Source organism: Drosophila ficusphila, unplaced genomic scaffold (genome assembly GCF_018152265.1).
Source record: "Drosophila ficusphila isolate 14025-0441.05 unplaced genomic scaffold, ASM1815226v1 contig_106, whole genome shotgun sequence".
In the NCBI taxonomy this organism is placed as follows: Eukaryota; Metazoa; Arthropoda; class Insecta; order Diptera; family Drosophilidae; genus Drosophila; species Drosophila ficusphila.
In genome coordinates, this window is record NW_025063993.1 from 330576 (window position 1) to 402664 (window position 72089).

Genomic DNA, 72089 nt, shown 5'->3' on the forward strand with positions numbered 1-72089 from the left:
TTTTCCTGCTGCACAGCACATACCGGTAGTTTCATTTCGAAATTTCAACGCCTGACAATATTGACATACTTTATCCATTCCACCAATAGCAATTTTTGAATGCGCAGAGTAGTTAATATCTGGTGCATATTCAAAAGCAAGACGAACGAATGATGTACGTACTAACGAGCGGCTGATCCGTTGCCTTTGTCGTTCTTGTGCTCGTACTGTATCTATGTTTCGTTCTTGTGCCGCTCTTGTTCTCGTAATATTCTGTTGCAGGCGTTCGCTACGCTGTTCTTGAGATTCTTGTGCACGACCTTCCGCTGTCCTAATTCTTTGAGCTGTATTTCTTGTATCGACTTGTTCTGGCAACTGATGAGCTCTTTCAACACGTTTGCCTCGTGCCTCTCTGTTGCTCACGTTGTTGAGATTAGATTTTTTCGGCGGCATTTTAATTTACTATTATAATTATTATGTGACAATACCTGTATGTGTATTTTTTATATCTACAGAATTTTGAATAATGAAGCACAGATAACTAAAAAGCAGGAATGATTTCACTGTATGACAATAATTCGTCACTATAATTTGAATTTGATTTACACTTCGGTCTACGTACGTGGTTGGCTATGCTAACACCAAAAATTAAAAAAGTAGAAATATTAGAATTTCACGCTATTTCGTTTACTACAAAATAAATTTTATTTATACCTTAACCTCAATAACACGTGGTAATCAGGCTATTGTCGGTTTAGCATAGCAGCAAATTTGCCAATATTTCGTAGACAAAACGTGGTGTTGCTCTTGCTTATTTTTTATAGCATACTTTTGCGGGCAATTTGAAAATATTAAAAAAAAAGTAATCACCTACTATTGCATTCTGTTCGCCTGGTACTTCAAAATGAGGTTTGGTTGAATATGTTGGTATTGGCGGAACGAATTCGAAGGGACAAATTGGAAAATCCACTTCTAGGTACCAGGCGAACATAATCCATTATAGACAAATAATTAGCAATAAAATAAAATTGCGACTATAATTAAAGATCTAAGCTATCCTATCTCTCAAGTTGGACCAGACTGCTCATGGTATGCCAATTTAATTTAACATCGGTTAAGTAGTTTAGGAGTCCATCGCGGACAAACATCGTGACAGGAGATTTATATATATAAGATAAAAGTAATAAAAAATAAATTTTTCAATATATATTAGAAATAGTTACTCTAGAAAATCAAAAACTGATGAAAAAGGAACGAGGTACTCGTCTTCTTTAACAGATTCTGAACGGATTCGCAGCTATTCGCAGATGATTTTCACAGATAATACTAATTAAATATTTATTAACATTTTAAAAAAAATTTCATTATTGAGAAGTTTTGGGAACACAACTTTTACCTTTGCAGAATATTGATGTTTAGTTCTGCAGAACTTGTAAAATTGAGGTGGATAAACAATTATTGTCACAGTCACATATAGCATGCAAAATTAATAAAAATTAGAAAAACACAATCTACAAACCTTCAACTTTAATATTCATTTCACTTTCGGATATTAAACGATTGTTTTATATTTTTTTTAGTTATTAACTTAACGCTTTCAAAAGACATGCGCACGCTTTCAGTTGATCGCTGGGTTTGTGCGCTCACTTTGCACCCCAATTTCTCCGCAAATATGTGGAGCAAGACAAAACTAATACTTGCTTTTAAAGCCTTGTTCTATTGATAAACAGATGCGCCAAACTTGAAATCAAAATTCCAAAATTGATTTTTTGATTTTTGGCCTATGGGACCGACCACTGTGCAACGATACATTTACCTATAATCTGCAATTTACCAAGTCACATAAGCACATGCAGACGTCCAACTAAGCGCGAGGTCCTAAAGATTACAATGTCTATCTTCGATCCATTGGGTTTCTTGTCAAACCTTCTTATAACAAATAAGATACTTTTACAAGCCATATGGGACAGTGGTATTGGCTGGGACGAGGAAATAATAGACGAACATTTTGCCATTGGAAAACTCATTGCGAATCATTCCTAAAAATCAAAAATTTTACAATACCAAGACTTATGACAAAATTACCCATAAATGATTGTGACATTCAACTACACATATTTTCTGACGCCTCCAAAAATGCTTACGCCGCATGTGCATACATTCGTTTCAAAAAAGATGATACCATTGACTGCATGTTGATAACAGCCAAGTCACGAGTCGCTCCCCTTAAGCCTATGTCAATCCCAAGGCTGGAGTTACAGGGCGCCTTGCTAGGAGCCAGAATGAGCAAATCACTTTTGGAATCGTTACAATTACCAATTAGTAAGACATATTTATGGACGGACTCTCAAATTGTGTTGTATTGGCTAAAGTCTAGCAGCAAGCGATTTAAAACCTTTGTAGCTCAGCGTTTAGGTGAAATACAAGAAATAACGAATGTCGGCAATTGGAGATACGTTCCTTCTAAAATGAAACCTGCTGATGAAGCAACGAAGGTCACAAAGGTTGACTTTAATACAAACAATTCATGGATAAATGGACCGGAATTCCTCTACAAAGAGATTGTCGAGTGGCCAACAAGTAAAATAACCTTGGAAGAAGACTCAAACGAATATGTAAATGTAATGACTGACGCAAAACATATACCTATCCTACCTGATGTAAACAGATTTTCTAGTTGGATGAGATATTTACGAACAACAGCTTGGTTATTACGATTTATAAACAATGTTAAAAACTAATAAAGAACACCGAACTTGTGGCGAACTAACGGCAAAGGAATTAATGGAGGCCGAAAACGTAATTTATAAAAAAATGCAATCGGATTCCTTTCAAGTTGAAATTCAAAGTGTACAAAAAGGAGAAGCCATAGGGAATTCAAGTCGCCTAAAATCATTGCCACTGCAGTTATCCACTGATGGGTTACTAAGATTGAAAGGTAGATTGGATAATTTAAATGATGATGAGTATGACTTGAATGCCAAAAATCCGATTCTACTGAGTAATGATCACCCAATAACTACACTTCTAATATATTTCTATCATCAACAATACTGTCACATTTGTACCGAAACAGTCATTTCTAATTTGCGAATGAAATATTGGATAGTGAGATGCAGAAATACCGTCAAGAAAATAATTCGTAACTGCCAATTTTGTAAGAATAGACGTGCCAAACCACAGACTACCTTAATAGGACAGCTTCCCAAATGTAGAATTGAACCAACTGAAAGGGCTTTTTTAAAAGTTGGACTGGACTATTTTGGGCCTATCGAGGTGTTGGTAAATAGGAGTCATGTAAAACGATATGGAGTAATTTTCACTTGTATGGTCACCCGGGCTGTTCATCTAGAAATAGCAGAGGACTTGTCTTGCAATGCATTTATGCATGTTTTTCGTCAGTTTGGTTGCCGTCGTGGTTTTCCGATAGAACTATATTCAGACAATGGGACCAATTTCAAGCGAGCCAGTAAGAATCTTAAATTGATTATAGATAATTGGTCAAAAAACGAAATGACTCAATTTTTGGCACACAAAAATTGCACCTGGACATTCAACCCGCCTTTGTCGCCTCATATGGGAGGAGCATGGGAAAGATTAATTCAATCGATTAAGAAATATTTATGTTTTTTACTTAAGGAACGATTTCCAAAAGAGTATACCCTTAAAACCTTGTTTTGCGAAATTGAATTCATGATAAATAGTCGTCCTCTTTTGTTTATGTCTTCCGAATTACCAGATTCAGACTTATTTACGCCAAATGATTTGTTGATCGGACCAAACTATAGAGAATCTTTCCACTGTGATGTATCAGATGAAGACATGAAATTGTTAAACATGTGGAAGGCTTCTCAGAGACTTGCAGATATTTTTTGGATAAAGTGGAGAAAAGAATACAGACAATATCTTTTGTGTAGCCGCAAGTGGGTTAAAAAATTTGATAATTTGAAAGAGGGTGATATTGTGCTGGTGATGGATGCAGATTTGCCAAGAAATGTTTGGCCGAAAGGCATTATTGTTAAAACTTATCCTGCCAAAGACAACTTTGTTCGAATCGTAGACGTTAAGATAAAAGGTAACATTTATAAAAGACCAATTGTTAAGTTAATTAAATTAGATGTTTAGAAAACTATGTAAAAGAAAGGAAGTATTGCCAAAAACTGAATTATATTACAAGGCAATACTTGGGAGGAGGATGTTGTATTCTTATTTTTGTTTATTTTAAATTTCAAATCCACAACGAAAAAAAAAAAAAACTCAGTGTTATAAATTCCTAAAAAATTAAGTGCTAAAAAAATATAAAAAATGAAGAAGGGTAACTCTAAAAAAAGTAGTGTTAAGTAATGTGTGGACTAGCGACAGCAAGCAGCGAAAGCGACAAGAAATAAAAATTAAAATCTGAGTGTTATTTTTGGTCGTTCGATCTGGATACTAATCTATAGCCACAGGTAAACCCCCAACATGCACCATCCTGTCACAAAGCCACCAAGCGAGTTTAGCCTGCTCAGGCTTTATAACCTGAAGGCAGGTTTTTTTTTTAACAGACATTGTAGGATTCCATGTTTATTATGTTACGGACCACTGTGCCGAGAAAAAATCAAATCGAAATTTGTAAGCGAGCAACTCAAATGTACCTCAAGAGCGTATAAATTGCACGCTTAATATGCGTGCACTTCACTACAACAACAACACTACTGTTGACGGACGAAGCACAAAAGAAAATAGTCAAAAAGACAAAAATCAGATCGTTAAAGTTTATTATTTTATGATAAAACGCACAAAATGTACTCGCGAAGCGAACGGTTTTAAAAACAACTGTATTTAAATGTTTATATATTCAAATGTAAAACAGAACCACCGCTGGTTTGTATAGATAAAAATGAAAAATTCGGAGCGCACAAAGAAACACGACCGTTCACTTGAAAAGAGCGTCCCCCTGTCAATTATGACATATAGAGGTTTAAGAAACTTATACCACAAGGGAAGAATTCACTTAGGGTAATTACCGGTTTACTAACCGGGACATTGCAGACTAAGAAGTCACCTATGAAATATAGGGATTGCAAACAGCAAGACATGCAGATTCTGTGATAGCGAGGATGAAACCTCCCTACACATAATCTCAGATTACCCAGCACCAAGTATCCTGAGAAGTAGAACCCTCGGTTCAAGGTCCCCCTTTCCAGATCCTGCAAATTAATTAATGAAAATAATTTAAAACTATGAAAAAATGAAAAAACTATCGTATACAGTAAGAACCATTTCGCTTGCATATTTCAACATGAACGAATTAAGTTTTAAGAAACAACCGCCAAACTCTGTGATACCAACATGGCACAGATTAAAAATAACTGATTTATTAATTATTTAGAACACATTAAACAAAAAGGCTAATTGCAGTCTAAGAAGTTTAAGCGACCCACCAGTGCAGAAAAAAGCAAAAAAGGGCGTTTGTTTTCCTTTTTTATTATTTGTTAAGATGTAAATGATTTTTATTTAAGAATGCTTTAATTCATAAAATGTGATAAATAGCTGCTTAAAACTTGGTTTTGGAACCCAAACACAAGCACAATACTGAACCAAATTTCTGTATTACTTCTTTTACCGTAATGTAGAGATACAATTTATACAGCATCGGCGGGACTTTGGAATTCAGACAAAGCATGTATTGGGTTTTGAACCTTTTTTTGCGACCCCTTACGAACTTTTGCTCGTACTTCTTCTGGCTTTTCCGGCCTGACCAAAGGCTTTTTTTCTGGCGCTTTCATTTTCCATACAACAATTGGAGACTATAACGGAAATTTAGATATTTTAATAATATATTAATTCTGTTAATTCTATAATTCTGTGTAAAACTTACAGAAACAGTTCCTTGTCTTGTATATTTTGTTGATGCCACATATGAGTATTTTACTGTTAGTACAACGGCGTTCATTAAATTTTTAGCAGCTTGAATCAACGATGTTGCGCTATCCAGCTAAAAAAAAATGTATTTTTTTTTAAATTTTATCTAGAAGTTTAACAAAAAACGGTCTTCTTACTCCAGAAACTATTAGTTCGCCACTAATGTTTTGAACGTCTGCTTTTACTTTTGAAGTTATTTGAATTTGATGACAATAAAGGGCAATACGCTGCAAGTACGCTAGCAAATCTTTTTTGGTGCTACTTTCTGGGCATTGTTCTGCTATTTCCCTGGTTAGTTTGTCCAGTTTTGTACCTGCTTCCGATATTTTTTTGGCTGCGTTTATTACATCCATGGTAGTTTTTAAGGGTCCCCTCCCTCTGAAATTTAAAAGCAAAATTAAAGAATATTTTTAAAGGCCATATAAACTACAAGAAAACTATGTCCATTCTAATTGATATATTACACTGTGCGACAAAAAAATGTTTAAGTTGATTTTTTCTTATTTTTCACTTCTACTAATCAAAATAAGAATACAAGTTTGTGGATTTGTTAATATCAATAGCCAATCAGCTTCTACGCACACTCAAATGTCCCAAAAACGCGTGTTTTTGCATATTTCACAGCCTTATAATCACATATTGGGAAAATATTTTTTCACCGTTATAAGCGTTAATGCAAGTTCAATATCTATTAATTAAAATGTATTAAGCAAATATACCGTTAGGCTTTTATCACAATGCTTTAAAGTTTTTTTCTCCCAGCTCTATACTCTGGGCGACTACGTATGGAACTTGTTACGCGAGGATACCTCTGAAAAATCCAAAAAAAATCAGAAAAAAATTTCACTTTTAAAAAAAAAAATAGTTTATTGGAAGTAAAAAAAAAATAATATTTTGTGTTAAATATTTTCATAATAATAATTTCATAAAATTTATCATAAAAAAGAAATCCTATCACTTAGAAGGTGGCATAAATATTTTTGTGCATAACTTATGCACCTTAACCGAAAACAATCAAAAAAGTAACTTAAACAAAGATTTTGTCAAATTTTGTCGCACAGTGTTATATATGTATCATATAGCTGTCAATTCTCAAAAATATAGAAACTTCATAAAAACATTGACTTGGCTTCGATGTTGTTTAGCCTTTACGTTTTTTCTTCGACATATTTAATGTCTTGAAGGGTATATCAGCTTCGGCTTGCCGAAGCTAGCTTCCTTTCTTGTTTTTCGTTAATTTAACTGGGGAACCCAGTTTAAACCGATCGAAAAAACGATTTTTTTTATTGCATGAATCGTTAGTATAACTATTCAAGATTATGTGGTCAACATTTTAAAGCAAAATTCCCGTTAGTTTGATAGCAATGAGCACTTGTGACCGCCCGTTCGTCCTGTGAAGCAGCGCACATTTTATTTCAAACACGTTTTTTCTCGAAACGACTTTTTTTCGACTTGCTTACCTTCTAGCTCAAAAAGTTACTGATTAATCGTTCTTAAATTTGGAGTAGATATTCTTTATTCAATTCCACGGAACATGAATCAAATTCGGGGATTATATTGTTATTAAAAATATATTTATTTATGCAAGAAATAAATATAGAAAAAATATAGTACAAAAACCTGACATTGTGTTCAAACACCTCAAAAACATGCAATTTTCAATTTTTTTTGATCAGAATTAGATTTATATTCTAAGAAAATATGTTTTTAATGGAAAAAAATCCTGATAATTACATAAACAAGAAAGGAAGCTAGCTTCGGCAAGCCGAAGCTTATATACCCTTGCAGTCATCAAATATGTCGAAAAAAATACATAAAGGCTAAACAACATCGAAGCTTAGACGATTTTTTCTATTCATTTTCCATATTTTCGACTATAGATCATATGGGAGCTATATGATATAGTTGTTCGATTTTGATCAAATTTAATTAGTAATTCAAGAGTTGTTAGAAAACTAAATATTCCAAAAATTATACTTGTCTGATGAAAAACAACGATGTTATAATTTTTGTTTCCGTCATTTCTATATAGATTTTTCGATCTTTCGTATGGTAGCTATAAGATATAGCTGTCCGATTTTTATGAAACTTTTTTCTCAATATTAGGGTTGTTAAAAAACTTGATATTTAAAAAAATCATGCTCGTGGGATAAAAAAAAAATATGTTATCAATTTATTTCCATTAATTCTATATATATTTTTCGATCTTTCCTATGGCAGCTATATGATAGAGTTGTCCGATTTTGATAAAATTTAATCCGAAATTCAATAGTAGTTAGAAAATGCCATATGGAAGAAATCAAGCTATCCGATATAGTCGGCCGATCCGGCCCGATCCGACTTATATACTGCGTGCAATAACTACACAACTTTTGGGAAAGTTTCAGCAAGATAGCTTTAAAACTGAGAGACTAGTTTACATAGAAACAGACAGACGGACAGACGGACCGACGGACAGACGTACATACATATTTCGATTTAGATAGTGATGCTGATCAAGAATATATATACTTTAAGGGGTCTAATGTGTCTCCTTCACTGCGTTGCAAACTTCTGACTGAAATTATAATACCCTTTTGCTCTGCAAGGGTATAAAAATTTCGACGTCAGGGATGCACGCAAGCCAAAAGCTCGTATGGCAATCGCCCATTGACTGCACGCGGTGACTCCACTATTTCCGGCGAAAATCGTTTGAAAAAATTTGAAAGTGTACTTAAAAACATAAATAAAATATCCTCCAAGTTTAAACAATTTGCAATTATTCCTTCCTGGTAAAAAAAAATCATGAAAAACAGAAATATTTCGACTTCATAAACTGGGCTCTCCCCTTAATTCTATATAAACTTTTCGATTTTTCCTATGGCAGCTATATGATATAGTGGTTCTATGTTTTAAAAGTCATGCTCGTGGAATAAAAAAAAAACGACGTTATAATTTTTATCATATGCATCATATGTGTATATATATATAAATATATTATATATACGACTTTTTTTAAGGACCTATCTATTTTCAGTGCTCTAAATAAGAAATTATTTTCAATTTAATATTGTTTAAAAGTATATACGAGGACTTTGTGGGTTATATCAATTTCGTATATAGAACATCGAAAAAGATTGAATGAATTGTAGATTCTGCAAATTATATTAGATCTTAGATTATGAAAATAATTTAAAACTTTGAAATGTACAATAACCTGCAACTTATGTGGTTAAGAAACTGTTGCTTCTATGAAATTCCTAGGCAGTATATTTTTTAGTTTACTATATCAACGTTTTTTGCAAATATGAAATTTAAAATATCTTAGAATTTCGCGTTCTTGTCGCGTTCAAAGAGGTAAAGTCGAGTGGTGGGGAAATATACTGAGTTCTATTAATTTTACTCTTCTTCGCGAAGCATCTGGCAGCTCTGATTTGAATTTCGGTTATAAAGACGCCGCGAATGTCTTTTTTAAACAAAAACATTTGCAATATAAATCCATATGCTTAGAGTATATCGTTATTACTGGTCGTAGGAGGGGACTAAACGACGTAAAGGGCATAAACACTTACCTGGTAAAGTCGGTCATTTCCATCATAATCATACACATATGTTTAGCTAGAAAAATTATGTCATTTCCAGTATCATCCCATTTAGCAACTTCTGAATCAAAGGTAAGTTTTTCCCTGCGGAACAACTCGACCTGTTGAGCTATTTTCTGTTTATCTTCTTCAGTCATTTTTCGCATAGCTTCCTAAAAATATTTTTATATTTTTACAAATCACTTAATTAGTTGTACCATGACTTACTCGAGCTGTACATATGCCACTAATGTCCGGATACTCATCAACTGTTTGATCGCCAGTATGAGCACTTGCTGAAATATATATAAAAATGTTATAAGACATACAATTTTACAATAAAAAAGCTAGCTTCTGCAAGCCGATAAACTAATAATAAATATCCCAAAAGTCTTTTTTCTATTGCAGGTATCTTACTCAGAATTCATCACCAAAACCTGATTTCTTTGTAAATAAGTAATGCTAGAGGAACTATTACAGATGAGGCACCATTTTCTATCGCGGAATACACTGTGTAGTGACTTCTAGAAGTAACAAGAAAGGAAGCTAGCTTCGGCAAGCCGAAGCTTATATACCCTTGCAGTCATCAAATATGTCGAACAAAATGCATAAAGGCTGAACAACATCGAAGCTAAGACGATTTTTCTATTCATTTTCCATATTTTCGACTATAGATCATATGGGAGCTATATGATATAGTCGTCCGATTTTGATGAAATTTAATTCGGCATTCAAGAGTTGTTAGAAAACTCTATATTCCAAAAATCATGCTTGTCCTATGAAAAACAACGATGTTATCATTTTATTTCCGTTATATATATATATACATTTTTCGATCTTTCCTATGGCAGCTATATAATAACGTTGTCAGATTTTTATGAAATTTTTTTCTAGATTCAAGGGTTATTAAAAACAACGCATTTTGAAAATCATGCTCGTGGGATGAAAAACAACGATATTATAATATTTTTTCAACTATTTATTTATATATTTTTTGATCTTTCCTATGGCAGCTATATGATAGAGTAATCCGGTTTTGATAAAATTTAATCCGAAATTCAATAGTAGTTAGAAATCTCCATCTGGAAGAAATCAAGTCATTCTGATCAAAAACAACGGCGTGGAAATCATTTATGTCATTCTCTCGTATGGGAGCTATCCGATATAGTCGTCCGATCCGGCCCGTTCCGACTTATAAACTGCGTGCAATAACTACACACCTTTTGGTCAGCCGGACACAGGGACAGACGTACAGACGTATTTGGATTCTGATCGTGATACTGATCAAGAATATACAGTTTATACTTTTTGGGGTCTGAGGTGCCTCCTTCACTGCATTGCAAACTTCTGACTAAAATTATAATACCCTTTGCTCTACAAGGGTATAAAAACAACAGACGAGTTCACATAGAAATAGACAGACGTACACACGTATTTCGATTTAGACTGTAATGCTAATCAAAAATTTATATACTTTATGGGGTCTGAAGTGTCGCCTTCACTGCGTTGCAAACTTCTGACGGAAACTAAAATACTCTCGGCAAGGGTATAATAAAACATATGTTTTAGATATAATCAAGAAAGGATCCCAGTAATTTTAAAATGCATTAAACAAGTTGATTTAGAAAAATTTAAATAAAATTCACTTATATTTACTTACATCGACTTCGAGTTTCTAAAGTCAAGTCTTCAACAGGCTCAAATTCTGTATCAGTATCAAGGTCTTCCGAGCTCTAAAAATGTTAATTAAAATTATTTTATTATTAAGGGGAGAGTTATGGTGATTTCTTCAAAAAATCGAGCATTATTTTTTTCCTTTTCTCACTTTTTATCCACAGGGTCCGGCACTCGAATTGTAACAAAATAAAAAGGTTAAAAATTAAGTTTGGAAGTTAGTTGTTTTTAAATTCCCAGCTCAATATGTGTACAAATAATTTAAAATTTAAGAAAAATTCATATTTGCTCGATATGACCACCTTTTGCATTGACAATGGTACAATAATACAAGGTAGTCTCGTCGGCAAAAAGCACTCCGTTATTCATTACTCACAAAAAGTGCGAGTAAGAGGAGTCTGCGTAGTAAGTGCGAGTAAAACGACAATAGAGCTTGTTGTTTTACCCTTAGATGGTGCATGGGGCTTAAATTGCTCATTTATAGTAAAAAGTGTTGATGTTTTTTATAATTTAATTTTTAATAGTTTTGAATTTAAAATTAAACGTTGTTTTTGATTTTGGATAGCTATTTTTTTGTTTAGGTTCTTAATTTTAAAATAAATGCCAATCTTTAAGTAAAAGTTTTTAATATCTAAATTAATGTTTCTTAGCAGCTATTAATAGTTTCTCCTTTACAAAAAAAAAAAAAAAAAAAAAGTTTGCAGCCAAGGGCAGAACGACATCTTTGCACAAGGGTTAATACCTACGCCAGCTAAAAGAAGTAGGTTTTCATCTATCCCTACCCCTACGCCTGCTAAAAGATTTTATGGATTTCCAGTACTCAAAAGACCTCCTTCCCACTTTCCCGCTGGGTGACTACCCAGGATAGATGAAAACCTACTTCTTTTAGCAGGCGTAGGTAAGGGGATATATCATTTTCAGGACAAAAACCAGTGGATTTCCACATAGAAACCTCCTTCACCCCTTACTTTTGTGTGTCACCCTCGTGAATTTTGAAAGGAGAGACAGCAAAAATGTAAGGGGTGAATGAGGTTTTTGCCCTTCCGCTTGTATGAAGAAACCTCTGGAAAGAAACATGTTTTCCACAGGTTTTTCCCGCTGGGTATAGCCTTGAGACTGTCGAAGAACGTTGCTTCGCTTGGACGCAAGTGGGCAATTTCCGAACATTGTGTTTTTTGATGAGAAAATTTTTGCAATTGAGCAATTCGTAAACACCCAAAACGATAGGGTTTACTTGACTGACCGTTCGTACGAGAGTTTGAGCCATCGATTGGTAACCAGGAGCCACCACCCATCATAGGTAATGATTTGGGCCGCTGTAACCCCAGATGGGCGCTGACCAATCTTTTTTATCGAGCCTGGCGTCAAGGTAAATGCAAAATATTATCAGGAAAGTATTCTGAAGGTTGCCTTAAAGCCGTGGGCAGACATTTCGGTGGCAGACCATGGACATTTCAACAGGAGCAAAAATAAATTTTTCTTAAATTTTATATTCTTTTTACACATATTGAGCTGTGAATTGAAAAAAAAAACGAACTTTCCAAACTTAATTTATAACCTTTTTAATTGGTAACACTTCGAGTGCCGGACCTTGTAGTAAATCATTATATGTATGTGTTTGTTAGACGTAATTTTTTTTTATTTGTATCATCAAAATCAACCACGTTAAAGTCCAGATTAATATACAAAAATAAGAGATTTCAAAACCGAAAGCAAAAATTTCACAAGTAAGATAAATTAGCAACAAGAAATAAAGTTAGCTTCGGCAAGCCGAAGCTCATATACGCTTCCAGTCATTAAATATGTCGAACAAAATACATAAAGGCTAAACAACATCAAAGCATGACGAGATATAGTCGTCCGCTTTTGATGAAATTTAATTGTAAACTCAAGAGTCATTAAAAAACATATATTCCAAAAATCATGATTATGATAAAAAAAAATAACGATGTTATTTTATGACCAATTTTATGAATAATTGAAAATTCAATAAAATTTTGACAACCTTATATATTTTTCGATCTTTTCATTGTCAGCTATATTATGGAGTTATCCGATTTTGATAAAATTTTATCCAGAATTTGATAGTGGTAAGAAAACGCCATATGGAAGAAATCAAGTCGATCTGATAAAAAAAAAACGGCGTGAAAATTTTGTATTTCATTCTCTCGTATGGAGAGAATATCTTTCCGATATAGTCGCCCGATCCAGCCCGTTCCGACTTATATAATGCGTGCAATAAATACACAAAATTGGGAAAGTTTCAACAAGATAGCTTTAAAACTGGGAGACTAGTTTACATAAAAACGGACAGACGGACAAACGGACAGATGTATTGATGTATTTCGACTCAGATCGTGATGCTGATCAAGAATATATATAATTTATGGGGTCTGAGGTGTATAAAAAACCGTATACCTTTTACTTCACGATTAAAGGGTATAAAAATCGACTACTTACTCGATTCATTAAAACGGCTCTTCGAATTTCACGGACTCCGTCGTACACCAAACGAGAAGCATCAATAAAGTCATTTTCGTCAACATCTTTATTTGAGCTATTTAAAAGCGCTCCAACTGCAGCTCCCACGCGTTGTTCAAATTTCATCATAACTACAAATGCAAAAAATTTATCAGTGAAACTTTTTTTTAAATTAGAAATAAAAAATTATTTTTCCTAATTTAAAACAAACGAAAGAAAGAAAGCTTCGGGAACCAGAAGTTTAAGTACCTATGCTGTTAAAAATTATAAACTATGAAACGACGAGATTAATTACAAATATCGACGCATTTCGTATGTCGCTTTTTTTCGAAATTGAGATTTGAATGCAAAATTGTTAGGCACCTAATGTCTCACTACCCTGTGAAATATTATAACTGAAAACCCTATAGTTCCGATAAAAATTAAGTTTCAATTTTATCGTTTGTTACAGTGCTCCTAAGAGATTAAATAAAAAAAAGCTTCTCCTGTAAAATTGGATTTTTCAACATATGATACATTTGTGGAAATGCGTCGATATTGTTATTATGCGATAACTAGAGTAACATCAATAAAAGCAGATGTTTCAATCGGTGGTTTATTCGAGCAGAACCTGGTTGACAAAACACTAGGTTGTTGGTGGCTAGGTAGTATGTAGGTATTAGTAATAGTAGTAGTAGTAGGGGGGATAGTAGGTCTAGTCTATTGTTAGGCAAGGTAGGTAGGTAGGTAGTACAACCAAAAGAGACTTCGTTTTTCGACGTTTTTTAAAGTGCTGTCAAAAAAAAAAAAAAAAAAACAAGAAAGGAAGCTAGCTTCGGCAGCCCAAGCTTATATACCCTTGCAGTCATCAAATATTTCGAACAGAATACACAAAGGTTAAACAACACCGAAGCTACGACGACTTTTCTATTAATTTTCCATATTTTTGACTATTGTTCATATGGCAGCTATATGATAAAGTCGTCTGCTTTTGATGAAATTTTATTTGTTATTCAAGAGTCGTTAGAAAACTCTATATTTTCCAAAAATCATGATTTTCTGATGAGAAATAACGATGTTATCATTTTATTTCCGTTAATTCTATATAGGTTTTTCGATCTTTCCTATGGCAGCTATTTGATATAGTTGTCCGATTTTTATGATTATGATTTTTTTTATAAATCAAGGCTAGTTGAAAAACTTGATACTCAAAAAATCATAGTCGTGTGATGAAAAACAAATTGATAATTCAATACAGAACATGAAACCGTTTTGGTTTTTGCTCTCAGATAATTTTTTTCCATTATTTATTTATTATTTTTCGATCTTTCCTATGGAAGTTATATGATAGTTATCCGATTTTGATCAATTTTAATCCGAAATGGAAGTTAGTTAGAAGAAATCTGGAGAAATCAAGTCGATCTGATCAAAAACGGCGTGACAATTTTTTATTTCATTCTCTCGTATGGGAGCTATCTGATATAGTCGGCCAAAGTTTTACCTGCTAGGTTATACATATAAGCTTCGAATCGCAAAAGCTAGCTTTCTTTCTTTCTCTTTTCTTTTCATTATTGAACCTATCTTCAAATTTAAAGACTAAGTCAGCGAAAAGGACAGACTGTCTTGGCTTTATCGACTCCTATTCCTTTTATGTCAGGGAGGTTAACCCCTTTGAAATGTGAGTCTTTGTCGTGTTTATACATACCTTGCTCTCGAAGAACTTTTACTGCTTCTAGCACTCTTTTGGTATAAATACATGGTTCATAATTGTCCATTTCAGCTTCAACAACATTACAAACTCGCGAAGAACGACCTTGAATGGCTCCAGCAGTGGTACGCAAGTCTCTAGCATCAGCAATTTGCAAAGCCATTACACATTTATTAACATCTTCAAGAATGTGGTTCTCAGATACAGCAAGAAAGTCATCAATAGTTGTAATATCATCCACTGCTTCGGTAAGTATACGAACTTGAACTTCCCAAGCTTGCCTATAAGTAGTCATATTTTCTTGAGCTACTTTGGAATTGGGTCGTACAGTCAAAATAGATGCTGCATTTATGACTTGTGGGCAAAGACTTTCAATTTGGGCAGCAGCGTACCGAACCATTTTAACACCATCTTCATTGCTTGACATGCTACAAACCAAATTAGCTACTTCAACGAGTTTTTCAGCGTGCTTAGTAAAAATATCAGCTTTTTCCCGAACCTTTTTTTCATTACCGGTCTTCGCAGCTTCGATTAAATCCAACAAAGGAGTTGTTGTTTCCAAAAATGAGTCAGAAACGTGATCAACAACAGCTTTTCGTAGTTGCCTTCGAAGATCACGAGTTTTGCGACACATTTGGTCAATCGCTCTGGAAAGTCCAGGGCTATTATCTTTTTGACTCATCTAAAAAAACAAAATGTGTTATCGGGAAAATAGGTATACCAGACAAAATACTTACGTTTGACATATATTCAGAAAGCAAATCTTGTAAAGCCTGTCGTACAGCATTGCATTCGGCCACTATTCTCTCTCGTCGTTCGTCTCGAGTGCAGTCTGCATCCGCCATTAACGCTGCCGCACTAATAATACTCTCTAACCGTTCTTCTAGCAATTGTCGCGAACGCTTTTCGCTATAGGTCATAGGATCCATTACGATGCCTTCCTGAAGAAGAAAATAAATATTTTTTTATATTTATTGTATACTAGTAAAGGCCCAGCACCTTCGCCTGCGAAGTTCGAAAATGTTGTCAATAGATCGCCAATATCATATAGATTGCGCTTGCCTTTATGCTTGGTACCTAATATAAGCTAATATTATTTATCGTTTCCACACCACAAATGTCACACACGTGAGGTAGTTCTTTGCACTTTTAATTGTCAGGACGACTTCTCCTTGGCATCTTAAGGGGGCTTCTCATGTAACATGTCAAGAAGTAGTTGTTTTTTCGGAATTTTTTTCACTTGGAAACTGAAAACTTACACGAATAATTTTTTGCATTTATTTGAAGACATGTTTAAGGTATGAGAAAAACATTTTTTGAAAATTCTAAAAAACAAAATGGCGGACTTATTCAAGGTCGCGTGTGGCTCGACGCGGCTGAGGGACCTTTTGCGGTACAGTGTGGAGCCCAAAGTTTTCCTCTTAAACATACAAAAAAAATTTTTTATTATTCAGCAAGGTTCCCCGAGTGCATGAATGTCTGCAACTTCAAAAAATTCGATTTTAAAATATTGAAATCACGTCTTGAAAAAAAGTGTCATTTTTTCGTCTTTTTTTTGCTGAATTGGGCTGTAAAGTGATTAAAATAACTTTTTTCACAATTTCAGATATTCATGCACTCGTTCAATGTATAATCTGCAAAACACTTTTTAGAAATCAAAAATCGGTTCAGTAGTTTTTTCGTAACCGTGTACCGCGTTTTTAAAATCATAGTTTTGAGAAAAAACGATTTAAAGTTTTGAGTTAGCATACAAAGCGCGCCCGAGCGCGTTCGTTCAATCACTAATATTTTCCATAATATTGAGAATTGAGTCATAAAACTTCGGGAATATACTCTCAAGACGTTATTCTATCGATAACGTTTTTTTAAATTTTACATGAGAAGCCCCCCTTAATTAAGTGGGGAAATACAATTAGAAATTTTTTTTTTCGAAAAAAATTTTTTTGGGTTAATGTACTCTAAATATGTCTGGGAATTAGTCTTTAAAAGCATAAAGCCGTCCGGTACTTATTTTCAAAGTTATACGCAATTTAGTGAGGGTGTGTCATATGGCGGACATGCACAAAAGTAAACTTTAAACGCTTCTCCTGAAAAGTCGTGTTTTCAAAGTCGCCGTGCAATGTACAGGTCAGAGATTTCATTTTAATCGAACGCGGTTTTTTGCATTATGTTTGAAATTAAATTCTCCACACCATGTTTCTTATAGCATGTTTATTTTACAAACAAAGTCGAAAAAAATCGTTTTTTTTTTTATTTTTTTTAACTTCAAATTTTTTAATGGAAAAATAATTTTTTTCAAATATGGAATAATTTATGGTGTGCGCTGTACCTTTAAGTTTAAAGCCCAGTTTCTGTTTTTTGTTTAAGTCGTGATCCTGGACCTAGAAACTGCACGGCGCAAAGTCCTTCCCTAAAAACACGACTCCACATTATTGATCATAAATGGGCTTAATTACAATATTTTTCAAAAAACTTGACTGATTTTTATTGCTCAATAATTACCTAATAACATGCAAAAAGAATCGCTAAGATTCATTTAATACCCTACTTGCAATCCACTCCCAAAGATAGCCCTCATTTCAGGCCTTCTAATTGTATTTCCCCCCTTAAATCGATGTGAGAAATGCATAACTATTTTTTTTAGAAAACTTTTTTAATAAAGAATACAAAGAAAAGGACTGTTTTTAAGGGCATTCCTAAAAAATTTGAATTGTATTTTGAATTGTTCTCACTTTTTATACCCTTGCAGAGCAAAAGGGTATTATAATTTCAGTCAGAAGTTTGCAACGCAGTGAAGGAGACACCTCAGACCCCATAAAGTATATGGGTGATTCCATATCAGATTTACAGTCGATATCGGGAAATTCGATGAGATATTTTTTTCATGCTCTTTATCGAAAATAAATCGACACGTATTTTTTATATGGCTCAGAAAATTTTTTGACAAAGTTATGATTTTTTGAATTTTTGATGAACTGCCCTTTTTTTGATGACAGTCGCGTTTTCCAGCCCCAATAACTCGAAAACCGTACGTCGCAGAAAAAAAATGAATAGGAAGTAAAAATTTCATCCTTCCTTCTTCTTTGCAAAACTTTCATGAAAAAATTTTTTTAAACAATTTTTCACCACAAAAAGTTCAAATGTTTATAACAAATTCATTTTTCTCCAACTTGGACATTTTTGATTTTTTTTTTTTCTTTCACAGTAAATCCTTCAAATTCTTCTGATGAACATACTAAAATTTCAGAATGGTATCAAAATTAGTTTTTGAGTTATAGAATTTTAAAGATTATCATGCACGGTCCGCGCGCTCGGTCTCAGGGCGTGCGCCGACCAACGACTCTAACGAGCGTCAATTCGCTTCGCGCGCGCATAGTAAGGGTCAATAAAATGAATTTTTAATGCTATTTAATTCTATAACTCAAAAACTAATTTTGATACCATTCTGAAATTTTAGTATGTTCATCAGAAGAATTTGAAGGATTTACTGTGAAAAAAAAAAAAAATCAAAAATGTCCAAGTTGGAGAAAAATGAATTTGTTATAAACATTTGAACTTTTTGTGGTGAAAAATTGTTTAAAAAAATTTTTTCATGAAAGTTTTGCAAAGAAGAAGGAAGGATGAAATTTTTACTTCCTATTCATTTTTTTCTGCGACGTACGGTTTTCGAGTTATTGGGGCTGGAAAACGCGACTGTCATCAAAAAAGGGCAGTTCATCAAAAATTCAAAAAATCATAACTTTTACAAAAAAATTTTCTGAGCCATATAAAAAAATACGTGTCGATTTATTTTTGATAAAGAGCATGAAAAAAAATATCTCATCGAATTTCCCGATATCGACTGTAAATCTGATATGGAATCACCCATATATATTCTTGATCAGCATCACAAGTAGAATCAGAATACGTCTGTACGTCTGTCCGTCTGGCCGTCTGTCTGTTTCTCTTCAAACTAGTCTCTCAGTTTTAAAGCTATCTTGCTGAAACTTTCCCAAAAGGTGTGTAGTTGTTGCACGCAGTATATAGGTCGGAACGAGCCGGATCGGCCGACTATATCAGATAGCTCCCATACGAGGAAATGAAATGAAAAATTCTCACACCGTTGTTTTTGATCAGATCGACTTGATTTCTTCAAGATGGCGTTTTCTAACTGTTATTGAATTTCGGATTAAATTTGAACAAATTCGGATAACTCTATCATATAGCTGCCATAGGAGAGATCGAAAAATATATATACATAGAATTAATCGAAATAAATTGATAGCATCGTTGTTTTTTATCCCACGAGCATGATTTTTTGAATATCAAGTTTTTTAACAACCCTTATATTGAGAAAAAAGTTTCATAAAAATCGGACAACTATATCTTATAGCTGCCATAGGAAAGATCGAAAAATCTATATAGAAATAACGGAAATAAAATTATAACATCGTTGTTTTTCATCAGGCAAGTATGGTTTTTGGAATATAGAGTTTTTTTTACGATTCTTGAATTACGAATTAAATTTGATCAAAATCGGACAACTATATCATTTAGCTCCCATTTGATCTATAGTCGAAAATATGGAAAATGAATAGAAAAATCCTCATAGCTTCGATGTTGTTAGGCTTTATGCATTTTGTTCGACATATTTGAGATCTGCAAGGGTATATAAGCTTCGGCTTGCCGAAGCTAGCTTCCTTTCTTGTTTACTTTATCCTAGACATCCAAGAACATTTCAAGATAATTTTTATATATATATATATAAAGATTAATATGTATATCACTGAAAACGAGAATTGCCTGCCGCAGGTAAAGCAATAAAATCTAAAAAAAATAAACCCTAGACCCCATAAAGTAACATATATTCTTGATCAGCATCACGATCTAAATCGAAATACGTCTGTACGTCTGCCCGTCTGTCTATTTCTATGTGAACTAGTCTGTTGTTTTTATACCCTTGCAGAGCAAAGGGTATTATAATTTCAGTCAGAAGTTTGCAACGCAGTGAAGGAGACACCTCAGACCCCATAAAGGATATATATTCTTGATCAGCATCACGATCTGAATCCAAATACGTCTGCACGTCTGTCTGTCCTTCTGTCCGTTTCTGCCCAAACTAGTCTCTCAGTTTTAAAGCTATCTTGCTGAAACTTTCCCAAAAGGTGTGTAGTTGTTGCACGCAGTATATAGGTCGGAACGAGCCGGATCGGCCGACTATATCAGATAGCTCCCATACGAGGAAATGAAATGAAAAATTCTCACACCGTTGTTTTTGATCAGATCGACTTGATTTCTTCAAGATGGCGTTTTCTAACTGTTATTGAATTTCGGATTAAATTTGAACAAATTCGGATAACTCTATCATATAGCTGCCATAGGAGAGATCGAAAAATATATATACATAGAATTAATCGAAATAAATTGATAGCATCGTTGTTTTTTATCCCACGAGCATGATTTTTTGAATATCAAGTTTTTTAACAACCCTTATATTGAGAAAAAAGTTTCATAAAAATCGGACAACTATATCTTATAGCTGCCATAGGAAAGATCGAAAAATCTATATAGAAATAACGGAAATAAAATTATAACATCGTTGTTTTTCATCAGGCAAGTATGGTTTTTGGAATATAGAGTTTTTTTTACGATTCTTGAATTACGAATTAAATTTGATCAAAATCGGACAACTATATCATTTAGCTCCCATTTGATCTATAGTCGAAAATATGGAAAATGAATAGAAAAATCCTCATAGCTTCGATGTTGTTAGGCTTTATGCATTTTGTTCGACATATTTGAGATCTGCAAGGGTATATAAGCTTCGGCTTGCCGAAGCTAGCTTCCTTTCTTGTTTACTTTATCCTAGACATCCAAGAACATTTCAAGATAATTTTTATATATATATATATAAAGATTAATATGTATATCACTGAAAACGAGAATTGCCTGCCGCAGGTAAAGCAATAAAATCTAAAAAAAAATAAACCCTAGACCCCATAAAGTAACATATATTCTTGATCAGCATCACGATCTAAATCGAAATACGTCTGTACGTCTGCCCGTCTGTCTATTTCTATGTGAACTAGTCTGTTGTTTTTATACCCTTGCAGAGCAAAGGGTATTATAATTTCAGTCAGAAGTTTGCAACGCAGTGAAGGAGACACCTCAGACCCCATAAAGGATATATATTCTTGATCAGCATCACGATCTGAATCCAAATACGTCTGCACGTCTGTCTGTCCTTCTGTCCGTTTCTGCCCAAACTAGTCTCTCAGTTTTAAAGCTATCTTGCTGAAACTTTCCCAAAAGGTGTGTAGTTGTTGCACGCAGTATATAGGTCGGAACGAGCCGGATCGGCCGACTATATCAGATAGCTCCCATACGAGGAAATGAAATGAAAAATTCTCACACCGTTGTTTTTGATCAGATCGACTTGATTTCTTCAAGATGGCGTTTTCTAACTGTTATTGAATTTCGGATTAAATTTGAACAAATTCGGATAACTCTATCATATAGCTGCCATAGGAGAGATCGAAAAATATATATACATAGAATTAATCGAAATAAATTGATAGCATCGTTGTTTTTTATCCCACGAGCATGATTTTTTGAATATCAAGTTTTTTAACAACCCTTATATTGAGAAAAAAGTTTCATAAAAATCGGACAACTATATCTTATAGCTGCCATAGGAAAGATCGAAAAATCTATATAGAAATAACGGAAATAAAATTATAACATCGTTGTTTTTCATCAGGCAAGTATGGTTTTTGGAATATAGAGTTTTTTTTACGATTCTTGAATTACGAATTAAATTTGATCAAAATCGGACAACTATATCATTTAGCTCCCATTTGATCTATAGTCGAAAATATGGAAAATGAATAGAAAAATCCTCATAGCTTCGATGTTGTTAGGCTTTATGCATTTTGTTCGACATATTTGAGATCTGCAAGGGTATATAAGCTTCGGCTTGCCGAAGCTAGCTTCCTTTCTTGTTTACTTTATCCTAGACATCCAAGAACATTTCAAGATAATTTTTATATATATATATATAAAGATTAATATGTATATCACTGAAAACGAGAATTGCCTGCCGCAGGTAAAGCAATAAAATCTAAAAAAAATAAACCCTAGACCCCATAAAGTAACATATATTCTTGATCAGCATCACGATCTAAATCGAAATACGTCTGTACGTCTGCCCGTCTGTCTATTTCTATGTGAACTAGTCTGTTGTTTTTATACCCTTGCAGAGCAAAGGGTATTATAATTTCAGTCAGAAGTTTGCAACGCAGTGAAGGAGACACCTCAGACCCCATAAAGGATATATATTCTTGATCAGCATCACGATCTGAATCCAAATACGTCTGCACGTCTGTCTGTCCTTCTGTCCGTTTCTGCCCAAACTAGTCTCTCAGTTTTAAAGCTATCTTGCTGACATTTTCCCAAAAGTTGTATAGTTGTTGCACGCAGTATATAAGTCGGAACGGGCCGGATCGGCTGGCTATATCGGATAGCTCCCATACAAGAGAATGAAAAAAAAATTCCCACGCCGTTGTTTTTGATCATATCGACTTGATTTTTTCCAGATTTCTTCTAACTTCTATTTCGGATTAAAATTGATCAAAATCGGATAACCATCATATAACTTCCATAGGAAAGATTCAAAAAATATATATAAAAATAATCGAAAAAAAAATTATACGGTCATTGTTTTTAATCCCACGAGCATGTTTTTCAGAATATGGAGCTTAATAACCCTTGAATCTAGAAAAAAATGTCATTAAAATCCGACAACGTTATCATATAGTTTCCATAGGAAAGATAGAAAAATCTATATAGAATTACTGGAAATACAATTATAACATCGTTGTTTTTCATCAGAAAAGCATGATTTTTGGGATATAGAATTTTTTAACGACTCTTGAATTTAATTTTTTAATTTTATCAAAATCGGACAACTATATCATATAGCTGCCACATGCCTGTCAACTCCATGTATTTCATTATCTGAGCGGATTTCGTCGTCACAGGTCTTTTGACGGCTGGCTTATCCTTGGTGTCGTTTACACAGGTTCTGAATCGTCGAAACCATTAACGAAGGAGAGTCGTTTTGTAGGTTATGTCAAGACCTTCAAATTGATGCTTAATACCATACGAGCTCTTTAGCGAAATTCAAAAGGCAAAAAGGCGGAAGGGAGATTTTTGGCAACTTTATATGAACTTCACTTCTGTTGAATTTTGCATATATTTTAAATTTTTTCATATATCAACTATATTATATAGTAATGCGGTCCTTAAAGAAATAATATTTTTATTTAAATAAAATAAGGCACTTATAATATCAATATCATATATCATTCGACGTTAGGGTCTGTTGTTTACAGGAATCTAAAAGAGCATTCATTCCTTTGCCAGTATTTTGTGAAAATAATATGCCACTTTTTTTAACTTTATGAGCATTTTAAATTTTTGTCCCCCACAAACATAGTTGTCACCCCACAAACATAGTTGTCACCCCACAAACATAGTTGAACCACCTTTCAGGCTAATGGAATATTTTGAAATGCGTGAGATATACGTGAAAATAACATAATTTGCGTCTATTTAAGTTAACAACAAATTTTCTAGAGTTTAATGCCACAGGCGGAGCACAATAAATTTTTCCCAAGAAAACGTCAGGTCGCAAATAGCTGCGAAAGGCGCACAAAAACTTTGATTAGTGATAGAAATGACAGCAATTGTTTGACGCGATCACGCGTACGTGTGATGTTAAGATACCGACTGGATAAATAACACATATGAAGATGGTGCACAAAATCCTGATAGAAGGTGAAATATTACTAGTGGTTCATCTATCCCCATGGTTCACCTATCCCCACATTCCCCTATATATTCTTTTCGAACTTTCCTATGGCAGCTATACGATATAGTGGTCCGATTTTGATAAAATTTAATTACAAATTCGATAGTAGTTAAAAATCACCATCTAAAAGAAATCCATTCGATATGATAAAAAACAGCGATGTGATAAGTTTTATGTCAGTCTTTTGTATGGGAGCTATCCGATATACCTAGGCGCCCCATCTGGCCCGTTCTGACTTATATACTGGGTGTAGTAACTACACAAATTTTGGTATAATTTCAGCAAGATAGTTTTAAAATTGGGAGACTAGTTTACATAGAAACCGACACAGAAACCGAAAACAGATATATTTGACAACCTTATCATAACAGAAGAAAAATATGTTATTTTTAAAATTTTTGATAACACTAGTCGTTTTGTAGACCAAAGCATATAGACTTCGGGTCGTCGAAAAAACTTTCTTTCTTTTTATCGACGGTACAGATTTAACACTAAGACATCTAAAATTAAAGACTGACATGTCTTAATCATGACCAATTATTTAAATCATTTTCTTTAACTTACGTCAAAATCATCCAATGCTGCAGCTAGTTCTCCTGCTCCACTGTAAATATCTGTCGGTTGGGATGACTTTCCTTGAGCAACATCGCTGATAGTATTCACAGCATCACAAACTTGTTTGAGAATAAAATCGCGATTTACTTTTGCTAGATCCAGTTCGGGATGGCGAACATATACTTTTGATGCAGTCAAAAGCATAGTAGAATGCTTTTTAAGCATCGCACGAGCAGCAGCTAAATCATCTCTTAACTGAGGATCCTTGAGTTCCTGTTGACGTTTGGCTGCTTGTTTTATAAGTTCTCCAGCATTGCGACCGAATTGCTAATGAAGAAATTAAGTGTGGATTAAATTGACATCTAAAAAAAACTTGTTTACCGAAAATAAACATTTTTAAAAAGAAGATATATATTTTTTTTATGTTTTTATGGTCTTTATAATAACATAAGATATGATTTAACATAGGTGCCAAAAAGCCGAAATAGGAACCAAATTTTTTAAAAAATATTAAAAAATTCAACCGGATATTGCATCGTGACGAAAAAAATACAGTGCAATACTGCCAAATTTAAGCTTAAAAACACGCTGTTGCATACGTATTTATCAGTGATCGGCACCCTTGCGTGTGTGCGTATCAGCGACACTAAAGATCTTAAACAGGGGTGCTCAAATTCGTCTTATGGCAGTGCGTTTACTTACACACCCACAAGAAAACGTGTACATATGTAGCGGCGCGTTTGTGTTGGGGCGCAGCTGTGCACTGAGAGAAAAAAAAAGTTTTTACCTCCAGAACTACGAAGCATATTACGAATTGTACTTCGCATTTAAAGTTTATGCTAAAATAACTGCTCTCTAATTCATCATTGATCTTAAACCAGGGGTGCTCAACGCCTATACACTGAGTGCACTTTTGTTTTTGTAGATGCTCTGTGCTTATGGGTAGTGCGCGCATAAGCACCGTGCATATGGGCTTCGATTTGCATGCGAAACAAAAACAATTTTGCTTGTTTCTTCATTACATCTCTATCCGTCGTCACGCTTCGCTGAACGCAATGTATTTTGTTTTTGTTTTTTCCTCGAGCACATGCACTGAAACTTATTTTTCTGTCTGCGTTGGCTTTTGATTTATTTCGTGGTGGACCATCGTAGGTGTTATGTTAAATTGTTTGGCGGATCAAAATGAGTGATGAATTAGAGAGCAGTTATTTTAGCATAAACTTAAATGCGAAGTACAATGCGTAATATGCTTCGTAGTTCTGGAGGTAAAAACTTTTTTTTTTCTCTCAGTGCACAGCTGCGCCCCAACACAAACGCGCCGCTACATATGTACACGTTTTCTTGTGGGTGTGTAAGTAAACGCACTGCCATAAGACGAATTTGAGCACCCCTGGTATAAAAGCTTCGGCTAGCCGAAGCTAACTTTCTTTCTTGTTGTTATTAATATGAAACAAGTGAAAGATTAAAAAGTAATGATTAATGCAAAACATACCCTCATATTGTCCATAAGCTCGTCCTGACTTGATGCATTTTTTAGTTTGTTTAAATCATCCTCCACAATATGAAGCGATTTGAGAAGTAAATGAACATCTACCATGTCAGCTAAAATGAGCAAACGAGTTACAGCTGATAGCAGATTTCTAGCTGCTCGCACCATATTCCCTCTCTTTAAAGAACTACATGGATCTTCGGAGAATTCCCTAGCTGCAATACTCATAGCATCGCCGGTTTTTTTCACTTCATCGACAGCTGCTAACATTTCTTGAGTAATGTCGGGGTTCTCATAGGCAATCTGTTCGCCTTTTTGAATAAAATTTTCCGTAGCCTTTTCCACAGCTGCAACCAACGCGCTTGCACGTTTTGATTTTCCTATAAATACATAATAGAAATTTGTATAAAATTGTTTTAATCTTACCGATATCCAAATGACAATTTTGTTTAAGAGTTAGAAACCGAAATAAAACCTTAATCATAAGAACAGTTCCATTTCCGACACTTGTTATTTCTTATTACGACTAGAAAAGTTGAAAAAGAAGGTTCTTTATTTCAAAACTAAAGTTTTGCACAGATCTACATTGAACTCCGACAAATTTGATCCTGGTTTTGGTTTAAGATCCGATATTAACGATTGGCTTCCCTGATCGGCATTTTTCTTCTCTCCATCTTTGGAAGCTTTGTGTTTCAATGATGCAACATGAATTTCGCAACAAGCTACAAATCCGCCTGCCAGATTTTTTAAAAATTTGGATGCGGTATATGAAAGAAAAGTTTGGCTACACAGTTGGCTGTGCGCAAACGACTGCTCTCTCTCAAGCCGTCAAGCGAGATGGAATTATTAAGTTTTTTTTTTAAATTTTCGACGAAATTATCTGTGATTTGTTAGCCGCCGGTGGTAAAGTGGATGACAAGAACAAGGTGTCTCATTATACCCTTGCAGAGCGAAGGGTATTATAAATTTGGCCAGAAGTTTTCAACGCTGTGAAGGAGACACCTCAGACTCCATAAAGTATATATATTCTTGATCAGCATCACTATCTAAATCGAAATACGTCTGTCATCCTGTCTGTTTCTATGTAAACTAGTCTCTCAGTGTTAAAGCTATCTTGCTGAAACTTTCCCAAAAGGTGTGTAGTTATTGCACGCAATATATAAGTCGAAACGGGCCGGATCGGCCGACTATATCGGAAAGCTCCCATACTAGAGAATAAAATAAAAAATTCTCACGCCGTTGTTTTTGATCAGATCGATTTGATTTCTTACCGCTATTGAATTTCGGATAAAATGTTTTCAAAATCGGATAACTCCATAATATAGCTGCCATAGAAAATATCGAAAAATATATAAGGTTGTCAAAAAAGTCTTGTCTTTTAAGTCTTTTATTGAATTTTCAATTTTATATAAAATTGGTTATAATAATACGATTTAACTCTCTCTTGTGGCCAACTTCTCGTTCTCCGGACTATACTGTGGATGCAAAAAAACCTCCCATTTGAGCTCCCGGAGCTTCTGGCGTGTCACCAAAGATGTGTGTGGCCTGGCGTTGTCCTGATAGAAGACAATTCGGCCTCTTTTGATCAAAGATGGCCTCTTCTGCATGAGTGCTGCATTCAAGCGGTCCAGTTGTCCCTGCCAATCCCACCAAACACACAGAAGAACCTTCGTGGCCGTCAATCTAGGCTTGGCCACCGTCTGGGCAGCTTCACCGCTTTTCGACCATGACCATTTACGCTTTACGTTGTCGTAAGTGACCCACTTTTCATCGCCAGTCACTATCCGCTTCAAAAACGGGTCGATTTTGTTGCGATTTAGATGCGATTAACATGTATCCATACGGTCAAAAATGTTTTTTTGCGCCAAGTCGCATCGAGCTTCTTTTTGAATCCAAGCTTCTTCAAATAGTTTATAACGGTTTGATGACTCATACCCAGCTCTTGGCCGATGCTACGGCTGCTACTATGCCGGTCTCTTTCGACCATTTCATCGCCATTTTTATCGCAATTTTCGACGACAGGCCTTCCGGAGCGTGGCGCATCTTCGATCACCTCTGCACCAGACGAAAACGTTGAAGCCATCGTTGCGCGGTGGAAATGGAAACTCTATCGGGTCCATAAACTGCACAAATTTTATTGGCAGCATGAGATGCTTTTTTGCCTTTATCATAATAGTACTGTAAAATATGCCGTATTTTCTCTTTATTATGCTCCATGTTTGCGACGCTATAACTCACGAACGACTAAAAACAAACAGCAATAAATCAAACACGTGTTAGCACGTGAAAAGAGCTAGAGCAAAAAGCTCTAGCGTGAACCGATGCGACGAATAAAACTAGAGCTACGTGCTTGCAAAAACACCTAGCGGAAATACCGCAAGACTATACCTATATACACTGGTCGGCATATATATTTTGACAAAATAAAAATGAAATATACTCGAAACTTGAACTTGCTTCTTTAAAAAAAAAAAACTTTCCCTCGGCTTCAGAACTAAAATTTTTGGATGCAAAAAGTTTCTTTAAACAAAAATAATAGTAAATGCAAAAATAATTTTTCAAAAATCATTTTTCTTTTATTTTTATAATTTTTTGAAAATGTTCAGAAATACGCATTTAAGCCATATTTTTCTCTTTTCCATACAAATTTTTTCCGACATTGTCAACTTCCAGTTTCCACGGAGGAAAATTGTCGAGTTGCAGCCCGTATTCGGTGGCCAACACGCGCATTGCAATATTGTCGCATATAAAGTGAGTTGCTACCTCATCACACTGACAAACATAGCATTTTAACGCAATTTTTGTGGTTTTCATTTATGAATTCCAAGTGAATTAAGTTTTTTCACATATTATGCAAACCTTAGTGTTCTCTTCTCAGTTAATTTCATGGACAAACGGGTATTGTGTTCACTGTAAAATTGTGAAAAAAAAAGAATTTTTAATAAATTTAAGTTGAACTGTGAAAATTATGTGGATCGTGCATTTGAGGATAAATTCACCACTCTATCCATAGCCCAAAATGCTTAGAGGACGACGTGCAAACATTGGCCGCAGACATCCAAGCCAGCAACAAGTATATTCACAAAACTTAAGCGAAGAAAGACAAATGAGCACATGGAGATCATTTGCATCATTCAATCGCTTGGCATTCCAATAAGATCCCACTGCGAACTACAGTGATAATGAAAATTTAGATATTGGACCAATGGCGACTATATACCGATATTGCAGTGCTTTCAATTTTAAAAGAGAAACGGCTGGATTGTGCTGCGCAAGTGAAAAAGTCAAACTGGAAAAGTGTTAAATCACCATCTTTCTATACTTCCATATATTTGAAAAATGTTGCAACATTGACTATTATTTTGTTAAATTGTGTTGACCAGCGAAGCGGACACAGGACCTCTAGTTTTCCACATTTTCGAGGTTCGATGAAATTTTCGTTTGATGAAATTTAATTCGGCATTCAATAGTCTACAAAACAGCATAAATTCAAAAAATCATGATTCTCTGGTGAAAAACAACGATCTTATCTTTTTATTATACCCTTACAGAGCAAAAGGGTGTTATAATTTCAGTCAGAAGTTTGCAACGCAGTGAAGGAGACACCTCAGACCCCATAAAGACATTTTCGCTATTTTCTATGGCAGCTATATGATATAGTTACCCGATTTCCATAAAAATTTAATTCGAAATTCAATAGTAGTTAGAAAATACCATATGAAAAAAATCAAGTCGATATGATCAAAAACAACGGCGTGAGAATTTTTTTCAATCTCTCGTATGGGAGCTATCTGATATAGCCGCCGATCTGGCCCGTTCCGAATTATACACTGCGTGCAAAAGCTACACAACTTTTGGTTAAGTTTAAGCGAGATAGCTTTAAAACTGAGACACTAGTTTACATAGAAACAGAGAGACCGACAGAAGACAGACGTACGGACGTATTTCGACTTTGTGGAGTCGGACGTGTCTCCTTCACTGCGTTGCAAACTTCTGACTGAAACTATAGTACCCTCTGCAAGGGTATAAAAAAAAAAACGATAACATAGATATAAGAGATTTTATTGTATAAGGGTGTCAAATATATCCCTTCTGTCTTTTTGCCTTTAGAATTTGCTATGTACAATGCGCTAAAGAGCTCGTATCTGGCAAAACTATAAATCATTTGAAAGGTCTTGACATAAGCTACAAAACGATTATTATTTCTACATTACGTTTACATAAACATGAAGTTCACTAACGAATTTGGAAATTTGCGCTATTTTAAAGTTTTTCTTTGTTAAAGACAAATCCGCTTGAGAAACGTTCCGTGAGATTAATGGTGTATTGGAGGATGGTACTCGGAGGGATAGCTTCGTCGATTCCGAGCCGCTAAAAACGATACCATGGATAGGCAGCCGGTGAAAGGCGAATACCGGTCAAATCTTGAAATACATAGTTAGATCAGCTTAGGGCATCACGTGACATCGCCCAGGAGATGGGAGTTAGGCCCCAAGCCATTGTAAATCATCTGCAAAAGGCTGGAATCAAAAACAACTTGATGTTTGGGTGCCCCATGATTTGACGCAAAAAAACCCTTCTGGATTGAATCAATGCCTGAGATATGCTGCTGAAACGGAACGAACTCGACCCATTCTTGAAGCGGATATTGACTGGCGACGAAAAATGCATACGACAATACCAAGCGAAAACAGTGGTGGTTGAAGGACGCTGAATCGTTCCAAACAGTGACCAAGCCGGGATTGCGGGCCAGAAAGGTTTTGCTTGGTGTTTGGTGCGATTGAAATGGAATTATTCACTATGAGCTACTCCCATATGGCCAGACGCTTCATTCTACCATCTACTGTGAACAAGTGGACCGCTTGAGGCAGGGGATTGAAGACTTTTGGCAATTAAGCAATCAGTGTGTAGGAAAGGAAAAGGGATATTCCTAAGTGTTCCTCTCTTTCTCACTCTTATAACACGAATCGTTGCTTGCAAACGACGGCGGCCCGACTCCAAATTTGTCTTCTCACTTGCAATAATATGGCGGATGCCATAAATATATTTTATACTGTAATCCAGACTTTTTTTTATTCTTGTGTTCCGAAATACTATCCGTCTATCTCTAGCAAACCTCCTTGGTTCAATAAAGAGTTGACACACTTATACTACGGCAACATCGGATCAGGCAATAGCCGATTTATTTGCCCAGTTTTTTCAAACAACATAGTCACCTCACTATGATCAGCCCTATTCTTATGCTGTATCCAAGTCGAATTTAGTATTCTGTCCCACGTTAAGCGAGAGCTCCCTACTTTGCGATCTTCAGCGTGTTAAGCCTGTATATTCGCCAGGCCCCGATGGAATTCCTGGCTGTGTGCTTAAATATTGCGCGGAAGCCTTGTGCAAGCCGCTTCTCAAATTGTTTACCCTCTCTTTGGAAACGTCACAGTTTCCCCATATGTGGAAGGAGTCTTTTGTCATTCCTCTTCACAAAAAAGGTAACAAATCGGATGCAAGCAATTATAGAGGTATCTCTAAATTGTCTGCCATTCCTAAGCTTTTTGAAAAAGTTATCACCCCTCACTTGCAGCACCTGTGTAGGTCAATAATTTCACCGTGTCAACACGGTTTTATAAAACAAAGATCAACAACCACTAATCTCTTGGAGTTTACTTCATTCGTGATAAGGGGTTTTAAACACAATTTTCAAACAGATGTCATTTACACTGACTTTAGTAAAGCATTTGACTCTGTAAATCATTCACTTCTTATAAGGAAACTTGACTTATTAGGTTTCCCAGTTGATCTTCTAGAATGGATCTTAAGTTATCTGAATGGCAGGACACAAAGGGTCCTTTTTAAGAATTCACTTTCTTGTGTTCTCCGAGTCACCTCCGGCGTCCCTCAAGGGAGCCACCTTGGCCCGCTACTATTTACCTTATTTATTAATGACCTTCCATTAGTAATAACACACTCTCGTGTACTTATGTACGCAGATGATGTTAAATTGTGCTTGCAGTATAAGGACATTTCTTGCCGTTCGAATTTACAATCCGATCTAGATAGCTTTCAAAAATGGTGCAGTGATAACTTACTCAACTTAAACGGCTCAAAGTGTAAGCTTATGACCTTTTGTCGAACTGACCCGATACGGGGGCTTACACTCTAAGTGGATGCTCTTTGGACAGAATAACTCAGGTGGATGACCTTGGTGTTCTTCTGGACCCAAAATTAAAATTTTCTATCCATATTTCGTCTATGGTGAATAAAGCCAGGAGTGTGCTGGGATTTATAAAAAGGTGGTCAAAGGAATTTGACGACCCTTACAGAACTAAAAATTTATTTATTTCGCTTGTCCGTCCAATTCTTGAATATGGATCACCGGTCTGGAGTCCCCAATATGGAGTTCATTCGGATCGTATTGAATCGGTCCAAAAAAATTTTTTACTTTTTGCCCTACGGCGCCTAAATTGGGATGCAAACCTTTTATTACCCTCCTACTCTAGTAGACTACTTATAATTAATTTACCCTCCCTAGCCAACCGTAGAACGATGCTTGGAACAGTTTTTATGTTTAATCTTATTTGTGGTAAAATTGATAGCCCCGACTTAGTTAGCAGGCTAAACTTTTCTGTTCCAAGTAGATTAACCAGAAATTACATCCCCCTAATTTTAAATCAATGTAGATCTAACTATGAACTGCATGATCCCTACAGAGTATTGTGTTCTGACTATAATAGACTTTATCCTATTATATCTATTTCTGACTCTCTGCCGCTCTTAAAGCGATCTCTTCTGACTTTTTTGGCTCATAATTAGATCTTATTGTCTTCCTCCTCATTTTCCTCGGCCTTTTTCTTATTTTTCTAAGTCGCGACTCTTCTCTCGTGAACCTCGTTTTAATAATCGCGTCAAATTCTCGCGAATCGTGCCGTACGATACACGGCGGTCGCCCCTCGGTCGGTTGGGCGGGTAAGTGGGCCGTGGGACTACGCGCGTAAAAAAAAAAAAAAAAAAAAAAATTCTTTCGATCGGAGAAAAATGAAACTGCGTCATTCATTTAAGTAGTGCGTCGACGATTGGTTGTGAAATTACTTCACTTGTGCAACGGGCAGCGGAAATGTTTAAAAATCATGTAAGTGTCGTTAATATTACAAAAACATTATGTTTTTTACTACAAACTTATTTAAATCTTTTTAGGATTCAGCCATACATATGTCCCATAAATTCGTTTGAAAGGTAAGTTTGCATTAAATTAAAAAAAGTAATATATAACATGTAATAATAAAAATATTTGTACCATAGATGGACGCAAAACAGCCGATGTCCTGCAAATACTCCACAGAAGTGGTAAACAAAAACTTTCGAATTTCATATTATTTATGTACTTATTTCTTATATTACAAAATAAGATATATTAATAAAATAAAAAAGAATTAAATATATATATATTGTTTTTCATATGAATTTGGGGATGAAATTTTTAGGCTTGACATAGATGATTTCGCTAAGGACATCCTCGCCAAAGCCATTGATGAAAACTTCGCCTCCACGTCAGCTACGAAAGCAACGATGGCTTATACGAATTTTCTCCATACAAAATTCGTATAAGCCACCGACGACTCGTTCGATGAAACGGACAAAAAGTTCATCGAGAGCGACATGTATCCCGAAAACGGCGGTGCCATATAAAATGTCTCTATGAACTCGCGCCGCCGCGGCTACGGCTGCTACCCCCACTGTCGTCGGTGCGGCTTCGCACACTTCATCGACGACAAAGCAATTTTGGAACTGCAGGGGCGTTTTACCAGGACAACACCACAACTCACGCTTCGTTGATGTGTCGTCAAACAGGAGCTCGGATGGGAGGTTAAATCGGATCCGCTATATAGCCGGAACATAGCACCAAGTAATAACGGAAATAAAATTATAATATCGTTGTTTTTCATAAGACATTGGAACATAGAAATTTCTTAAAAATCTTAAATTTCGAATTAAATTGCATTAAAATCGGACGATATAGTCGTATAACTGTCATAGGAACAATCGTCGAAAATATAGAATCTACAGGCAGGTTCTCACCTTTTGGACCCGAAAAAAACACTTTTTTTTAGAAATTTTTTGATAAAACGGTTAAAGATACAGGGCTGAAATTTTTTCTGCATATGAACACACATTTGTTTAGGAAAAAAATTTTGAAATTAATTCAATATTTTTGGCTGAACGTAGTTTATTTATTAGAAAGAAAAACATTTAGGAACAATTTGAAAAACAAATTTATAATGATTGGTTTATCCCAACGCAGTCAATCACTTTCGTAAGCTCAAAAAACGTAGTTTTGAGAAAAACGCGTCTAAAGTTATGGCTTCAAAAGACCGGTGCTCGACATGTGCTCCATGGAAAGGCCTAACTCTTGTAGTGTTGCAAATTTTGATCTGAAACTTTTGGACCACATTTTTGGAACATATACAGTGAATCACATTAATATTCGGTTTTTCATTTTCTCAATTTCAAATCAAAAAAAAAAAAAAGATTAAAAAAAGACTTTCAAAAAAAATTTTGATAGAAATTGAAAGCCTTTTTTATTTCCTATTCATAGAGATAAACACAAAAAAATTTATTTAAAATTAAAAATAAAATTAAACAAAAACGAATAACAACTTAAAATTTACGTTACTTTAATTTTCGGTATTTGCCTTTAGAACTAAGAAAAAACTATTTTATCTAAAAATTAAATTTATTCTAATATTAAGTGTGATAACCATTATATTTAATGGTATCGCTTAAACGTTTTGGCATATTTAAAATTTTTTTTTAGTGTATTTGCCGCCAACTTTCGCCCACTTCAGGAAGAGTTTTTTTTAAATCCGCTAAAGAAGATATCGGCGTTTGGTGTACACGGCGGTCAAATTCACTCCGCAATTTTTCAATGGGATTGAGATCAGGTGCTTGGGGCGACGTTTCCAAGACTATTGGGCAGTTTTAAAGCAACCAGGACTTGTCTTTATGGGCTTTGTGCTTTGGGTCATTGTCCTGATTTAATTTAAATACTTTTTCAATACCCATTTTCTCCGCCGACTGCTTAAAATGTTTTTTTTTAAATTGTTAAATACTGATCTTGGTTCATGATGCCATCAATAAACACCAAGTTCCCCACTCCTTTTGTGGAAATGCAGCCCCAAAACACCACACTTCTCCCAACGTGTTTCACTTTTGACTTAGGCCAAACCATGGTCTTGCCGTCACTCCGGAAAAGATTAAATTTGCTCTCGTCTAGGAAAATGACACCAGCTTTGGTCCTTTTTGGAGTACTCCTGGGCACAGTTTTTCCTCAACTTTCGGTTGCGGCCAGATAGCAAAGGTTTTTTTCGAGCGATTCTGCCGTTGTACCCATGTTTTTTTTTATGGTACGCCAAAAAGTTTGCGCCGCAACTGCTCCCGTGATCGGCAAAGAGTTCAGCCAACAGTTCGGGAGCACAAAGTCGAGGATTTTTTTCACTTTTCGAAATTCCGGCTTCTTCGCGATCCGTTAATTTTTTTTGGATATCCTTTTTGCTTAATTGAAGTCACTCGTCCTTTATTTTTGAAGAGTCGGACGATGTCACCGACTGTATTGGGCTTCATTTCAAGCATTTCCGCAGTTTCCTTGTAGGTTTTGCCCTCTAAGTGATTTCACTGCTCCAAGGATGCACTTTTAACTTTGCGGTCCATCTTGAAAATCGCTGCTGGTAGTAACTTTTTTTTTGTTTGATCGTAGGAAATGAATACCAGAATTACAATAAATACCGAATATTAAAGTAATGCCATTTTCAAGCTTTTTTTTCTTTTAGCCGTGATTCTTTTTTTTAATTTTTAATAAAGTCCTAACATATATATATCTTCCTAAAGGTAAGTAATATTACAAACTTTAATATACCATTTTTCAAATTTCGATTTTTTTAGTATTATACATTTTATTCGCGTTTAAAGTTGCAAAAAAAAAACCGAATATTAATGTGATACACTGTATATAAGGTTTTTTAGTTTTCTTACAATCGTGATCATACAATCATGATTTTTTGGAAATAATGTTATCTAACGAGTGCCGACTTTCATGAAAATGGGGCGCCTATTAAATATAGTTGTCATAGGAACAATCGGTGAAAATATACAAAAATATAAGATAACTTATAAAACCTTTATGCATTTTAAGATGACTGCAATGGTGTATAAGCTTCAGCTCGCCGAAGCTAGCTTCCTTTATTTTTTTATTGTTGTATTTTCGAATGTAGAACTAAATCTTAATTAATTTTAATGAATGAAATGAAAAGGCTGTTTATATATATATATTTTTTTTTTTTTTTGCAGAGACTTTAGGCTCTTAAAAACAAATAACACAGGGGTTACTCGGAACATACGATAATACCATAACAAGCGTAACCGAAACTCGCCCAAAAGAGTTACCGATATTCTTTGATTCCCATTTTCCATGATAGAATAAGTACTTATTCTTCCATGCCCTTAATCGGGTTTTCGTGTAACCCGACTGCTGTAAACTTTAAGAGGAACGCGAACCAACCATATTTTGCAAATTGCGCACAAGTATATCTACATACATATGTATGTATCTACAAACGGAAACTTCGCCTTCTTTACATAATAATGCACCAAAGAACAACGACCACGGGTAACAAGGAAAAATGTATTAAAAAAAAGCTTTCGAATGGTGTGTTAAATTCCACATCTATTATGTTCCATGGAAAAGGCCTAGTATGTGTTGTCATGTACATACCCTGCAGTTCTGGCTGTTCACAAGTGAATTTCGGCAATTGCCAATCATGTGTGTAGGAAAGGGAAAGGGATATTCCTAAGTTTCCCTCTCTTCCTCACTCTTATAATACGATTTCGTTGCTTGCACCCGACGGCGGCCCGACTCCAAATTTGCCTTCTATTCTTTCGTTTTTCTTATTGCACTGTTGTCATTCTCCGTTAGAAACAAAAAATTGGTTACCGATGGAAAATACGGCTGAGGGGCGCTCGACTTATGTATACTCTTTTGATGTTAAAGTTCTTCAAATATTAAACATAATATATATATAAACTTATATATACATATAATATATTATATATATTCAACATTATATAAATTATTGAACCAACATAACCATAACACAACATTGATTGCAAATATAGATATAATATGACTCGCGTGTTATTTATGGTCGGTTATACCCAAAAAAGAAGGGTATACTAAAAGGGTGAAAAATAAAATTCAACTGCTCATTCTTTTGCGTTGTGCGTTGACAATAAGTTGTGAAATTACTTAAATTGCGCAACGGGCAGCGGAATCGTTGAAAAATCATGTAAGTGTCGTTAATATTACAAAAATATTATGTTTTTTACTACAAACTTATTTAAATCTTTTTAGGATTCAGCCTGTATGTACGATAAATTCGTTTGAAAGGTAAGTTTTCTTTAAATTAAAAAAAGTAATACATATATAATATGTAATAATAAAAATATTTTTTGTACCATAGATGGACGCAAAACAGCCGTTGTCCTGCAAATATTCCACATAAATGGTAAACAAAAACTTTCTAATTTCATATTATTTATGTACTTATCTCTTATGTTACAAAATAAGATATTTTATAAAATAAAAAAAAATATATATATATTTATTGTTTTTCATATGAATTTGGGGATGAAATTTTGAACATTGGCATATATGATTTCCCTAAGGGCGACCCTCGAGGAAAACCCCGCTTCCACTTCCGCTACGAATTCCTCTATGCCTTATACGAATTTTTTCCACACAAAATTCGTATAAGGCACCGAGGAATCGTTCGATGAAACGGCCGAAAAGTTCATCGAGAGCTGCACCTATGAAGAAAACTTGAATCCCATACAAAATTCCTCGCGCAATTCCTCGGTGCGGGCATACCTCCGTACCCCGGTTCCTCGGTGCTTCCTCGCGGATTTCATATAGGAAAAAGCTATTTTGGAACTGCAGGGTACATATGTATGTAAATTCAAATAAACGCATACTTACATATACATACGTAGGTATGTAATTACTGAAATGTGTATACATTCAGTTTTAAGGGACTTTTTCGTTATTAAGTTATTATGAGCAATATACTACGAGCAAAGAGTTTCGTTAATGATTAATTGAGGCTTTACCTTTTTTCTTTTTGCTCGGACCTTTGGTATTAACAAGAGTGGTAACTTGCAGCACCAGGGGCTCCAGGGTTTTTTCAACTGACATTGTACGAATTTCCAAATTTTTCGGATCCCATTTCAAAGCTATTTGTCCAAAATCGGTTAATGTTCCCATTTTATCAGGTAATAGCATTAACTTTTATAATTTTCCACAAAACTGGGAGTCTTCTACGATGAAGCGACGACGCCTTTTTCGTCAATTGACTTAAAATTAAAGGTGCCAGCCCTGAAACAACAAAGAGGTGGCATTTTATACACTATTCACACATTATCACATTGTCCTTTCTTACAGAAACACTAAAAAATATGTTAAGAAAATATTATCAAGTTAATGGAAAATAAATGATCGTTTAAACTTTTTACCTTGGAAAATGGAAATTTCCTCGGAAAATCAGCGGAAAACTCTTACATGCACGTCATGCATTGCATCGCCCGCTACCAGCCCTCACTGTTATCGGAAATTTAAGGCTCGATATCTCGTAAACGGTGCGAGAAATCGAAAAATTTTATTTATTAAAAAGTGTTTATTTTGGGCCAATTACCCAAAATATGTCCTCAAATCTCCCCTATGCATGACGTGCATGTAAGAGTTTTCCGCTGATTTTCCGAGGAAATTTCCATTTTCCAAGGTAAAAAACCTTCTGCCCCTCCTAAGGGGGTTATTATCTTATGAAAAAACCCTTGATTTGGTTCCCAAGTTTTTTTGGGGCTGAGATATAGCTGAAGTCAAAATTCCGAAGTATTACCGCTGTCTTAAGTACAATCATCGAAGGCGGCACTAATGTTTTTCGTGCTGACCGTTTTAATGTTTACGGTAAGCAAATAAGTTAAAACCAACTGGAAATCCCTTTCTTTATTGACAATAAAGCAAGTAGATTTAGGTGGTAAACTGTGAAAACTCACTATTAAGTTGTCTCGATACCATTCAATTGTGACAATAATAAGGCAAATTAATATATATGCTAATAATAATTGGCCATCACAACCCTTGACGGGTCACAGCCTGTTGCACGATTCGCCTCCAGCACCGGATGTAGACAGGGCTTCCATCACCTGGTCTTGCCAACGCATCCGGGGTCGTCCTCTCCTCCGTTTCCCGACAATTACCGCATCAAACACCTTACGGGCCGGAGTGTCTTCTTCCATACGGGCGATGTGACCCAGCCAGCGGAGTCTGTGAATTTTAACTCGACTGACTACATCAACATCCCCGTACAGCTTATATTGTTGGCATCGCCAACGTAAATCGGACCAAAGTTTTTTTTTTATTAAGCTATTTAAACAACATGCTATTTAAACAATTTTGCCCAGATCTATTTTTGAATGCTACTCTTTGGAAGTCGGATATCACATTTTGCACAATTCTCAATCATTTTGCATCGATGGTGTCGTGTGAAAAGCATATTTTTGTAAATTTTAAATTTCACCGACATTTCCTGATTTTCTTATCCTGGTTTATGATCTAGAACAGTGTTTCCCAAACTTTTCGGGACCGCGACCCATCTACACGAATGTTTTAAGATCGCGACCCACCTTGTGTCATGAAGATAAAAAAGCAGCTTGCTGCAACAGTATTTATGTATTATGTATTTATGTATCTTCAATAAATAAAGAAGAACAACTTTTATTATATACAGTAGAATCCGGTTATAGCGACTTTCAAGGGACCGACGATTTTTCGTCGTTATACCCGGAAGACGTTTTTCAATTAAAATGAAAAATTTGGCACGATTTTAGTTTCCGGGGCGCCAAGATTTGAGGACATATTTTGGGTAATTGGCCCAAAATAAACACTTTTTAGTAAACAACATTTTTTGATATCTCGCACCGTTTACGAGATATCGAGCCTTAAATATCGGCTTGTAGTGCGGCCGTTACACTGGGAAAAAAAATTTTTTTAAGAAATTATCTCAAAAATAAATATAGCATATGTATCAATGCATAAGTGCGCGCGTAATATAGCATATGTATCATATGCTATATTATTTTTTGAGGTTATTTGTTATAAAAAAACTAAGCTAAAAACTGAAAATTGGCCAAAATTTTAATTTTATAAAAATTATCTCAAAAAAATAACATAGCATAATATAGTGCGCGCGCACTTATGCATTGATACATATGCTATATTATTTTTTGAGGCAATTGTTATAAAAAAAAACTAAGCTAAAAACTGAACAAATAAATTTAAGTGTTCGTCTTCGACCGAAAGTACCGCAAATCTTGAAAGTTCCACGAAAAATATGTGCAATAAGTAATTTCGCCTGCTACCAGCCCTCACTATAATCCGAAATTTAGGGCTCGATATCGCGTAAACGGTGCGAGAAATCGAAAAATTTTATTTATTAAAAAGTGTTTATTTTGGGCCAATTACCCAAAATATGTCCTCAAATCTTGGCGCCCCGGAAACTAAAATCTCCCCAAAAATTTAATAAATTTAATTCAAAAGCATGGGTTTCTCATAATACTAAAAACTAAGTGAGCTTATTATTGCATATTTTGCCGAATTTACGATTTTAGTTTTACTCGAAAAAAAGCATAGGCTATGAGGTCTGCACACGCAGTGTGACGTCGGCATTGCACTTCGACTCCCTCTCTCTCTCGCAGCAGCGTAGTTACGGCGACAGCTAAAACTAACAGTGATAAAGATCCTTCGTGTCGCTGTTACGCACACAAGCAAGGGTGCCGATCACTGATAAATACATAAATTTCTAACAGCGTGTTTTGGTGCTTACATTTGGCCCTATTGCAATGTATTTTTATTCTGCACGACGCAATATCCGGTTAAATTTTTCAATTTTCTTGAAAAATTTCGTTCGTATAAGCGGTTTGTCGCTAAAAGCGGAAACGCTCTAAGCGGAGGCCCTTTCATATAAGTTTGTATGGGGACCAACCAAACCATCGAGTTTTCGTCGCACAACCCGGACGGACACTATAAGCGGAGTCGTTATAACAGGATTCTACTGTATTTTTAATTAATAAAATTATTTGACATTAGAATGAAAGGGTTGCATTTGTTTTCAATTTTTTTCAATTACAGCTTTCGCGCCGACATCGATTTTAGTCACTTTTAATCGTAATGAGTTCGATATGTCCAATATATTTCGGTATTTAGTTTTTATGTTGACCAAGGCTGAGAAACCCACTTCACATATGTAAATATGAGGTAGTGAAAGGAAGGAGGACTGTCAGTTGCTGACAGAGAGCCAGAATTTTGTCAATTGCTTGCGATTAAATATATTTTTCAGTGAGGTATCTTCTGATAAATCAATAAGCTCTTCACTTGCTTTTGTTGACGTTTCAGTTGGTATATTGTCTTGAAATATGTTACAAATCCAGTTCATGGTACAACTATACAAGGTAGTCCCGTCGGCTTTTTCTTCCCCCTATTGCGCACTACAATGAGTGCGAGTGAGAGGGTGTTTTCCCGTAAGTGCGAAAGAAACAGAAACAGAGTGTGTTGTTTAACCCATATACTGTGCATAGGGTTTAAAAAGACTGTTATATGACAATGAGTATTAATTGTTCCGTAATTTTTGGTTTTTTACCCAAAGCTGCCCTTTATCACTCGCTCCCATATTGTTTATCTTTCAAAAAATGTTTGTGCAATATTACATGTTACGCATTGTATGTGCTTGTTACAATAATTGCAACAATTATTTTTCATAAGCACACAAGAAAAAATCGTCCGCGTACGACCTCTCTCTTCGAAATGCCGAGCGCACTGAACCATAGGGGGAAAGAACCCGAACGATTTTGCAGCCGACGGGACTACCTCTTATAATTGTACCATGATCCAGTTCTTCGTGTCGAACTTCCTCATCTCTTCCTATCTCTTCACTACATTGACACCTGGCTGTACTTCGTTTTTTACAATTAAGGTTTCAAATGTTTCAAAACAGTCGTACAGGGTTGCCCATATTCGACGGAAACATCTGACGACGCCATAACTTTTGACAGAGATGCCAGATCGCTTAATGACATACCGCGTTTGAAGCGTTAGTCCAAGCAGATTTTTACCATGGAACAATACACGCCACGCGAGCGCTCTGAAATAGTTGAAATTTACATTCAACAGAACAAGTCAATTGTGAAAACTCAACGTGCTTTTAAAAAATTAAAAAATGTGAAAAGTGCGCCTTCTAAGAACACCATTAAGCGTTTATACGAAAAATTTACGACTGGTGAGGCTCTTTCTAATCCGAAGAGGCCAAATAAAAGTCGACCAAGGCGATCGGACGAGAATATCGCTGCCGTACGAGCCAGTGTTGAGAGGTCCCCAAGAACATCCCAAAAACGCCGTTCTCAGCAGTTGGGCATGGCTCGGTCCACTTTACAACGGTTTATTCCGTTTTTCTTCCAAAATGAAAATGGCCATGCTGTTACCATCAACCAGGAGCGTTATCGCGACATGATGACCAATTTTGTGATGCCAATTATTCGTCGAAAGCGTAAGAGGCAGTTCTGGTTTCAACAAGACGGCGCTCCACCGCACACAAGTCGCATAACAATCGATTTTCTGAAGAAATTGTTTCCGGGCCGTTTGATGTCGAAAAGTGGTGATTTGGACTGGCCACCGCGTTCGCCCGATTTGACGCCGCCTGACTTCTTCTTGTGGGGATATTTGAAGTCAAAAGTTTACGTTAACAAGCCAAGGACCCTAGAAGAGCTCAAGGACAACATTCGTGAAGAAATAGCCGCTATTCCGGCCGAAATGTTGGCGAAAACGATGGAAAATGCTGCAAAAAGGGCACAATACGCCATCAACGGCAGAGGCGGCCATTTGAAAGATTTCATATTCAAAAATTGATGTAAACAAATCTACTTGGAACAAATTAAATGATTAAGATTGCCAACCGTCAAATTTTTATTTTTTTCTTTGATTTTTAAAAAAAAAACATGGGTCCGTCGAATATGGGCAACCCTGTACTTGCCTTTTTCAATAAATGTCTGCCACAACATAAGCTTTTTCATAAACGCTCGAATTTTATCGTGCACTTGAAATATTTCGAATTATCGAGTGTTTGAAATATCAAATGGTTCGAAATTTGCGAGAGAAAATAAATAAAACTTCGAATTATTAAGTGTTGGTTAATTTTTATTTATTAATATAAAAATTATAAGAATTAAAAGGTACCTACATATGTACATTCGTGTACGTACATGTATTCGTAATGTGAATTAATAAATCTTTCGAAAGAACTTCGTTATACTGAATAACTACACAAACCAATTCGTAAGACGTGTGTGCGTCAAATGGTCAAACTACATTATCAAAACAAAAACAAAGGCAAGTTTGAACTTGTCGCAAAATTCCCGCCTTTTTTCTCTGCAACTTTGAATTGTCGAGTGTTAGACGCTGATGAGTTCGAATTAACGCGTGGTTTTGTTAAATATCAATGATTTTTTCGTTCGAATTACCAAGTGTTTGAAAATGCATTGATTTAGTTCAAAATATAAAGAGATTTTGTCGGGAACTCGTGATAACTTTGAATTAATAGAGAGGTTCGAATTATCGCAGGTTTGAATTAACGAGAGTCGACTGTATATCGGATTCGTCTGATCCCTGCAGATACAAATTGAGTTCATTTAATTTTGAGAAAAATGTCCGCCAAGTATGTGAGTTTGAGGATGAATTCTTCGTTCAGTAGATATTCAAGATATTCTTTTTTTCCTTGCAGGTAAACGTGATTTCATTGCGCAGTTTTACTCATCTTGTTAACACTGATCGTCTGGATAGCCAACGTACATACCTCTGTATGCAGAAGAAGAGATTTATGAAGACTACCCATTTCTTCACACAGCTTTTGAAATAAACGTGATTGCAAGGGTCTTGCTTTGATATAATTTACAATTTAACAGGGGTATTTAATACTGTTTTGAAATCATCAGGCTATGCTTTTAAAACCAGTGCTTTTCTATGATGGCTACAATGTGTACACGAAGCACTGAGACTTTGTTCAAGAATCCTCGTGACCGCACTGCTATTTTTGCCGCACATAGCCCGAGATCCATCAGTGCATATACCGACACAGTTATTCCATTCCAAACCTTTTACTTTTGTATAAGTAGGGTGACCAGATAGCTGAAGTTGAAAATACGGACACTTTTCTCTCTTTTTCAAATGTGTATGAAACTGTTGACAGGAATATTTTTTGAAATTGAGTTGAACCAGGATTATACTTTTCAAGTTTTCGAAAACAAAATTGTTCCGTTCGTCGCTCCATTGAATATTAACAAGTGAAAAAACGCGTTCGCAGTTTGCGTTGTGACAGGGATCGCAAAGAAATATTGAGCAATTTTGAGAATTTCGAACATGATTCAAGACAACTGTTAGCAGAAAGAAAATCTCAGACTTTTTCATTGCTACTTTATTTTTGAAAGAATCATCTCTTGCTTCTTTTTCTTGATTTTCTTTTTCATTCAAAAATTTTTCCAAATTAACAAACTGGTCGAACAGTTTTGAATCATCAATTTGAATATTTTTGGATGCGAGAAATGCAACAGATTTATCAACAGATTCATACCTTAACTCTGTTCCTGGCTTGAAATTTAACCATTCGAAGTCTTCCAAATGACGCAATGACTGGCTCCATTTCAGCAAATAATCACAAGATTAGTGGCGTAGCGTGCCTTGTCGGGGCCCCGTATAAAAAATTTTTTGGAGGCCCTTATATGGAGGTAAAGATTTTTCACAAAAGAAAACAAGAAAGGAAGCTAGCTTCGGCAAACCAAAGCTTTTATACCCTTGCAGTCATCAAGTCGAAAAAATTACATAACGGCTAAACAACATCGAAGCTAAGACGATTTTTCTATTCATTTTCTATATTTTCGACTATTGTTCAAATGACGGCTATATGATATGGTCGTCTGATTTTGATGAAATTTAATTCGGTATTCAAGAATCGTTAGAATGAAAAACAACGATGTTACCATTTTATTTCCGTTATTTCTATATAGATTTTTCGATCTTTCCTATGGCAGCTATAAGATATAGTTGTGCGATTTTCATGAAACTCTTTTCTCAATTTAAGAGTTGTTTAAAAACCTGATATTCAAAAAATCATGCTCGTGGGATAAAAAATGTTGGAACATTGTTATGTTTAGTTTGAGAGCAACTGGAATGTATAACACAGCTGATCGTTATGACCGACAGCCGCCATAGTTATAAGTCTTTAAGAGCTTTGACTTCACTTAATTAAACGACTCTAACTCGACAAGACGTGTTCTCTCTTTCGGTCCGAGTTATAGCGGGGATACTGGGGTACACTGAAACTAACACTGTAGCAGTTATCAAACTCTCCTACAAAGGTTATGGGCCCAGGACCCAGGACCAAGAAACCCCTTTAACTTCGAATCGAAAAGTAATTGAGTGCCGACGAACAGCACCGTGCCGGACCGCGAATTGGTGGCAGTGGACTATCGACTAGGAAAATCGATATTGGTTAGAGAATTAAGTCAAAGGCAATGTCTCACGGTATGATGAACATTGAAAAACTGTCGGGGGACAACTACGAAAGTTGGTCGCTCCAAATGAAAAGTCTATTAGTTACATCCGATTTGTGGAAGTATGTCATAGGCAAAGTGGAACCGACAATGACGGCTACTGAACAATTGTTATGGCCGAGAAATGATGAGAAGGCGCTAGCTACGATTATAATGTGCGTGAAGCCTAGTGAGCTAATTCACATCAGAACGTGTGCAACGGCGCGGGAAGCGTGGAATAAGTTGCACGAAATATATTTTGCACATGGACCCGCCAGGAAAGTCAGTCTGTTCAAGCAACTGATTAAATTCCAGATTAGGAGCAGTGAGAAAATCTCCCCTCAAGTTACAAAATTTTGTACGATTGCGCAAAATTTGAACGAGATCGACGTTAAAGTTCCAGAAGAGTTACTTTCTATTTTGCTGTTATGCAGTTTGCCGGACGACATGGAAAATTTTGTTGTAGCAATGGAATGCAGGGATCAGTTACCGTCTCTAAGTCAATTGAAGGTCAAAATATTGGAAGAGGAATCCAGGAGAGACGATAGAGGTATAGAGAAAGATAACGGAACGGAGCAAGTGTTTTCAGCTAAGGGAACAAAGAAGTTTCAGAAAACTAATAACGATCGAAGACGAAATGTAAAATGTTTTGCTTGTGGTAAGCAAGGTCACATAAGGGCGCAATGCAAAGCGGATCAAGAACGAAATAAAGCAATGAGTGCGAATCACGGAAAATCAAGAATCGGCGACAACGAATGGATTTTGGATAGTGGTGCTTCTTCACATATGTGCAGGGAGAGAGCATATTTCGCAAATTTCAAAGAGAGCAATGAGAGCATAACGATGGCATCAGGAGATAAAGTCAAAGCACACGGAGTAGGAGATGTAAAAATAAAATCACAGTTCTGCAGTGACATCTTGCTACGAGACGTTTTATTTGTTCCAGAATTGAGCCACAATTTTTTATCTGTTGGTAGAATAATTAGCTTTGGACATTCTGTGAAATTTAAAAATAAATTGGCCTGTGTGGTAAACGAAAACGGTCAGAAATTGTTTAATGCGACTTTGGATGCTGGAATCTTTAAGGCTAGAGTATCGGGAAAATGTAAACAATCGCTATACAGCGCGCATGCAGCGGCGGTACATTCAAATATTGAAATGTGGCATACCAGATTTGGACACCTGAACCCGAGGGATCTACGGGAACTCTCAAGTAAGCGTATAGTTCGTGGATTGGAAGTGAACAATAATGAGAATAAAGAATTCGTTTGTGTGACATGTGCGACGTGTAAAATTACAAGGAAACCATTCGATCAGTTTAATGGTATATACACAACGAAGAAGCTCGAGTTAATACATACAGATATATGTGGACCTATGCGCGAGGCATCAATATCTGGCGCAAGTTATGTAATAACGTTTATAGATGATTACACGAGATATGTGTGGACATATTTTCTTCGAAGAAAATCGGATGCATTAGGAGCTTTTAAGGATTTTGTAGCTCAGGCAGAAAGACAAAGCGGATGCAAAGTTAAACGTATGCGAAGCGATAATGGTCGCGAATACGTTAATACGGACTTTAAAGCGTTTCTTCGAAATAAAGGCATAATTCATCAAACAACGGTCAGCTACACACCCCAGCAGAACGGAATAGCTGAGAGGGCCAACCGAACATTAGTCGAGATGGCGAGGTGTATGCTGGAAGCGGCGGATCTACCACAGTACCTGTGGGCAGAGGCCATCAATACGGCTACTTATGTGCGCAACAGGAGTATTACCAAGAAGTTGGGTGAGAGGACTCCATACGAATGTTGGTTCAACCGAAAGCCAAGTGTCAGGCATTTCAGGATATTCGGATGCGACAGTATAAGTTTGAGTTTAAGTTTAAGTGCAAGTCAACTGGAGGGTCAAGATCCACAGCTTGAGGACGAGGAAGACGACGAAGAGGACGTTATCTTGCCAAGATCAAGGAAGCGCGGACGCCCAAGAATTTTACGAACAGGTCAGCCTGGACGGCCAAGAAAGGTATTTGTCGTTCCAGCGAGTGTAAACCTACTAGAAAATTCGGATCCAAAGACGGTGACAGAGGCGCTGGTCAGCCAGTACAAAAGGAAATGGCGAAAGGCGATGGATATTGAATATCAAAGTCTTATGAGAAATGGAACTTGGGAGCTTGTGGACGTCGACAAGAAAGTTAATGTTTTAGGATGTAAATGGGTGTTTACAACTAAACGGAATGCAGATGGCAGCATTGAAAAACACAAAGCCAGGCTTGTGGCACAAGGTTGTGGACAACGGATGTGCGTCGATTACAACAACACGTACGCCCCGGTAGTCAGATATCCGACTATACGATTGATATTCGCAATTGCAGCACAGTTCGGTCTATATGTCAATCACATTGATATCGTGGCGGCGTATTTGAATGGAAACCTTAAAGAAGATGTATACATGCGACAGCCGGAGATGTTTATAGATCAAGCCAGACCTAACGCTATATGTAAGCTGAAGAAGTCGATCTATGGTCTCAAGCAGGCAGGACATGAATGGAATATCAAAATCACGGAGATTCTAAAAGATATAGGATTCAAGCAGTGCGCTACAGACAGTTGTGTATACATTGATCGGTCAGCAGGAAGCGATATCAATTTAATTGCCCTATATGTCGATGACATGCTGCTGGCATGTTCGAATCAGAAGAGAATGGCGGCGATTGTGGAGAAATTGAACGAAAATATCGAAGCAGTTGATCGAGGACCAGTAAAGTACTATTTAGGACTGGAAGTTGAGCGAGATGGACAGCGTGGCGACATATCTATTCATCAGAATAGGTATACTAAACTCTTGTTGGCAGAATGGGAAATGGATTTGTGCAAGCCAGCACCTACACCATTTGCATTGGGAACAGTTTTGGAAAAATGTACGGACAAGAATTGCGGCCAGCTGGAAGATGTTGATAAATATCAATCTTTAATTGGAGCTCTCAACTATTTGTCAATGGCATCAAGGCCAGACATTACTCACACAGTATCCAGATTGTCCCAGTACAATAATCATCCGCACAAGGAGCACTTTACAGCTGCGAAGCGAGTACTTCGATACTTGAAAGGCGCATCTAAAGGTATAACTAAGTATGGTACTAATTTAGAAAATCTTGTTTGTTATACAGATGCAGATTGGGGATCAGAATCGTCTGACCGGAAGTCCTACAGCGGATTTATACTGATGTTAGGAGGAGCACCGGTGGCTTGGGAAGCCAAAAAGCAAAACGTGGTGGCTCTAAGTTCGATGGAGGCTGAATACATTGCGATGTGCCAGGGCACAAAAGAAATTGCCTTCCAACGAAGTCTTCTTTCGGAAATGGGTTTCCAGGATCTTGTCAAGGAAGCAACGATCTTGAGATCCGACAACCAGGCGGCAATTGCTATTGCCACCAACCCGATGGTACATAAGAGGAGTAAACACATCGACATCCGTTTCCATTTCGTTCGGGAGCAAGTAGAGAACCAGGAAATCAAGATAGACTACGTTTCTACAATGGACAACGCTGCTGATGTATTTACCAAAGCCCTTTCCAAGGAGAAACATTTACAATGTTGTAAATTAATGAATTTGTATTTTTGAAGTTATACATCCGAGTTGAGCCGGAGTTTGTTGGAACATTGTTATGTTTAGTTTGAGAGCAACTGGAATGTATAACACAGCTGATCGTTATGACCGACAGCCGCCATAGTTATAAGTCTTTAAGAGCTTTGACTTCACTTAATTAAACGACTCTAACTCGACAAGACGTGTTCTCTCTTTCGGTCCGAGTTATAGCGGGGATACTGGGGTACACTGAAACTAACACTGTAGCAGTTATCAAACTCTCCTACAAAAAACAACGATGTTATCAATTTATTTCCATTAATTCTTTATATATTTTTCGATCTCTCCTATGGCAGCTATATGAAAGAGTTATCCGATGTTGATCAAAATTAATCCGAAATTCAATAACAGTTCGAAAACTCCATCTTGAAGAATTCAATTCGATCTGATCAAAAACAACGGTGTGAGAATTTTTCATTTCATTTCCTCGTATGGGAGCTATCTGATATAGTCGGCCGATCCGGCTCGTTCCGACCTATATACTGCGTGCAACAACTACACACCTTTTGGGAAAGTTTCAGCAAGATATGTAGCTTTTAAACTGAGAGACTAGTTTGCGCGGAAACGGACAGACGGACAGACGTATTCTGATTCTACTCGTGATGCTGATCAAGAATATATATACTTTATGGGGTCTGAGGTGTCTCCTTCACTACGTTGCAAACTTCTGACTGAAATTATAATACCCTTTTGCTCTGCAAGGGTATAAAAAATATTGTAAGAAGAAATATTTATTTATCACATTATTTACCCATTTTACAAATTAAAATCAAATTTTAAATATTCACTCTTACACACTTTGGGGGCCCCCTTGGCCCAGGGGCTCCGTATAATTGATACGGTGTATACGGCGGTAGCTACGCCCCTGCACAAGATCTTTCATACACTACAAGCATGGATTCTGTGAAGTTTTGACACTCAGTTTCTTTACCTTCATTTGTCAGCTTTTGCAATTTCTGCTTGACTGCGAATGGTATAAATTTCGAATTGAGTCTTTCAGTCAAAGTCTCCGATACTTCGTCAATGATTTGCAAAACTTCTAGAACAGAATTGTCTTCGCGTTCGATGCTTTTGATTCCATTGTGAAAGACATTCATAAGTGAACTTATAAACAGCAATTGCAATTCCGCAAAATCATCTTTGAAAAACCTCTCTAAAATAATAGGCGGATGGTCAGTGGATAAAAAAAATGATTTCAAAGCTGGAAAAATTTGTAAAATTCGATCAACGCTTGGCATGAGGGTTAGCCATCGTGTTTTGCTGTGAGATATCAGTTTCCTGTACTCCACATCAACGAAATCGCAAAAATCCTTCTATTGATTTGTCCGAACGGTGTAAATCGAGAAGTGATTGAAAATTTTCATTACAATAGATTCAATGTCGAAAGATCGGGTGACTCGGACATTATGCCGTGTTAATTGTCACAAGCTTATTGCAAGTGCAACCAGTTTTATCGTCAAAAACGCGAAAAATACGGACATTTTATAAAAAATACGGACTGACGGACACAGAGCTGAAAATACGGACATGTCCGTATTAATACGGACGCCTGGTTACCCTATGTGGGAGAGCGAACACATTCCCGACTTCTGGAACTCTGTCATAGTGAAAATACCCAAGAAAGGAGACCTTAGTGATTGCAACAACTGGAGAGGGATCACACTACTGAACACCAGTTACAAAGTCCTAGCCACAATTCTGAATGAACGCCTGACGGAAAAATTCGAGCCCACACTAAGAGATGAACAGGCAGGCTTCAGACCACACAGGAGCTGCGTAGACCAAGCCAACAGCCTAAGCATCATAACCGAACAAGCTGTGGAATGGAGAGCACCACTGTACCTCCTATTCATCGATTTCAAGAAGGCGTTCGATTTAATTAATAGAGCAGCAATATGGGGAGCGCTTGCTAGGAAAGGAGTACCACACAAAGTCATCGCCCTAATAAAGGCGCTATACGATGACGCCAACCTGGCGGTACTGCACAACGGGAAGACAAGTGCACCTTTCCAAACAAACACCGGGGTCAAGCAAGGATGCCCACTATCCCCACTGCTCTTCAACATTGTGGTGGACGAGGTCATGAGAGATGTGTGCAAACACAAGCGTGGAATAACATGGAGCTTCACCAGACACCTAGAAGACTTGGACTACGCAGGCGACATTTGCCTAATCTCTCACAAACTAAGCGATACTCAATCCAAAGTTGATGACCTCGTGAACCTAGCCAGCCGTGTGGGTCTACAAATTAACACGGCGAAGACAAAAGCGATGCGCCTCAATCACGCCAGCCAAGGAAATATCATCATAGATGGAAACCCAATAGAATACGTCGAGAGTTTTCCATACCTTGGCACCGTAATTTCCAGCAACGGTGGCGTGACAGAAGATGTGACGAGCAGGCTAGCCAAAGCCAGGTCTGCCTTCGGGAGACTCTACCGCATATGAAGAAGCCGCCAAATAAGAAGAAAAACAAAGATACGGATCTTCAACTCATGCGTAAAATCCGTCCTACTATACGGAAGCGAGACGTGGCTCACAACAAAGACAATAATCCAACAATTGCAGGCTTTCACCAACAAGTGTCTCAGAATAATATGCGGGATTTTCTGGCCAAACAGAATCTCCAACATAGACCTCTGGAATATGACGGGTGAAACAGCAATAAGACTCCAAATCAGGAAGAAAAAATGGAGATGGATAGGCCACGCACTGCGCTAGAGTGGAACCCACAGGGAAGCAGGCGTGTAGGCAGGCCTAAAGCAACATGGAGACGAACCCCCCTTCAAGAGTTGTCCCAATACAACATCACATGGGACACAGCGAAACAGACAGCCCGAAATAGAGTAAGATGGAGGAATCTAGTCGAGGCCCTATGCTCCCAGGAGGAGTTATAAAGGAAAAAAAAAAAAACTTTCGCATAACTTCTCTACGTTTCTTTTGATGTGAATTCGTTGAGGGAGTGTTAGTGGGTTAAGCTCAATGCCACTTTTAACGTCCGCAATAACGTCTTTTATAACATAAGGACATAACACTCGAAGGCTTTTTTGTATTATTTCTGGAGACGCTTTTTATTGTATATATACGTGTTGTATAGGAAAAGTTAGATAATTTTAAGTAGTTTAAGAATACATTAATGGCTTCCAAACATAAAACTTCGTTAAACTTTGAAGTGACTAAAAAAATCTATTTTGTCGGACCCAAAATTCCCCGCATCATTACCTGAAAAAAAATATCTAAGAAAGCCTGTGAAAATTTGAAGTCAATCGGTGAATCTGTTTCGGAGAAATTTTCCTCACCGACTTTAAAAACATAGTTTTGCGAAAAACGCATTTAAAGTTGTGGCTACTACTTAAACTATGTACGTCGGAGACGTCTTCAAAAATACCCTCATTACTCCATAACTATTTACCGGAATACTTTGAAATTTTCAGACAATTTTCTTAAACATGTATACATTCAAAATCGGCAAAAAAATTTTAATTTACAGAAATAGTGGGCACCAGTGGGCAATAGTGGCCGATGAACCTAAGTACGTATCTCCCATATCAGAAGTGGAATCACCATCCTGACAACAAAACTCGGAAAAAAGCTGGCGCATGCCCTCTAAAGAGTGATAGCGGAATTATTAAAAGTCACACAGTCTGAACCGGGCCTGGCACGCGTAAAGTTTCGGCAGTGCTGCCATCGTTCGACCCTGAAGCTGCCGACGCCGACGCAGAGGTATGGTGCAAAACGTCAAATGATTTAATGTGAGCATACGCAAGAAGGCGCATCACTGGTGATGACGCTTTGCAAATTACATATCGGCTATCGCCGATTTGATTTTCTGGCAAAGGGAAGCCGGCTGCACTGTTGCTTAACATGCTGAATGTCAATCGGTGTACTCAAGCCGATTGGTGACATCTCTGTTGATCAAGTGGAAAAGGATGAAACATGAAGGAATTGCAATATCATGGGTCTTGGCGCATACATCGCAAATCGATTCCAGGCTGCAACGCTTAATGTTTACAACAAACATAAAGATAAAATGCAATCGCCGATGATGCCATAATTGCGTTAAGCTCGGACAAAAGGCAATGGAGTTTCGCAAGCGAAAAACAGACGATAAAGAGATGAAACAAGGACACAACAACAACATATCAACAAATTCATGCTATAGATGTGGCGGGGTCGGTCATATCGCATCAGTGAGTACGAAAGGAACAGCATCACCGAATATAACTGCAACAGTGTTGGCAAATCTTCTGGTCATAAAAAAGTAACAATTAAAAAATACGATATTTTTTTTAATTTGATTTATTTATGCTCATTTATTTATGATGCTGACGGATGAATGCGTGGCAATATATAAACAGAGACAAATGTAACAAACGTTATTTTGACTAAGACTTAAGCCAAGACATGTGCGTGCAAATCGCAACGTTTTGCATTAATGCTAAATTTGCAATATATGCAAAAGCATTTTTGATCATCGGCTGCTAAAGTCAACAAATCCTTAATAGCATCTAGGTATGTCTCGGCTTTTGCGTATAAATTTGCTCATTTCAACGCAATCGATTAGAAAACTGTAAAATACCCAGATGGTGATGGTAAAAAACTAGTGAAATTGGCAAAAAATGTAAAGATCTTTTGATACTTCGATGTTTTTTTTTACCATTCCAATGAAAAAAAAAATCATTAAAGATTGGCATCGTACAACATAAAAATACAAGAAGTACAAGCAATACAATTTGGTGAACGGTTTTATATTTTTTTTTGATTTGGGTTCCAAATGTTTAGTGAAAAGCTTTCCGGCAAAAGTGTTACAAACTGCTTTTTTGGTATGCAGTGCCGCTAGCTCAGAGATCTCCTTTGGGCCGAGTCATGCCCAATGCCCGCAGTCCGACAACATAAGCGTCGATTGCTGGTCGTCTCACAACACTTAAGTACTGCGATCTCTACCAAAAAGGTAAACAAACAAAAATTCAAATTCAAACATTCAAGACAAGGCGACAGAAATTTGCATATTTGGTGGCCATCGGTGTTCTTGGCCGCTGCGTACCCACCCAACCAAGGATGCTTGGTAAGTACTATCACCGCATCACCCATAATTGGTCAGCGAAGCCACTCCTGGCGACTAATATAATTCCATCTCCCCCACAGGTAAAACTCTGGATTCTCATCGTTATAAATCCTTTAATGTTTAGTACATATATATATTTATATCATCGAAAATCTATTTGTTCATTAGGCCTCAGAATCGCCAATCAACCGCCGTATCAATATTTAGCGGTCGAAGCTAAATTTAAGAATCAAGGACCAGACACTGACCGATAAGAATGTTCTGCCACCCTCGTATCGGCAGAACTCTCTTAGTGAACGCGGCTTAAGTTTAGGTTACCTAATCCTGAGGAGCTCCAAGAGAAAAGAAGGGACACCGAAAGGTATGGGAGATTTACTAGCACAAGTCCTTTATCTTATTTAACCGTGACCTCTTGGTTCCAGCAAACCGTCGGTCAACGGATAATCTCTGGACTAATTCAAATTTAAGTTGGACAATCAGGTATTTACACTTCTTAAAGACTACACATTTCATTAATTTATGTTTTTATTCCAGGCAGTTGTGATTGGGCTCAGCCCACCAGGGAACCGGACTACAAGGTACTTTGTTGCATTCTGACGGTGATCGATAGCCGTGGGCGAAACAAATATCGCCTGGAATGCGCACCGAAACGAGTTGGCAGAGCCGAAGGGGAATTATGCCCGTTGGGCGGAGTTGGCAGGTCCATGAATAGGGGAAAGTGGAACCCAAGAGCCCCATACCTTCCACATCCTATAAAAGGGGAATGTGGATGGTATTTGCCGATCGCGAGAGGAGAGCCCGGAGGGAGTGCATCCACGCACACCAAGGCCAAAAAAACTAAATCTCTGGCCTTGAACGCGGATCTCGACCTCGTTTGAGAGAGGCTCAAAAATGGGAAAGGGGAATCGGTGGGAACCGAGCCCATAAATAGGGCAACGGGGCAGCCACGAGACTCAATCCGCACTAGACCCACGTGACCCGCGGGCGTAAAACCGGAATTCGTTAGTGATTTAAATAGAAAAAAAAAAAAAAAACAGACGATCAGGAGGCAGACCCGGACCAGGAAAACCGAATATTGGACAGATCCAGGAGGCAGGACATCCAGAAATCTACAGGTAAATAAAAGAAAAGAGAGTCCGTTCCAAAAGGAACTAAAACTATTTAATCCATGACGGGTTTCAGGGGTCTCTATTGTCCTTGTCGAGGGTTGTCCGGGGAGGAAATCCCGGCCAAATCTTCCGCCGACGCGGATAACAAAACCGGCAAATCCCAACCTCCAATCCCCACCAGGAATTACATAAATTGCACCGACCTAGATCAAGGAAATAAAGAAAACATAAATCACGTGATATTTTTGCCGTCCTCATTTCTTTAAATTGATTACTATATCGGCAGTTATAATATTTATTTAAACTATTTATTTATTCGCAATAATTTATTTATTTATTTATTTCACATATATATATATATATGTTATTTATTTACTTGTGCCAGTGCTAATTTATTTAAATATTAATCTATTCGTCGGTGCGTAGGTGTTCTTATTTATTTACTTATATATATATATATTTATTTAAACACATTTATTTATTTATTTATATATATTTATTCGCACATATTTATTTATTTATTTGAACATATTTATTTATTTATATGGCATTATAAAAGCCGGTAAACGCACGAAAACAAAACAAAAAGACAATCGAAAATTAAAAGCACATAATTAAAATTATAAAAAAAAGGGCACGTAAATGAAAGAAAAATGAAATAAGAATTAAATAACAAATCAATTAACGTTCCTCATTAACAATCACGAAGCCAAATTAATCACTAACTAATTTAAAATTTAACAAACATGTAAAAATAACGGGTCCAGGCAATTAATCCTTTAAAATATACAAAATATCCTAATTTTAAGTTAATTATAAATATGTATGTGTTTGGTTGAGGTCACCAGGCCGATCTGTGTGGGGGTATAAATTTATATTCCAACAATCACCCGTCTCAGCCCCTGACCCTTAGTGGAGCTCCAGTTAGGGAAAAGCTGAAAGGAAATGTGGGTTAATTAAAAGTTCTTTAATTACAATATTATACCCTTACCGAATTCTCGTGTCCTCGTTGTCCTTGTCCTCTTTCGTCTTCATCGTCGTTGACACTTTTGGATGATATGAATCCACTATAATTTTGCTTTGGCCCGTAAATTTCTAAAAATACAAAAAAAGAAAGAAACCATAAATGATTGTAAAATTAGGTTGATAAATTAGTATGTGTAATAAGTAAATGTTGTTATGAATATGAGTTGCTAAGCGTTTGATGTTGGGGGGGGAAGATGACAGGATGAGCCGTGACCAGGAGTAAGCCAAGATAGCCACACGCCCAGGGGCATCCAACAAGATGATGTCCAGTTGGGTGTCAGGAAGGGAGGGTGCGTCCAAGGATATTTCCAGCCATGTCCCGAACCTGCGTCCAGGAGAGATGAAAGGTGAATGTCAATTATAAATTCGAGTAATGTTTCTGTTAGCGTTTTATTTACCTTTGTTTTTTTTTATTTGTTTGTTTATTTTGGATTCCCAATCAGCTGGGACTTATGGTGCGACCTGTGGGCAGACGGGGAAAAATCCCTCCCTGAGTCGACTGGCTAGCCGGCCTTGCCCCTTCGATAAGCGGGTCGTAACATAATGGCGCCCAATGGTTCAAACTAGGAGTGGGGTGTCGAAGGTCCTCCAAAAGGGACAATCGCACCCATACGCAGTTGGAAGAAAAAAAAAAAATACAAAATTTTTCCAGTTGAAGGTTGGAATCAAGGTGGTCCGGCAGTCCAGGTTGGGAAGCGATGCGATGGCTTATGTCGGCGGTCGAAATGCCGAACATAATTGCTCGCCGCAAGAAAACCTGGGGGGCTGGAAGAAAAGGAACCACAAAGTAATTGTTTTTTTTTGAGAATTTGCGGTAGGATGCCTCACCTAAAAGCGGAGATCCTCAAGGATGTGAAGGGATGACACCAGCGGCGACAAACGTCAGCTGGTAGGCTCCCGGGTGATGCCTGGTGGCAGAGAGAAGGATCCGCAGAAGGTTGAGGATTGTGGACAGGCTCCTGCCGACTACGAGGTGCATGTGTGCGACGAAATGGCCGGTTTCCGGGTGGCCCATGGGAACGCAGGGTTCACCATGCGATGCATCTGGAACGGCCACAGAACTCGCAAACACATGCGCGGCGTAGTTGGAGAGGAAGCAAGCAGTGGTGTGAGCACCCTCGATGCCCTATCTTCCCAGCAGAAGATAGTGGATCCGATGGAGCTCACAAATATGAACATTGATCCTGGCGTTAGGCAGATGACGCAGAAAAAGCGGGTGGTGTTTGGCTCCGGTTAAGTGTCAGTATTTTCTCCCCCCTCTTATCGTCCAATTTGAGTTGTTTGGTGTTTGATATCTAGAAAAGAAAGCGTGTCAATTAGTAGGAACATAAGGTAGCGATTAGGAAATAAGAAGAGGTTCATGTTTAGGAAGTACAACTTGCGATCGAATGTTGATAAGATGACCACGAGAACTCCCCCGTCGGAAGGTCAACAAGGTCGAGATGAGGGAGGAGTAGCAGGTGGTGCTACAGCAGACGTTTGGGAGGTTTCTCCTCCGCCTCGTGGAATTCCGAGCGAGATCGCATCCTCGGTGAATGTGGCGGTGTCCCAGGCGTATGAGACGCACAGAGCGGCGCTGTCGGAAAATGTCAGCCGGACATTGCAGGAGGAGATCCGTCGCGGATTCATGGAGATGATGGCCATGATCAACGAGGTGGTCCAGCCGTTGAAGGAGACAGCGACCGCGGTCCAAGCGATGCAGCAGCAGGCAATGCGAGCGGACGTAGGCTATGGCCAGGAGTCGGGAGCGTACCCCAGGGCGAAGCCAGAGGATGAGGAACTCGTCAGACCCCCACCAAGACCTCCGAGAGCACACGGCAGCTCCGCAGGGATGAATGGCGGCGAGGGATCGTTGCCGGCGTTTCCTGATTCACAGCAGCAGCAATTCCAGGCGGCGTACGGCCCACGTCGAGATAGCGCCGAACGTTTCCGGGGCCCTGAAAGAAGAGAAGAGGGAGTTAGAGGGATCCGAGTCGAGAAATGGGAGATATTCTTTGACGGCGACCAAAACAAACTTGCCGTGGAAGATTTTGTCTTCCGGGTAGAGTACCTCCAAAGACAGACTCGGTGTTCCTGGGACCAGGTGTTGGGTAGCTTCTACCATCTGATGCGAGGCCAGGCCGCCGAGTGGTACTGGCATTATGTACGAGAGAATCCTCCGCAGACGTGGGAAGACCTGAAGGAGAGCTTGGTGGCCAGATTCCGTGGAATTGGTGGCGAGTTCGAACGGCGGCGAGCGCTCCAGGATCGGCGGCAGCAGCAGGGCGAATCTGTGGAGGAGTACTTCCGGGCGATGCGTCGGCTGGGAAATCGACTGCTGGCCCCCATAGCGGAAACGGAAATGGTCAGAATCGTAAAAAAAGGACTTACCGCCGAGATCGCCAGGTTCGTCTATGCCCTGAGGGTATATAGCGTGGAGCAGTTGCGCGAGGAATGCCTGGAGGTGGAGGATGCCTTCATGAAGCGGGACGTCCGACAACCATACCGGGGACCGAACAAGTTCCAGCCGGGCGGACGCCAGGTGGAAGAGGTGACCTGCGACCCGCCGGAAGATGAAATCGGGCCGGAAGATCCTGTCGTTGAGGAGGGTTCCCGGCCGAGGCTGAGTTGCTGGAATTGTGGCCAGGCTGACCACGGGTTCCGTGATTGTCCGTCGCAGGAGCGGAAGATTTTCTGCTACCGCTGCGGGAAGCCGGAAGTGGTGACGCCGAATTGCCCGGTGTGTACGGGAAACGGGAGGACGAGCGCCGGGAAAGTGGGAGACCCGCGCTCGAGATACAGGCCCAACCGCAACTGAATAGTAATCTCGAGACGCCGAAGCAGACCTCTAAAATAGTAGTTAATCATAAGATAGACATTAATAGCAATAGTCTAAGATATTTACCGGCAGAGGAACGGATGGAAAGGTACCTCGAGGTCAGGAACCGGATTTTTGACAATAACCAGCTGAACGGGATGCGAAGCGTCAGTCGGAGACTGTTGAAGGCCAGAGCCCGCTTCAGGCAGAGGCACCAGACCCGACGAGCCGTGGTGGAAGCCGTTCGCCGAGGTATGGGAGAGGATCCCAGAGTATTTGCGGAGGTCCTCATCCAGGGCAAGCGAGTTTCCGGGTTGCTGGATACAGGCGCTTCCATCAACGTCCTCGGGAAAGGCAGCCGAGAGTTGCTGGAGGAGATCGGCGTGGGGATGGAGAAGTACCTGTCCATCGTGAAAACCGCTGCGGGAGAAGACAGGTCAATCATAGGGCGAGTACAAGTGCCCGTGCAATATAAGGGTGTGGAGAAAATACTCACCTTTTATGTGTGCCCGTATCTGGAACAGGCAATGTACCTAGGGATCGATTTCTGGAGGCGATTCGCGTTGGCACCGGCCATCCTCGGAGAGATGCCATCACCGAAACCGAAGGCGAGCGTTGCGGAATTATGGGACGCAACGAATCCGTGGCTCGATGGCGAGGCCGACAAGAAGTCCGTGCTTGAAGAATGGGACCTGGAAGAGGAGGAAAAGAAGCAGTTAGAAACGGTGAAAAAGGAGTTCCTTGCGTTTGAAGACGTCGGACTAGGGAAGACAGCGGTGGAGAAGCACCGTATCCAGCTTGTGGAAGGAGCAGAACCTTTCAAGGATCGACATTATCCTCAGTCGCCAGCGATGCAGGAGATCGTATGGACGGAAGTCGACAAGATGTTGGAACTTGGCGTTATCGAAGTCAGTGAGAGTCCGTGGAGTAACCGCACGACAGTGGTGCGAAGGCCGGACAAAAACAGATTCTGTCTGGACGCGAGGAAGCTCAATAACCTCACCGTGAAGGACGCGTATCCGTTGCCGTGCATAGAGGGAATCCTGTCCAGAATCGAACAGACGCACTATATTTCAAGTGTCGACTTGAAATTCGCATTCTGGCAGGTGGAACTGCATCCCGAGAGTCGTCCATACACGGCGTTCACGGTCGCTGGAAGGCCCTTGTACCAGTTCGCGATGATGCCGTTCGGGCTATGCAACGCGGCGCAGAGGCTCTGCCGTCTGATGGACAAGGTCATTCCCGCTCAACTAAGGTCCAACGTTTTTGTTTACCTTGATGACCTGCTGATCATCGCTCCAGACTTCGCGACGCACTTAAAATATCTTCGGTTGGTTGCGGATTGCCTGAAAAAAGCAAATTTGACGATAGGGTTAAAGAAGTCCAAATTTTGCTACAGGGCATTGAAGTACCTGGGGTTCATCATCGGCGGAGGAGCATTACGAATGGATCCGGAAAGAATCGTCGCAATCCAGAAGATTCCCGAGCCGAAGTCGGTGAAGGAGCTGCGTAGTTTCCTTGGAACTGCGGGGTGGTATCGCCGATTCATCAAGGATTTTGCAGCCATGGCGACGCCACTCACGAACGCCCTGAAAAAAGGAAAGAACACGCGATTAGTATTGGACGAAGAGGCCAAGAGCGCGATACAAGCGTTGAAGACGGCTCTTACATCTGCTCCGGTTCTGGTCCATGCCGACTTCAAACGTCCGTTTTTCGTCCAGTGCGATGCGTCGCACCATGGTGTGGGGGCTGTCCTGTTCCAGTACGACGAGGACAAACACGAGCGTCCGATAGCGTTCTTCTCTGCAAAATTGAATAAACACCAGTTAAATTATTCGGTTACAGAGAAGGAGTGCTTGGCAGCAGTACTTGCCATCGAAAAGTTCCGGCCGTATGTGGAGCTCATGCCGTTCACGGTGATCACCGACCATGCCAGCCTGAAGTGGTTGATGACCATGAAAGACCTCAGTGGACGCTTGGCGCGTTGGTCTCTCAGGTTGCAGAACTTCGACTTCCAAATTTCGCACCGGAAGGGTGCAGAGAACGTGGTAGCCGATACGCTGTCCAGATACGTAGAAGAACTAGAGCTGGATGCTGACGACGCTCTCGGATTCACGACGACGGAGTTCGAATCTGAAGGATACAAGGAAATACGAGATGAGATACTGGCAAATCAGGTGCGCCTACCGGATGTTCGCGTGGAAGGGAATCTCATTTTTAAACGCCTGGGGTTCAGCAGATTGGAGGACGAAGTCGAAGGAGGGCCATGGAAACTGTGGATTCCTGTCTCACTGACGGCCGGGATGATCGCGACGGCCCATGAGGAACCGACGTCAGGACACGGAGGGGTGAAGAAGACGCTGCAGCGCCTCCAACGGCAATATTACTGGCCGGGGATGACGACACAAGTCCGAGACTTCGTGGGTCGTTGTATTCAGTGCAAGGAGGCGAAGGCCCCGAATTACCGCACACAAGTCGGGATAGGGCAGGAAGTGGTGACGGAAAGGCCATTCCAAAAGCTATATATAGACTTTTTAGACAAATATCCGCGGTCTAAGCAAGGGAAAGCCTGGATATTTGTGGTGGTGGACCATTTCTCCAAGTTCACGTTCCTCAAATCTATGAGGGAAGCCACCGCCACGAACGTCGTCGAGTTTCTGGTGCACGAAATATTCTTCAAGTTCGGCGTACCAGAGGTGATCCATTCGGACAATGGCAAACAGTTTGTCTCAAAGGCGTTTCAGGATATGATGGAGGCATATGGAATACAGCACACGAGAACGGCAGTATATTCTCCGCAAAGCAACGCGGCAGAAAGGGTCAACCGGACAGTTCTGGCCGCGATCCGGACGTATCTGGAGCGAGATCACAGAGAATGGGATGCATTTCTGCCGGAGATCGAAGTCGCGATCCGAAACTCGATCCATGAGGCGACGGGCGTGACCCCTTTCTTTGCGGTGTTCGGGCAGCAAATGTACCTCCACGGCAGCTGCTATAAGTTGGCCAGAAAACTGCAGTCGATGACAGATCATGAGGTAGCCACTCTAAACTCCCAGGACAAGCGAAGCATCATCCGCGAACGCATTAAGGAGCACCTGCATCAGGCGTACGAAAGGAGCAGCCGGCAGTACAACAAGCGCGCCCGTGAGTTCCACGTAAAACCAGGCCAAGAAGTATACCGGCGAAACTTTACACTGAGCGATTTCGGAAAGAACTACAACGCCAAGTTCGTACGGAAATTCGCGAGATGCCGAGTCGTCCGGCCCGTTGGAAACAACATGTTCGAGATAGAGGACCTGGCGGGGAAGCCTATTGGCATCTATCATGCAAAAGATCTGCGATTGTAGAGGGAGGGCACGACGCGCGCACAGGAGACACAGGCAGGATAATTACCGTGGGTGTGGCCTACGTTGGGTAATCCATATGTCGGGGCAAGCACCAGCCGCCAGTAGAACGCCGCGGAGCTGTTCGGCGAGTTTGTTGTGATAGAGTTGGCCAATTTTTGTTTTGTTTACGTTTAGTAGAATGCTCGCGAATATTCCCTTCTCTTTCGATTTGCTAATTTTCGCGTGGTGTTGCATTCTGACGGTGATCGATAGCCGTGGGCGAAACAAATATCGCCTGGAATGCGCACCGAAACGAGTTGGCAGAGCCGAAGGGGAATTATGCCCGTTGGGCGGAGTTGGCAGGTCCATGAATAGGGGAAAGTGGAACCCAAGAGCCCCATACCTTCCACATCCTATAAAAGGGGAATGTGGATGGTATTTGCCGATCGCGAGAGGAGAGCCCGGAGGGAGTGCATCCACGCACACCAAGGCCAAAAAAACTAAATCTCTGGCCTTGAACGCGGATCTCGACCTCGTTTGAGAGAGGCTCGAAAATGGGAATCGGTGGGAACCGAGCCCATAAATAGGGCAACGGGGCAGCCACGAGACTCAATCCGCACTAGACCCACGTGACCCGCGGGCGTAAAACCGGAATTCGTTAGTGATTTAAATAGAAAAAAAAAAAAAACAGACGATCAGGAGGCAGACCCGGACCAGGAAAACCGAATATTGGACAGATCCAGGAGGCAGGACATCCAGAAATCTACAGGTAAATAAAAGAAAAGAGAGTCCGTTCCAAAAGGAACTAAAACTATTTAATCCATGACGGGTTTCAGGGGTCTCTATTGTCCTTGTCGAGGGTTGTCCGGGGAGGAAATCCCGGCCAAATCTTCCGCCGACGCGGATAACAAAACCGGCAAATCCCAACCTCCAATCCCCACCAGGAATTACATAAATTGCACCGACCTAGATCAAGGAAATAAAGAAAACATAAATCACGTGATATTTTTGCCGTCCTCATTTCTTTAAATTGATTACTATATCGGCAGTTATAATATTTATTTAAACTATTTATTTATTCGCAATAATTTATTTATTTATTTATTTCACATATATATATATATATGTTATTTATTTACTTGTGCCAGTGCTAATTTATTTAAATATTAATCTATTCGTCGGTGCGTAGGTGTTCTTATTTATTTACTTATATATATATATATTTATTTAAACACATTTATTTATTTATTTATATATATTTATTCGCACATATTTATTTATTTATTTGAACATATTTATTTATTTATATGGCATTATAAAAGCCGGTAAACGCACGAAAACAAAACAAAAAGACAATCGAAAATTAAAAGCACATAATTAAAATTATAAAAAAAAGGGCACGTAAATGAAAGAAAAATGAAATAAGAATTAAATAACAAATCAATTAACGTTCCTCATTAACAATCACGAAGCCAAATTAATCACTAACTAATTTAAAATTTAACAAACATGTAAAAATAACGGGTCCAGGCAATTAATCCTTTAAAATATACAAAATATCCTAATTTTAAGTTAATTATAAATATGTATGTGTTTGGTTGAGGTCACCAGGCCGATCTGTGTGGGGGTATAAATTTATATTCCAACAATCACCCGTCTCAGCCCCTGACCCTTAGTGGAGCTCCAGTTAGGGAAAAGCTGAAAGGAAATGTGGGTTAATTAAAAGTTCTTTAATTACAATATTATACCCTTACCGAATTCTCGTGTCCTCGTTGTCCTTGTCCTCTTTCGTCTTCATCGTCGTTGACACTTTTGGATGATATGAATCCACTATAATTTTGCTTTGGCCCGTAAATTTCTAAAAATACAAAAAAAGAAAGAAACCATAAATGATTGTAAAATTAGGTTGATAAATTAGTATGTGTAATAAGTAAATGTTGTTATGAATATGAGTTGCTAAGCGTTTGATGTTGGGGGGGGGAAGATGACAGGATGAGCCGTGACCAGGAGTAAGCCAAGATAGCCACACGCCCAGGGGCATCCAACAAGATGATGTCCAGTTGGGTGTCAGGAAGGGAGGGTGCGTCCAAGGATATTTCCAGCCATGTCCCGAACCTGCGTCCAGGAGAGATGAAAGGTGAATGTCAATTATAAATTCGAGTAATGTTTCTGTTAGCGTTTTATTTACCTTTTTTTTTTTTATTTGTTTGTTTATTTTGGATTCCCAATCAGCTGGGACTTATGGTGCGACCTGTGGGCAGACGGGGAAAAATCCCTCCCTGAGTCGACTGGCTAGCCGGCCTTGCCCCTTCGATAAGCGGGTCGTAACAACTTGAAGGCGTTTATGGACTGGCTGGCCAACCTCGCGGCACCAGCCGATCGCGAGGGAAATTGGCCACTACTTTAGAGGCGACGAGGAACGGACTCATTGGAAGTCTGGAGTCCGAGAGGGTCGACTTGGTCTTTGATGCCGAGTGGTTGCGGGTTTGGATCTTTGCACTCACTTCCACTGATTTTTATGTAAGCCAATTTAAGTTCATCCAAAAACTGTGTTTGTACCAAAAAGACTAATTATGTCTGTTGGGTCAGTAAGCTTTTTTACTAACCATTACCTTTGGCGGTGCCCAAGTAAATAAAACCGTACAAATTTCGCTTAAATAATGCACTTATTTATTAACTGGCACCAAGGCCTTAAATTTACAGAGTTATTGTTTACGTAGGTTTGAATTAGGAATTAGGCAGGCAGACCGATTTGTCTGTGCCTTAAACGTCGCGAAGAGTATATAGCCGAAGAGTATATAGGCAGGCGATCAGCGACCGTGCCTTCTATGAGCGTGTACAAATTCGAACTGTATGAAGCTTGCCGTGGACTAATGCCAGGAAGCGATAAGCGAAAGAGTGCAAAAGTAGTTAGAAATGACAATTAAAACAGTGTTGCTGCGCAGGACAAATAGCAAAACAAAGGCAAACATCGAGAATTTGAATTAAGTTAGGATTTGAATTTAGTGATTGGATTTAGGCTGTGGCATGACCAAACATCCTCCCCCCGTTGAAAGACCAGGGCTTTCAACCAGATCCAGCTTCGGCAGCACGCACAGCTTGGGTACAGACCTTCGAGTGATTCGAGCCACACGAGCAACTCCATCGGATCCAGGCACCAATTCCATGACGCTGGCTAACGGCCATTGAGGCGGAGGCAACGTGGAGACGACCTCGTCGATTTGTAGCGCAGGTTTGGGAGTGTGCCACCTTGGTCGTTGCTGCCAACGTTGAAGACGCATGTAAGCGAGCAGCGCTCGCGGACCAGAATGCTATTCCGATGCAAGTCCAGTGTAGGATGCTGCGCATTGCGATTCTCGAGACGAAACGCTGGGCTGGTGAACCAAAGGGCAGGTTCCAGAATCTCACTCGGGGAAGTTTCTCTTGTCAAGATGTCGGCTGGATTGCAGTCAGCCGGAACGTAGCGCCAATTCATGCCACTGGATAGCTCTTGAAGTATAGACATTGGATTAGCAACATATACTTGAAATCGTAAAGGTTCATAGCTTATCGATGATAAAGTTTCAGCAAAATCGAAGAGCTTCGTGTTGCGTACGTCTCGCATCAGTTGGACCAGTAACAAGGTAGCGTAGAACTCCAATTTGAAAACCATGAGAGTCTTCAAAGGCGCCACACGAGACTTTGAATAAAGTAGATGCGCCTGTCGTTTGCCATCAGCTGTTGGATCCAACGCAGGTCGAAGAAACGTCTTTTGCTGGGTACGACCCATGCCAGATAGCAACTTCCGCCATGACGTGTTGAGTCCCTGGGGAACGCACTCATCGTAAACCTGAGCAGTTGTGGACAACACCATCCTTTTGCTTGGCTTTGGAGAGACCTGTATGGAAGAAAAAGAAGAACGAAAAACATCCGCTGCAGGATCCCAGGCTAGACCGAGCGTCTTGTCGCTGCCATCGTCAATCCTCAGGAATGTTCCCCTTTCCGAGTCAGGAGTTTGATCACGAACGTCGTTGATTTCGAGGACCTCTTGTGCTGATTGCCCTCCTGTGATCAGATCATCAACGTCATCCATGCGAGCAGCAATCAATTTTCGATGCACAGCTTGATCCTGTAATCCAGTTTCCTTGATAGAAGAAGATCCACCTCCAGTTACGCTCCAACCAAGCTTCGTTTTTTGCAATAGGGGTAACCCAGCAGCCAACTTAATCTGCCCTACGGATAATAGTTCAAAAAAACATGCTTGCCCAAATGAGAAGATCAATATTCTGAGATTTGTAAAATTCCGGGTCGGCCAACTGAATATTAGAAGGAATTTTCCAGCAATCGGGCTTAACGGTCGAACTGGGTTGATTTTCGGTTATCGCTGGAGCAACAAGCGCAGTTAGGCATGTGGAGTAATTGGAGGTATGCGACTTGAACTTGAGGCAAACGGACGCTCCTTCAGAGTCAAATCGAGCATCTCCAATACCAGCAACTGTTACCGTAGACTTTGCTTTTGGCAATTCCAACTGGTGAGCGAGTCGGGAGGTCACAACGTGGACTTGTGATCCCGAGTCTAGCAGCGTGCGGCATGGGATCCAGGCACCTGATCGACGTTGTATGCTTATGACTGCAGTTGGAAGAAAAACACTATCAGAATCCAAATTCTGAGCCAGCAAAGAGGTAGAGGGGCTAGAGGCGATTGCGTTTGGCGTACTTAGTTCCGCCACGGGAGCTCGCTGAACATCGGTTGAAGGCTGAGAGCCAGGGTGCAAAAGGCTTTGATGCTTAGACCCGCAAACTCGACAGCAGCCTGACCGACAATTGCGCATTTGATGTCCCTTCTTCAAGCAATTGAAACACAGTGCCAAGTCCCTTGCCTTTAGAATACGCTCTTGTGTCGACAGATTGGCGAATTGACCACAGCTATAAATGGAATGACTGTTGTTACACACAACGCATGCATGTCCCGAAGTGCTGGTGGCAATTAAGATGCTTCTGCTGCGAGTGTTCCCTGATGAACCATTCGAATACAAAGCTGCAGTGTGCTCTATGTTCTCGAGTTTTCGACAACGCTTTGACAAGAAAGTAGTGAAATGATCAATCGAAGGAATTTCATCGATCGCCGCAGACTCCTCCCAATTGGCCTGAGTTTTGCTATCCAACCTTTGCAGTAGAACATGGATAAGAACGCAGTTTGCAATTTGCTCAACCGAACCCATAGACTGGAGAGCACGTAGATTTGCGTTAATTTTGTCGGACATTTCTCTCAGCTTCGTGGCACACTGCATGTCGACCTTAGGGAGGCTCAAAATTTCATTTATGTGGGACTGGAAAATAAGTCGCTTGTTATTGAAACGGTTGTTCAATAAATCCCAGGCTGCAGCATAATTATTTTCGCATATCTCCAATGAGCGCACTGTATCCAAGGCGGAACCCTTTAGGCAAGACTTGAGATGCTGGAGCTTCTCAATGTTAGAAAGCTCAACGTCACTGTCGATAATGGCCATGAACGTTGACTGAAAGTCGGCAAATTCGGAATAGCCACCAGAAAATTCAGGCAGTCTCAATTCGGGCAAATGAGATCTCCTAGCCGCTGACATGGAATGGAAATCCATGGAGGGCTCTGGCCTAAGTGTGGAGCTACGAATTGCCGCACCTTTTCGCTTACCCAACTCAATGTTCAACATAACCTTTGTTGATATGGTTAGCTCCTCAAAATCGTCGCGAACCACGCTGCCGATTTCGCTAAAATCCAGCTCCTCAAGCTTGTCATGGACCTGGATAAATATCGCCTTGTTCTCGTCCAGACGTTGAACATAAAGTTGCAATTCCTCGTCGCTCATTTCCTGGAGCTTGTCGGCAGACAGAGTCTTCGCAAAGGCTTTAGCTTTAGAAAGCATTGAGCCAGCCTTCAATTTATATAACGTTGCTCCCGCAACTGGAGCAGAAAGCGTTGTGTCCCTTGACATGTTGATTTGTTTGGTCTTTATAGTTTTGAGAATTTGTCACTTGCACACCGATCAAGTCCCACTGTGCACTGATTAGCGCCAAAATTGTGCGTCTATTTGAATATATATACCTATAGATATATATATATATATATATATAGGCACTGAACCCGCGAAACGAAAAAGTTTGTCGCCGCTGTAAAACGTTTTAAGCGGGAAGCTGGGGCACAAAGAGGAAACGAAAATGCGGGGGCGGGTGTGTGCGAGGGTCTCACGGAGTTACAGCTTGCGCTTATGTGCATAGAGCTAACGAAAGTATGTATATGCGCGATCACCAACTTTAACCGAACGAAAATAATAAAATTATTTGTTTGGTTGCACTTTAGTTTTGATTGTTCGAAGTTCTATTGTTTCACTATCACGTCGGGGTCACCAAAATGTTGGGTCAGTAAGCTTTTTTACTAACCATTACCTTTGGCGGTGCCCAAGTAAATAAAACCGTACAAATTTCGCTTAAATAATGCACTTATTTATTAACTGGCACCAAGGCCTTAAATTTACAGAGTTATTGTTTACGTAGGTTTGAATTAGGAATTAGGCAGGCAGACCTATTTGTCTGTGCCTTAAACGTCGCGAAGAGTATATAGCCGAAGAGTATATAGGCAGGCGATCAGCGACCGTGCCTTCTATGAGCGTGTACAAATTCGAACTGTATGAAGCTTGCCGTGGACTAATGCCAGGAAGCGATAAGCGAAAGAGTGCAAAAGTAGTTAGAAATGACAAATAAAACAGTGTTGCCGCGCAGGACAAATAGCAAAACAAAGGCAAACATCGAGAATTTGAATTAAGTTAGGATTTGAATTTAGTGATTGGATTTAGGCTGTGGCATGACCAAACAATGTCCTTCCAAGAAAATATGGGCCTCCCCCGAAATACAATTTATAATTCCTTAAGAAAATCATTTGTGTCTTCTCCAAAATATATTTATTTTCCAGAAAAGGTTATGTTTTCTTCAAAAACGTATTCCTTAAAAAAAGGTTATATTTTCTTCGAAGAAAATAGTCCCGGGGCCCTTTATCGTGGGACCCCTGTTTCACTAAACAAAAATAAACATTTTATATTCCTAAATATATTACAAAAAAAACTCTAACTCACTTTTTCACAAAATTTTCATAAAATCACTACTAGTTTTTATTGCTCGTCTACCAAGTCTGTCTTTTCGGGTACTACTAAACGGTTTCGTAGATCTGCTCTTGTCCGCAATGTTTCCCGCCGTCCCCAGCCTCTCTCTAAAATAGGTCAATGGACATCCTCAAGGCCATATAAGAGAATCCCTAAGCCGGGATTAAATGTTTACATTTTACACGCTAGATCATTTTCTCAAGGCCCAAAAGGGGGCGCTGCCCTAACCATCGCTACCTGAACTATCGAAGCGTCCTCCTGGAATCGACTTCAACTACAACATCAACCAAGGTTGAACGAAGAACTGCTTGGTAGCTTTGGAGTCCTTGCAGGAATTGGCGTACACTGGTGTTCTGTGCAGCTCGTACGACGCGGGGCCCAAGCTTGACGGGAAGTATATTGATTCAGTTATTGTTTGCTCGTATACTTTGTGTACCCGTTTCAGCTTATATCCGGATGTCCTTGGCGTGGTACACCCCCAAACTGCGACTGCAGATCCTCCAGCAAATTGGCTTTATTGCGGCAATAGTGTACGGGCTCGCTTGTAAAAGCGTTGACGGCTTACTTCATACGCGCCTTCCAGCTGTTTCTGCACCTTAGCTTGGATTATCTGCAACTTGTCCTTGGTCTGCATCCCGGCCAACTCGTGGTCACACAAAGACCTAAGCCTCCTGGCTAGTTTATAACAACTGTCGTCGCAGAAGATCCAGTGTCTTATTCATTTCTCCGTGGCCCGCTTTGAGGTCTGAATGGGCACGCTCTACCAGGCTGTGCGTCAAACTTTGTGGAATCCATGGATTTTTGTGCGCTTGAAAATTAGTCCATCCGCGACCTTCAAGTCAGGTCAGTATGTTTTGATCGTCTCCACTTCCCGAACTAACTCCGCATACTCCTCCGCAGCGAATTCAGTTGTCTCAAAACCCAAGAACTCAGTAGGATCTATCCCGACTTCTTCAATGCATCGAGACAACGTCTCGGCAACCACGTTTTATTTGCGTATGGCTATGGATAGCTGCTAGGCACTATATATATATATAGTGTTTGTTTATTGATCAGTGTTTGTTCATTTTGGCCGAGAAAAAAGCGATTGGTTGTTCTGCCCCGTCCTGGTTCCCCTGAAACAGCACAGCGCCGACTTCCGACGTGGGAGGCATCGCATTGGATAAAAAAATGTTTCTTAAAATCCGCATGAACCAGGACTGGCGCTTTCGTCAGGGCCAACTTCAGGTCATCATAGGCCTGCTTTGCGCTGGGACTCAAGGCAAACTTTGCGTTGCCTGTTTTCTTTAATGACTCGCTAAGAGGGGCCGCTAGCGTAGCGAAGTTGTTGACGATAAAACCCTGCCGTGCCAAGGAAGGCTCGCACTTCCTTCATTGACGCTGGATAAAGTATCCTTTGGATGGCGGAAACTCGTCCAGGATCCATGCGCAGCGTTCCACCTCCGACTACGAACCCCAGATAAGTCAAAAATCTAAAACAGAATTTTGACTTTTACAAACCAATTGTCAATCCCGCCCGTCAAATGCGTCTGGAAATCTGGAGCCAGGATCAGCAGATCATCGAGATACACAAAGTCATTGGTTCTCAGCTCCGCTGGAATCACCCTGTCCATCAGCCGCACCAAACGTTGCGCTGCGTTACACAGGCCGAAAGGCATCATCCGAAAATGGTACAACGGCCTGCCTGGGACTGTAAACGCAGTGTACTCTTTGCGGATGTCATCGAGTTCGATCTGCCAGAACGCAAACAAATCCAGACAAAACCGATCCTTCCCGGGCTTTGACACCACGGTCGTCCGATTGCTCCAGGGACTCTTACTTTCGTCGTTGACTCCCAGTTCGAGCATCTTGTCGATCTCGTCCCCGACCACCTTCTGCTTCGCTAGAGACATAGGATAGGGCCGGTCCTTGAACTCTCGGGCTTCTTTAACTAATTCGATGGAGTGTTGCTCCAGGCTGTAGTGCCGAGACCATCTCGCTGGAAGGTAAGGAACTCCCCTTTGACCTTCTCGTGTTCGGCGTAATGTTCCATGTAATCCGTGATCAGCGGCACCGCAGTTCCAGCAACCCGTCCGGAATGGATTCCTGCTACGTCCACGCAACTCATCCACGGCAAAGGAATGCGCATTCTCCTGAGGCTCCGGTAAGAAAGTTT

The 72089-nt window shown here is 38.9% G+C and overlaps 3 protein-coding genes across 3 annotated transcripts; 1 reads left to right on the forward strand and 2 right to left on the reverse strand.

Moving 5' to 3' along the window:
- Positions 1-5425: 5425 nt before the first annotated feature.
- LOC108101990 (catenin alpha) lies at positions 5426-38578 on the reverse strand. The gene is made up of 12 exons (XM_043209543.1): positions 38328-38578; positions 26184-26560; positions 24701-25018; positions 16023-16226; positions 15283-15967; positions 13578-13729; positions 11104-11176; positions 9672-9739; positions 9435-9616; positions 6021-6261; positions 5840-5956; positions 5426-5768 (listed from the first exon to the last, which is right to left on the reverse strand). The coding sequence occupies exons 1-12, from the start codon at positions 38497-38499 to the stop codon at positions 5604-5606; spliced, it is 2754 nt and encodes a 917-aa protein (XP_043065478.1). The 5' UTR covers positions 38500-38578; the 3' UTR covers positions 5426-5603.
- Positions 38579-58098: 19520 nt separating this feature from the next.
- On the forward strand, positions 58099-63858 carry LOC122320919. The gene is made up of 4 exons (XM_043209576.1): positions 58099-59305; positions 59359-62726; positions 63497-63591; positions 63659-63858. The coding sequence occupies exons 1-4, from the start codon at positions 58099-58101 to the stop codon at positions 63849-63851; spliced, it is 4863 nt and encodes a 1620-aa protein (XP_043065511.1). The 3' UTR covers positions 63852-63858.
- A 2139-nt stretch (positions 63859-65997) lies between these two features.
- Positions 65998-68773, reverse strand: LOC122320920. Its single transcript, XM_043209585.1, has 2 exons — positions 68020-68773; positions 65998-67034 (listed from the first exon to the last, which is right to left on the reverse strand). The coding sequence occupies exons 1-2, from the start codon at positions 68771-68773 to the stop codon at positions 65998-66000; spliced, it is 1791 nt and encodes a 596-aa protein (XP_043065520.1).
- Positions 68774-72089: the final 3316 nt, after the last annotated feature.

Coding starts and splice junctions, on each gene's coding strand:
- LOC108101990 (XM_043209543.1), bottom strand. CDS start 38,499: ATGCTATTACCTGATAAAATGGGAACATTAACCGATTTTGGACAAATA. Junction 26,561..38,327: donor TCCGAGCAAAAAGAAAAAAG/GTAAAGCCTCAA, acceptor ATGTATTTATAG/GAAAATCAAAACGTGCAAGC. Junction 15,968..16,022: donor TTTCTGAATATATGTCAAAC/GTAAGTATTTTG, acceptor TTGTTTTTTTAG/ATGAGTCAAAAAGATAATAG.
- LOC122320919 (XM_043209576.1), top strand. CDS start 58,099: ATGACCACGAGAACTCCCCCGTCGGAAGGTCAACAAGGTCGAGATGAG. Junction 62,727..63,496: donor AGAACTACAACGCCAAGTTC/GTACGGAAATTC, acceptor TGATTTAAATAG/AAAAAAAAAAAAAACAGACG. Junction 63,592..63,658: donor GGACATCCAGAAATCTACAG/GTAAATAAAAGA, acceptor GACGGGTTTCAG/GGGTCTCTATTGTCCTTGTC.
- LOC122320920 (XM_043209585.1), bottom strand. CDS start 68,773: ATGTCAAGGGACACAACGCTTTCTGCTCCAGTTGCGGGAGCAACGTTA. Junction 67,035..68,019: donor ACGTGCTCTCCAGTCTATGG/GTTCGGTTGAGC, acceptor TATTATCCGTAG/GGCAGATTAAGTTGGCTGCT.